This window comes from Apodemus sylvaticus, chromosome 7, assembly GCF_947179515.1.
Source record: "Apodemus sylvaticus chromosome 7, mApoSyl1.1, whole genome shotgun sequence".
Classification (NCBI taxonomy): domain Eukaryota; kingdom Metazoa; phylum Chordata; class Mammalia; order Rodentia; family Muridae; genus Apodemus; species Apodemus sylvaticus.
Window position 1 is genome coordinate 9,419,242 of NC_067478.1, and position 72,089 is coordinate 9,491,330.

The following is a 72,089-nucleotide window of genomic DNA, read 5'->3' on the forward strand; positions in this document are numbered from 1 at the left end:
TGTGGAAACGGCTGCTTCCCGACCGAGGAAACCGAGCGGCAGCCTCGAGGCATCCACCCCAGCCCACAGGTCCCGGCCCCCGCCCCGCCGTTGGCTCACCAGCTGTAAGCCCTTGAGGATGCGCCGATACCAAGGGAGCCGGCCCAGGAAGAAGTAGGCGGCCAGGCCGCTGCGCGCGCCCCTGCCAGGGCCCGGGGCCGCCTCGGTGGTGGGACTGTACACCGCTCCGTTCTCCATCGCCCGCAAGCACTCGCTCACCCAGCTAAAGTCTCCACCGAGCTGCAGGGGGCGTCACTTCCTGGGACTCCGCCCACGCTTCCGGTCAGCTCCGCCCTCCTCACGCCTCGCCACGCCCCCTCGCTTGCAGTGCCCCAGCCCAGAGAATTTCCCACCCCCTTGCCACGCCCCCTTTGCCACGCCTCCATGCTTCGCCGTGCCCCTTTCTCGCCACGCCCCCTCTGCCTATCAGGCTCTCTGGTTAACTCTTGACAGTTTCGTGGACTTCACCTTTTATAGTTTGGTTTTTTTAAAATTACACTTTGATTATTAATCTATCTATTTATCTATATTTTAATCTATCCATTTAGCTATCTATTCATCTATCCATCCATTTATCTTGGGAGGAGCGTTGTGCTAAGGTCAGAAAAGTATTCTCTGAGTCAGTTCTTCCTAAGGATGGAATTCACTTTTACCTACTGAACCACCTCTCCGCCCTTACTTGACTTGTGTCTTTTAGTTTCGTTTCGGACTGATTTAAAAATGAAAGAAAGAAAACGAAGGTTTCACAAGCCCAGACTAGCCTAGAACTATGTACATAGACACCACTAGCCTGGAACTAGTGTCAATCCTCCTGCCTCTGCCCTGGGGAAGTGCTGAGATTACAGTCATGTGCCCCTCCTCCCTCAGCCTGTTTTGCTTTTATTTATTTATTTATTTATTTATTTATTTATTTATTTATTTATTTGGATTTTGGTTTTTTTTTCCGAGACAGGGTCTCTCTGTGTAGCCCTGGCTGTCCTGGAACTCATTCTGTAGACCAGGCTGGCCTTGAACTCAGAAATCCGCCTGCCTCTGCCTCCCAGAGTGCTGGGATTACGGGCGTGCGCCACCACCGCCCGACTCTGTTTTGCTTTTAAAAGGTGCCAGAGATCACATTGAGGTTCTTCTGTATGCCAACGGCCCCGGCGCCCCATTGAGATGCACCCCCAACCTCCTCCCACAGAGATTTGATTTATTTCTCACATCCCACTACCTTCCATCTTTCATATAGTCATCTTTTCCTGGAGGGAAGTGTACCCGCGTATGAAGGTGCAGGCTCGCACTGGTGCAAGGTGGAGGTCAGAAGCCGGCCTTGGCTATGTTCCTCAGGCACGAACTACCTTGTTTTGAGGGTAGGGTCTCTCACTGAACCTAGCTTACCAGACAGAGGAGGCTAAAAGGCTAGGAAGACCCAGAGATGTGGCGTCCCACCTTCCCAGCTCTGAGGTGACAAGCACAGAGCATTAGATGAGTCTTTTTTATATGGGTTCTAGGGATCGAACGCATGTCATCAATGACAGCCAGCATTTACCAGCTAAGCTGTCTCCCCAGGTCTTATTTTTTCAATATCGTTGGATGTTTATAGTACAATTGAAAACCAGATCTGGGTATTAAGTTTACTGCCCTGTGCCAAGCAGAGAAACAAAGATCTTTCTGGCAGGACAGTAAAAAGATTAATGAAAATTCCAGAGGACAATTAGCAAAAAGATTAATCAGAGTGTCAGATATTGATAAATGACATGAAAATATTGACCATGCTCACCAACAGATGAATGGGCAAAAGAAATGCAGACGATGTAGTGGAATTGTACTCAGGTTTGTTGGTGGTGGTGGTGGTGATGGTGAAACTGTGACATCTGCAGGAAAATTAATTCAACAGAGTATTACTGTTAAGGGAAAGAAGGAAAACTCAAAAGACGAAGGCCATATGGTCTCTCTCATATGCAGATCCTAGATTTTAAAATTATATTTATGGGGCTGGAGAGATGGCTTAGTGGTTAAAAGCAATTTCTGTTCTTTAATAGAATCTAAGTCTGGTTCCCAGCTCCTACTCAGGGTGGCCTACAACCAACCGTAACTCCAGTTCCAGGGTATCCAATGTCCTTTTTGATTTTTTAAAGATGTATTTATTTATTATTATATGTGTGTACTCTGTAGCTGTCTTCAGACACCCAGAAGAGGGCATCAGATCTCATTATGGATGGTTGTGAGCCATCATGTGGTTGCTGGGATTTGAACTCGGGACCTTTGGAAGAGCAGTCAGTGTTCTTAAGCACTGAGCCATCTCTCCAGCCCTCCAATGTCCTTTTATGACTTCTCCTGACTTATGCACATATGTACTCTCTGTATGTGTCTGTCTCTGATCTGTCTCTCTGTTTCTGTCTCTCTGTCTCTGTCTGTCTGTCTGTCTGTCTGTCTCTCTCTCTCTCTCTCTCTCACACACACACACACACATACACCTGCACAAATATACAAAGGAAAAAAATAAAATTTCTAACTTTAAATTTGTTTGCCTGCATGCATACCTGTCTATCATGTAAATCCCTGCTGCCTACAGAAGTCAGAAGCAGCATTGGATTCCCTGGAACTGCTGTTAGAGGTGGCTGTGAGCTCATGTAGGTGCTGGCAACCAAACCTGGGTCCTCTGCAAGAGCATCAGGTACCAAACTCCTGAGCCATCTCTCCAGTCCCAGGATAAAGTTAATCTAAATTAGTGTGTGTGTTTGTGTTTACATGGAGTGTTTGTATATCATGAAACTAGAAAGGCATTCATGAGAGGGAGATGCTGAGGGAGATGAGACAGAAGGCAATGGAACACAAGAAAGCCGAAGTGCAGACAGAGGGAAGAGTGGGAACCAGCTGAAGGGGTGGGGCATGAATGATGAGATGTGTGTGAAATGCCAGGATGAGAACCGTGCTCAGTGCACTGACCTAAAACACTGAGACAGCTACAGATGTAGGTCAGTTGCTGGGATGGTTTGTATGTGCTCAGCCCAAGGAGAGGCTCTATTAGAAGGTGTGGCCCTGTTACAGTGGGCGTGGCCTTATTAGAGGAGGTGTGACCTTGGAGTAGGTGTGGCCTTGTTGGAGGAGGTGTGGCCTTGTTGGAGGAGGTGTGGTCTTGTTGGAGTGGATGTGGCCTTGTTGGAGGAGGTGTGGTCTTGTTGGAGTGGGTGTGTCCTTGTTGGAGGAGGTGTGTTACTATGAGTGTGGGCTTTTAAGACCCTCATACTAGCTGCCTGGAAGCCAGTATTCTGCTAGCAGCCTTCAGATGAAGATGTAGAACTCTCAGCTCCTCCTGCACCATGCCTGCCTGGATGATGCCATGTTCCCGCCTTGATGATACTGGACTGCACCTCTGAACCTGTGAGCCAGCCCCAGTTAAATAGTGTCCTTATGAGAGTTGCCTTGATCATGGTGTCTGTTCACAGCAGTAAAACCCCAACTAAGACAGTTGCCAAAGCGCTTGCCTGGCATACATGTGCATGGAGTCCCAACCAGGCATAAAACCTGGTGGGGTGGCAGACACCTTGAGTATCAGAAGCTTGGAGGGAGAGGCAGGAGGACCAGAAATTCAAGATTAGCTTTGATTACATAGAAAGTGAGTTTGAAGACAGTCTGGACTACATAAGACTCTGTCTCCAATTAGTAGTAGTAGTAGTAATAGTAGTAGTAGTAATTTAGACCAGCAAGATAGCTTCAGCTAGTAAAGGTGTTTGCCTCACAAGCTAGTAGACCTGAGTTGGATCTTTGTAACTTATGGTGGAAGGAGAGAACTGACTCCTGAAAGTTGTCCTCTGTCCTCCATATATCCAGTCGGCATGCACACACCCACATTCGTATGCGTTGATAAGAATAAATAATTTGTAATTAAAAGTTTGCTATTTTAAGAATTTTTTTTTATTTGGTTTTTTTCAAGACAAGGTTTCTCTGTATTGCCCTGGCTGTCCTGGAGCTCACTCTGTAGACCAGGCTGGCCTCGAACTCGAAATCCACCTGCCTCTGACTCTCAGAGTGCTGGGATTACAGGTGTGCGCCACCACCGCCCGGCTAAAGTTTACTATTTTAAATTCCCAGTGGGTTTACAGGGTCCTTGAACTAAAGGACGGCACAGTGGAGAGCACCAACCTGCAGAAGGAAGGGCCTCTTCATAAATGTGTGGTGGGGAAAGCTGCCTCTGATCGTCACTGTATTCATGTTGGGTGTATGAGGATGCCCCAGGGTTTAAACCTCGGAGCGGGAGATAAGCCAAGAGCAGCCAAGAGCACAAGAAGCAGTGGTGGAAAGGCAAAGGAGTCCCCGGCTGATTCCATAAAACGGATGCAGAAGGAAACCACCCCCACGCATCCCCCTCCACCCACCCCTCTTCGCCCCTCTCCCCACCCCCATCTAAATGCAGCAGCTGTGAAAGCCAAGGAATTTGGCAAAGCTCAAACTACGTTCCCAATCCGTATGTTCCTTTTCCACCAGCAGAGGACGACAAAACAAAGGCATGGTCTTCCCTAGCCAGAGTGCTGTCCAGGGGGCTCTTAGAGAAAGAAAATGCCGAGGGGCCTCCGGTGAGTGCTGTAGTGTAAAACAATCTGAACGCTTAGAGCAGATTGTAGGAAGCTTTTAGTTCCATGGGGATGGAAGAGCGTGGGGTGCAGTGTGTGGTGTTTGGATTAGAGGGAGCTTGGGAACTATTTTATAACCAGTAACAAAAATCTATGCTAGGGTGGGGTTTGTTTATTTGTGCTTGTTATATAAACCTGACCAGGTGAGTTCTGATCCCCAGCCCTTCATAAAAGCTGGAAAGACGGGGTGGTGGTGTCTCTGAATTCCCAACCTCCTGCTATGGGAAGACAGGAGGTAGAGACAGGCAAGCCATAAACTCATGGGCCAGCTACGGCAGTGGACGGGACAACCCTCTCTCAATCACTGTGGCAGACGAAGATCAATGCCTGGGGTTACAGCAACTCTGACCTCGGTGAGTGCTATCATTCATGCATACCTAACTCATACAGGAGCATTTACATACATCAGACATACACATCCCACCGCAAAACACTCATATAACCAAGTGGAAGGCAGGCCAGATGCGCTATACATTTACAATCCCAGCATTCTGGAGGTAGAGGCAGAAGTTCAAAGTCATCCTCAGCTCCACAGTGGGTTCCAGCTCAGCCGTAGCCACGTGACACCGGTTCAGAACAGAAAAACCAAAGTAATGCTCACCAGGCGCTGGCGCACACCCTTAGCCATAGCAGTCACAAGGCAGAAATGAGCCGATCTCTGTGACAGACCAGCTTGGTTTACACAGAGAGACCCTGTCCCACACACACTCCCTATGGAGGTTTGAATATGCTTGGCCCAGGGAGCAGCAGCATTAGGAGGTGTGGCTTTGTTGGAGTGGGTGTGGCCTTGTTGGAGTGGGTGTGGTCTTGTTGAAGGAAGTGTGACATTGTGGGCGTGGACTTTGAGACACTTCTAGTGGCCAGAGAGATGCAGTCTTCTGGATGCAGATGGATGGATCAAGATGTAGATCTCTTAAAAATAAATAAATAAATAAATAAATAAATAAATAAATAAATAAATAAATAAATAAAATAAAAATAAAAAAGATGTAGAACTCTCAGCTCGTCCTGCACCATGCCACTCTGTCATACCTCCCACCATGATGATAATGGACCGGACCTCTGAACCCGTACGTAAGCCAGCCCCAAATTCTTTACAGCAATAGAAACCCTAAGATACCCCCAACTCCAAAAGGGGTGGGGGGCAGCACCAACAGGGAAAAGTATAAATCAGAATCTTTTTCTGCAGTATTCCTGCCCAGCCCCCTTCCACAGTTGGCAGAGTTAGTTCCTGGCTATCTTTCCTTGTATTTCTTTTTAAGATTAGTTTTTATTTATAAATAAGTGTGCCGGTGAACCATGTGCATGCAGGTACCCACAAAGGCCAGTAGAGGGCAGCAGGTTTCTGGAACTGGAGTTATAGGTGGTTGTTAGCTGCCCAGTGTGGGTGCTGATTTCCAAACTCAGGTCCTCTATAAGAGCAGTAAGCGGTCAAAAGCACTTGAGCCATCTCTCTTCAGATGCTTTTCTTGTGTTTCTCTGCTAAAGGGAGATAAAGAAATGTGTGCTCATTCGTGTGAGCAGGCACGCACGTTGGCTGAGAGGTACACTACTGGGAATGTTCTCTTATGTTGATGCTGCTTACATGTGGTCATTTTGTGTTGTTTCAAACCATATGATTGCACCATATACTCTTCTGTCCTTGTACACCAACAATCTGCTGAAGAAAAGCAAAATTAGCAGACTGTGGTGGCACATCTGTAAACCCAGCACCTTGGGAGGTCAAGGCGGGAAGATCTGGAGTTCAAGGTCATTCTTTGCTTGCAGCAAGTTGAAGAAACTCTTGGGCTACATGAAACTTTGTCTTATCAAGACCCCAAAACAGAAGTAACCCAGTTTTAAAGCAAAATTCCAGGCCCAATAAGATGTCTTTGTGGATAAAGGCATTTGCCACACAAACCTGACTCTCCGAGTTTGATTCCCAGATCCCCCCAGTCATAGAGAAACAAATCCTGATTATCCTCTGTCTTCCAGACATGCTGTGGCACTCACATACCTGCCCAAAAAAATACTTATAATAAAATTTTAAACCACTATATTGCTAAAATTTCATAATCCTTTCTGGTCTAGATTTTGCCAATGCCTTCTGTCTAAGCTCAAAACTGAATATACTCTGCATGCCACACATCTTCTTTCTGAGCTAAACGTCCCCGGCCCATTTACTTCTAAGATGAGTCTCACTGGCCTGCCCAGGCCAGCCTTGAACGGACATTCCATGCTTCTGCCTAAGTCTTCCAGTAGTGGATGTGCATGCACAAAGTCCAGCTTTAATGTCTTTTTTCTTTTTCTTTTTTTTTAAAAGATTTATTATATATATATATATATACATATATATATATGTATATATATATATATATATATGAGTAAACTATCACTGTCTTCAGACACACCAGATGAGGGCATCAGATCCTGTTACAGATGGTTGTGAGCCACCATGTGGTTGCTGGAAATCGAACTCAGGACCTTTGGAAGAGCAGCCAGTGCTCTTAACCCCTGAGCCAGCTCTCCAGCCCAGAGGCAAACACTTTCACCAGCTGAGCCATCGCGTTGGCACCACAGCATGAGGACTTACTCTAGGTTGTGAGCATTTGTTCTTTGCCTCGGTTGCTGTTGGGTCTCTGCATGGTGAGGCAGAATATCATGGCAGGCGATGCATGATGGGATAGAAAGGCTCAACTCATGGTAGACAATGAGGTAAGAGAGAGCCGGGGGACAGGATGAGCCCTTCAAAACACATCTCCCATGACCTATGTCCTTCAACCAGGAACCACCTTCTAAGGTTCAACACCTCACACCATCGCCCCACCCCACCACATCATACCACCCCACACCACCACCCCACACCACCACTCCACAGCACACCACACCCTACCACATCATACCACACCCCACCCCACCACATCATACCACTCCACACCACACCACACACCACCACACCACACACCATACCACCACACACCACACCATACTACACCACCCCACCCCACCCCACCACCCCACCCCACCCTACCACATCACACCACCATACCACACCACATCATATTACCACACCACCACACCACACCACCACCCCACACCACCCCACACACCACCACACCACATACCATACCACCACACACACCACACCATATTACACCACCCCAACCCACCACCCCACCCCACCCCACCCCACCACATCATACCACCATACCACATCACACCGTACTACCACACCACCACACCACACCACACCACCACCAGGGATAACAAGTATTCAAGTCATGGATCTGTGGGGATACTCCAGATTTAGATCATAACAACAATGATAAATCCACCATAAGCATCTAATATTCTGAATTAGTGTTTTTTGTTTTGTTTTTGTTTTTGCTTTGGTAAAGTGAACTTCAATAAAAATCTGACCCATTAAGGACATTTCTAAATCAGGCACTGGAAACTGAGCTCATCAACAAGGCAGAACTGGTCACACTTGTTTTTACCTGTTCACTACTCTAGGGCGGTAGTTTTAAAAATAGCTTCTACTTTGGGGCAGGAACGGGAATGATCCACGTGTGGTATCCCAGCATTTGGAAGGCTTAGGCAGGCCAATGTCAAATTCTAGGCCAAGATGGGCTACAGAGTGGGATATCGTTTCTAAAGCCATCCAAGACTAAAACAGTGTCAGGCAAGGTGTAAACGAACGCACCCATGGTATGACCGTTCTGGAAGTAGCCAACTACTTTCTGATTGAAGTTGAGGCCCCACTCCACAAGAGGACCGCCATGCCTGTTTCTGTAACGCTGGCCAAAAGCCCACGGCCAGGAGATCATGCTCTTGTGAGGAATCTCCTGTTGTTCCGCTAGCCACCTCGTCCACCTGCAGTCTAAGGACCTACATTTACGCCTGAGGATCGGTGCTTCGCTCAGCCTTGGTCACAGCAGCTTCTGTTGGCAGTGAGGAATGGTTAATTCTAAGAGTAAGCGACTGTTACCTGGTGTGCTGGGTGTTCTGTGTCAACTTGACACAGGCTGGAGTCATCACAGAGAACGGAGCTTCAGGTGAGGAAAGGCCTCCATGACATTTCCATGTCCCCGCTCAATGACCCAGCTTAAGGCAGTTTCTCAATCAGTGATCAAGGGGGGAGGTCCCCTTGTGGGTGGTGTCATCCCTGGGCTGGTGCTCTTGGGTTCTATAAGAGCAGGCTGAGCAAGCCAGGGGAAGCAAGCCAGTAAGAAACATCCCTCCATGGCCTCTGCATCAGCTCCTGCTTCCTGACCTGCTTGAGTTCTAGTCCTGACTTCCTCTGGTGATGAACAGCAGTGTGGAAGTGTAAGCTGAGTAAACCCTTTTCTCCCCAACTTGCTTCTTGGTCATGATGTTTGTGCAGGAATAGAAACCCTCACTAAGACACCTACACATAAACACACACAAAGTAGAGGTGTTTTGTTTTTCTGTTTGTTTGTTTGGTTTGGGTTTTTTTTTTTAAGATTCTATTTTTATTTATAGGGATGTTGGTATAAGAAACTGTCCTGGCTGGGAGGTAGCTCAGTGAATAGATGCTTGTTTAACAGGCACAAAGCACTGACCACAGAAAACCAGGCACAATGGACTACACATCCATAATCCCAGTACTGGGAATAGCGGCAGAAGGATCGGGAGTTCAAGGCAAGCCTTGGCTACATGAGACTATCTCAGAAAGAAAGAAACAAACAAAAGAAACCTGAAGGGGTGGTGGGGAAAATTTAGACTACCCACTGAATTAAAGGTTGGCATGAGATATGGCATCCTGTTTCAACAAACCAACAAAACAAACCAACTGTAATTCTCCATGCCCATGGGAGAAGGGATGATCAAGAACTCCAAATTAAGAAACCTTGAGAGTGAATCCCCCTGCTCACGGGCCTGAGAAAGAGTGCTTAGCAGTCCTATGAAGTTACTAACAAGTCCCACTCCTTTGCTGACAAGTCAAACTACAATATAAGAAAAGGTAACACGTTATTTGACCCTGAATGCAGAGAATAAATACTTTATTAACTGATTACAGTTGAAAGTCATGAACAAAAAAGGAGTATATTAAGGCAGAGCCATATATATACATATACTATATATATATATGTATAGTCACTGCAAAGCCGGTTCTCTCTCCATGTTCATAACCTCCGCATCTCAGCCTCAGCCTCAGGTGTGCTTGCTTTCTTCTTGATTAAAGGAGCATCTTGGCCAATGGTTCTGGTCCGCTCGATGGTGGCGTGTGGGGTCACGGGATGCGAGACTGTGGGAGTTTCTCAGCACACCTTTGGTGACGCTACACAGCTGTTGGTTGGTATGCGAAATTTGACAACTGACCAGTCTTCTTCAGAAAAACATGGTATCTTTAAAAATGATTGCAATAGTCTTACCTAAAACAAGTTGACTTCTGAGTCAATCAAATGCCAAAATTACATATTTTCTGCCCTTCCCTAAATGCTCCTGTACGGCTTGTGCGGCCTAGGGAACAGGATCACCTAGTTCTACTGCAGTCTTAAACAGATTGAGATTTTTTTTTCAAAAATCAAAATTTCTTCCTTTTGCAGAATGGCAATGCCAACAGTTATTCTACATAATGTCTTTCTTCTCTGTAGCTCCTCTTTTAAAACGGGCAGCCACAAAAAAAAAAAAAAAAAAAAAAAAAAAAAAAAAAGAGGACATAAACCTTGTCTGTCTGTAAAAGCTTCCAGCCACATCACAGTTCCAACTTGAAAGGAAAGGGCAGAGGCAAGCTGTCATTACCCAGAAGAATGAACAAATGGCTTTGTTTGGTATCTTCAGGAGGCTTCTCCTTCCGTAGGAGATGTAGGTGTTGTAGGAGAAACAGAAGTAGGTTTCCGTGTGATTCTGTCTAGCTCTGCGTGAACATCCGAGAGCACAGGTTTCTGACCTACAATGCATTTGAAGAAGAAAGAACAAGAGTTAGTCCTCCCTGGAGCACTGGCCAATGAACGCTCTCACTGACTGTATACTCCTACTGACCCAGTCCTCCCGGAGCACTGGCCAATGAATTCTCTGACTGTATACTCCTACTGACCCAGTCCTCCCCAGAGCACTGGCCAATGAACGCTCTCACTGACTGTATACTCCTACTGACACAGTCCTCCCCAGAGCACTGGCCAATGAATGCTCTCACTGGCTGTATACTCCTACTGACTCAATCCTCCCCGGAGCACTGGCCAATGAACGCTCTCACTGACTGTATACTCCTACTGACACAGTCCTCCCCGGAGCACTGGCCAATGAATTCTCTGACTGTATACTCCTACTGACCCAGTCCTCCCCAGAGCACTGGCCAATGAATGCTCTCACTGGCTGTATACTCCTACTGACTCAATCCTCCCCGGAGCACTGGCCAATGAACGCTCTCACTGACTGTATACTCCTACTGACACAGTCCTCCCCGGAGCACTGGCCAATGAATTCTCTGACTGTATACTCCTACTGACCCAGTCCTCCCCAGAGCACTGGCCAATGAATGCTCTCACTGGCTGTATACTCCTACTGACCCAGTCCTCCCCAGAGCACTGGCCAATGAATGCTCTCACTGACTGTATACTCCTATGCCCATGGTGGATATGGCTGAGGACTGCTGAGCTCATGATGAGTAGGCTACATATCAGGACCCGTCTTGGGGGTTGGAGTGAAATGAAAACAGCAGCCATGCAGGGCAGCCACGCCCATAATCCCAGCACCCAGGAGGCTGAGAGAGGTGGACTGGCATTAAGATCACAGCTAATGCTGGCTACATCCTGAGTTTGAGGCCCTATCTCAAAAACAAAACAAAACAAAAACAAAAAAATCACAACAATAAAAACTTTATGAGCCTACTAAATTATATAAATATCCATAAAAATACAGGTCCTTGGAGGCTGGAGAGATGGCTCAGCAGTTAAGAGCACTGACTGCTCTTCCAGAAGTCCTGAGCTCAATTCCCAGCAACGACATGGTGGTTCACGAGCATCTGTAATAGGATCTGATGCCCTCTTCTGGTGTGTCTGAAGAGAGTAACAGTGTACTCTGTTAGTAACCCTAACAGTGTAGGGTTAGGGTTAGGGTTAGGGTTAGGGTTAGGATTAGGGTTAGGATTAGGGTTAGGGTTATGTACTCATGTACATAAGATAAATAAAACTTAAACAAACAAACAAAGATAAAAAAAAAAAAAACAGGTCCTTGCTTTGAACTGAGGGCACTGCAGGGCACCTATGACTTCACCTCACATGTGGGTCTTGTTTCTATTTTAGGGCATACGCAGTGAGCAAGCAACAGCAAACAGTAGACCTGTGGATCTGGAGGGACACGGGGGCCACCTCCAAATGAGCAGGGGACAGAAAGGACAGGAGACCCAGAGCCCTCCTAACCTGACGAGGGCAACATGGCCCAACTCCCTGAAACCCCGGCCATTCTCCAATCTTTAAACATAGGGGCTGGTGTGACGGCTCAGCAGGTAAAGGCACTTGCCACCAAGTCTAATGACCTGGATTTGATCCCTGAGACCCCCACAGCAGAAGAAAACTGAAATCAAAACATTGTCTTCTGTCCTCCCCACACAAATTTAATATAGACTATGACCCAGGAACTCTAACCTTAAATATTGCCACAACTAACAACAAAAAAAAAAAGATATAAGGTAGGCAGTGGTGGCACATGCCCATGAGTTCAAAGCCAGCCTGGAATACAGAGCTAGGTCCAGGACAACTAGGGCAACACAGAGAAAATTCAAAAAGGAAAAAAGTCAAAAAGTCAAAAAGTCACACACACACACACACACACACATATACACACACATACATACACACACATACATACACACACACACATACATACACACACACACACACACACACACACACACAAGCCAAATGAAATGTGGTGTATCCATATAATGCATATAATGGGGTATTACTGAGCCATGAAGAAAAGTAGTTCCGACACAGGTCTGCCCATGAAGGAACCTCAGAAACAGAAAGCAAGGCACACTGCTAAGGCTGGAGTTCCATCTGAACACCCAGCCGGGCAGCCCCACACAGAAGGCAGATTAGTGGCCCAGAGACTGGAAGGCATGGAAAGTCTGACTCTGAGTGTGGCAGGAGCTGAAATCAGATCCTCTGCGAGTCTCTGAGGCACGTGTGCCTCCATCACACTCCGTGAGGTGAGGCCGCGCCGGTGGTGGCGGCCAGCAATCCCAGCTCAGGCAGCTCTACCTGACTTTTTGGCAGACGGCGGCAAACTGGTGCTGGCACCTGCAGCCCCTCCTCCAGGACTGCCACCGACCCCAGGGCCTCCAGGAGAGCCAGTCTTCTTACTCAACAGACTGTTGAAGAAATTCGCCAGGACCCCTTCGCTGGTTGCTCCGGCTACAAAACAAACAAACAGCCCTTAAGTTATTACAAGCTACTTTCGTCAACCCCTACACAATGCATCCACAAGGACGGTTTTCCATTCTTGTTTACTCGTGTTGTGGATGTGTACAACACGTGTGAGTGTGTGCAGCACCCTGCACGTGTGGAGGCCAGCACACATGGGAGGTGACGTTGGTTCTCCTCTCGTGTGTGCCTGGGCCTGCACTCAGGCTGCTGGGCTCCTGCAACAAGCACTCTACTCCACAAGCCATCTTCCAGCCCCACGGGGGGATTTTAAAAGACCAAACATATTTTTCATTTTATTTGTGTTTGTGTGTGTACACACCACATGTGTGTAGGAGCCTGCTGAGGTCATGAGAGGCCTCAGATCTCCTGGGAGTGGGGTGACAGGTGGGGCTGAGCAGCCACTGCTCCTTTCTGTTTCCTGAGATTTATTTATGCTCACGGGCATCTGTGCTCTGCTTGCTGTCTGTGCGAGCGAGAGTGGCAGACCCTCTCCACTGGAGTTACGACAGCCGTGAGCTGCCACCGTGTGGCCCTGGGAACTGCCCGAGGGCTCGGTGGAAGAGCGCCACTGTGCTTGAGCCAGCTCAGCAGCCACAGACCCGAAGTATTTTACCTTAGATGCTAATATACCTCTCCCTTTTAAAAGAGCGTCATAATGTTCTTTTTACATTTATTCTGTGTGTGGGGCTGAGAGATGGCGCAGCGGTTAAGAGCACTGACTGCTCTTCTGGAGGTCCTGAGTTCAAATCCCAGCAACCACATGGTGGCTCACAACCATCTGTAATGAGATTGGATCCTCTCTTCTGGAGTGTCTGAAGACAGCTACAGTGTATTGTGTGTGTGTGTGTGTGTGTGTGTGTGTGTGTGTGTGTGTGTATGTATGTGTGCACGTGTGCACATGTGGTTATAGGACAGCCCACAGGAGTGTTCTCTCCTTCTACCATGCTCTAGGGACTGAACTCAGACTGTCAGCTGGATGGCAAGCGCCTTTGCCAGCCACGCCAACCACTAACCTAGACTGACTATCAAATTACTTTCTCCTGTGGCTTCTCACAGGAGACTGCTGAGAGCTTTCAGCACGAGCTGTGATGTACTGAGAAGATGCTGTTGTGTTTACAACCTGATTATGCACTCTGTCTATGAAGCAAAGCTTACGAAGTACGGAGCAGAAAAGGAAAACATCTAAGTGGATTCCAATGAGTGTGTTCATTATAAAATACACTGCCCCACTCTCCCCAAGGGACAGAGTTCTACCTTTCATGTTTGGATCAATTTTTTTAGATCCAGCAGGGATGGGGGACACGCTGGCAACATTGGATGACACAGATCTGTTTGGTGTTCGAGGGGAGCCTCCAGGGACTCTTGGCGATGCATCCTAGGTAAAATGGGAAAAGCAAACATACTAAACCTTAAAACCCTCCTAACATTCAAGTCCATCAACACCAACACCCCCATCAGGCCTTCCACAACTCACTGAGGAGTGTGGATACTCCTGCCCTCACACTAGAGAAGCGCAGGCCCGTCCCACTCAGACACCAGCTACTGCACTGGGGGGAGAGCAGTGATGCACTGGATAATGAGGGGAGCTTGACTTCTCAGGAGGTCATGTCCTCCCACATCCCCACTGCCCAGGATGGCGCTACAGGATGGCGCTATTATGTAAGACTGTCTTGAGGGTTTGTGAAAGTACACAGGCACACACATTTGGCTTGTACAACGACTGCTATAAAATAAACATTGAGGAGATCTTTACATGATTTCAATGTTCTAAAAAGGAGTCCAGATTCTCTAAAACATCTCATAATTCCAGAAGACCAATTGAATATACTGAAGCATGTGTGTGTGTGTGTGTGTGTGTGTGTGAGAGAGAGAGAGAGAGACAGACAGAGAGAGAGAGAGAACTGCAACAGCATGCACTGAACATTAACAGTTTTATCAACATCTATATAATACTGACCACAGGCCTTCCAGCTGCAGTTGGAGGTTGCTTTGCTAAAAGAGACTGGGGGAAAAAGGAATAGTAGTTTAGACATTCATGGTCTACATTACTGTTTTTGTTTTTTTTGTTTTTTGTTTTGTTTTTTTAGAAAATATATACAGCTTAACTTTTTTTTTCCAAGACAGCAGTTAGGAGCACTGCTTGCTCTTCCAGAGGACCTGGGTTCGATTCCCAGCACCCATATGGTGGGTAACTCACAACCATCCAAACACCAGTTCTAGGAGATCTTACAGCCCTCTTCTGACTCCTTGGGACACTGGGCACACACATGGTACACATACAGACATTCAGGGAACATTCATACACATAAAATAAAATAAGTGTAAGAAAATATTTTAAACGAATACTTAATTTTAAAATTGAATTAATTCTATTCTCTGTATATCTCTGACTGTCCTGAAACTCACTCTGTAGATCAGGCTGATCCTGAACTGAAGAGACCCACCTGCCTCTGCCTCCCAAGCATTCAGATTAAATGCATGCACCACCACCACCCACCACAGTTTGACTTTTACGTATATATGTACATTAGCTTAAAAAGTAACCATGGGGGCTGGAGAGATGGCTCAGTGGTTAAGAACACTAACTGTTCTTTCTGAGGTCCTGAGTTCAAATCCCAGGAACCACATGGTGGATCACAGCCATTTGTAATGGGATCTGATGCTCTCTTCTGCCGTGTCTGACAGCTGCAGTGTACTCATATAATTAAAATAAATAAATCTAAAAAAAAAAATATGGGAAACACGACGACAGAGGGCACTTGGATCCTGTATAATTTAAAAAGCACCCATGGCCCAGGCATGGCGATGCACACTTTTAACTCCAGCACTAAAGAGGAAGAAGCAAGTAGATCCCTTGAGTTCCAGGCCAGCTGGGGCTACCCAGTGAGATTTGTGTCAAAAAATAAATAAATTAGGGACTGGAGGGAAGGCTCAGCAGTTAGGAACACTGCTTGCTCTTCCAGAGGACTTGGGTTTGATTCCCAGCACCCATACGGAGCTCACAACCATCCAAACTCCATTCTAGGAGGTCCAACAGCTCTCTTCTGATGTTTCTGGGCACCAGGCACACACATGGTACACAAACATATATGCAGGCTAAACATTCATATACATAAAATAAATCTAATTGATTTAATTTTTTAAAAATGAAAAGCCATCTGTGGCACAATGTTTAAAGGGGTAGAGATATCTGTCATCTCTCCTGATGACCTGAGTTCAATCCCCGGGAGGACCAACCCTCAAAAGTTGTCTTCTGACAATATGGAGCTGTGGCTTACACGCATACTTCACTCCCACCACGAAACATAAAACAGGCACATGATGTAATAAAAATGTAAGTATATGCTAGCTATATAAATATACATAGGGCTTAAAGGCAAACGAAGGCATCTTTGCGTCCTGACTTCACTGAGACTCCCTCCAATGCAGCTTCATACCTGCAGCTTCATAAGGAACACTTGGTCGTCTTCTGCCATAATCTCCTTCTCATGCACAAACTGAAAGGAGTAAAGGATGCCGTGAGCACACTCAACACAGTTCGCTAACTTCCCCAACAACTGACGGCACGGTTCAAGAATGTGAGCTTTATCCTCCATACATGGTGGCGCCCTAGTGTGGCTGTGTAATTCTGTTAGCTTTACACTGAAAGCAACCCATGCTCACTCTACTCAACAGCTCAGCCCTGGAGCCACAGGACTTTGAGCCATGCCTATTCAACTTGGTGTCCAGCAGTGGGGTGTTCTAAATGAGTCAGGCATATCTTGGGGTGAGCACCACTTGTCCCTGGTTTCCCTGAAATAAAAACAAAATGTTCTTCTATCGGCTTCATAGGAAGAAACTGCAAGCGTCACACTTGGGAGGTTTACTTCCCCTACAGGGGTGGTGAGCCTTTCAAATGCAAGGTTAATTACATTACATCACTCCTCTGTTCAAATTCCACAACCAGTGCCCCTCTCTCACTGAGCCTCCCTCAGTGCCCTCAGTGATAACTCGGCCTCCCCTCCCTGCCCTCCCCACCTCTCAGCTCCTGCCTCCCACGGACTCCCGTCACTGGAGCACGTACACTTTCAGCTCCTTCACTGTGGAAGAGGGGATGACATCCGGAACCTCAAACACTCCAAGAGCATCATTACCACTGCGTTGCAGCCCACTCTGCCTGACACTTGCTCTCCCTTCCTCTCAGAGTGGCCACTCCTATACACACTGCCCTCAGGCCTGGTCTTCTTAGTCCACCTCCTCGTCCTGCTCATTTCCACAGCTGAAAACTCACTACCACTTGATGGGTGACCTACATGGTATTAGAGCTCCTGTTACTGTGTTAAGATAGGGTCTCACTCTGCCGTCCAGGCTGCCTTGGAACTCATTATGTAGATCAGGCTGGCCTCCAACATGCGGCAAGCCTCCCTCCCAGCTGTGCTTCCAAAGCTGGGCTACAGGTGTGTGCCAGCAGGCCCAGCTGTGGATCAGCTTCTTATCAGAGGTTTGCCTTCTCCTTCCTAGCTGGCACTTTGTACCTAGACCGTGCCTAAGGGCAGTGAATGAAGGAAAAGGGCACCGTGAAGCTTACTCTGGTCAGCTAAGAGTGGGGCACAGGGAGATGGCTCCGCCGTTAAGAATGCGCACTGATCTTGCAAAGGACCTGACTTTGGTTTCCAACACCAACGCTGTGTATGCAGCTCACAACTCACTGTAACTCCAGCTACAGAGGATCCAATGGCCTCTCCTGACCTCTATAGGCAACTGTGGTCCTGAGTACATAAACCAACACCTACACAAATAAAAGGGGGGACATTTTTGTATGGTTTCCTCTTTTTGAAGTGTTTCTTTTAATAGCTATCTAAACCAAATTAGCACGCTGATTCACTTGTCCCTGAGCTGCCTTTCTCACCACTAACAAACAACCCACCACAGAAGGCAGGTGCCTACAGTGTAAACACTCCAGTTCAACAAGGTTCATGATCGATATCACATCAGGATTATCCTTTTCGAAAATGAGAAGAGGGCAGAGTCTCTGAGGAGGATTCCATGTAAATACTCATCTTACGTCACTTTCTGTAGTTATCTACTGAACATTATGTATATACAGCTTAATACAAAGTCATGATACACACACAGGAATCTTATATCACTCATAAAACCTTAGTCAAGACTAAAGCAGAATGAGAATGTCCTGGATAGCTGTGAGCCGACACAGGTGACCAGTGGCTATGGTCAAGAATACTCAGTAAAGAGGAGAGAATTCCTGTAACCGTGTGCCCTTGGCTCTGAAGTCCACAGCTCCATCCACTCTAACTGCCCAAGATCTCCACGCTCACTCATGCCAAGCTGTGGTTTCCAAAGTGGGTTAGAAATGGCTTCAGTGCTAGTGTCTGCACAGATAAATGTGCAAGGCCCAATGCTGGTGACTGGGCAGTCGCCTGACACTTGCTGGGACAGGTGTGTGTGTGAGCCACTAAGCAACATTGTGACAGCGGAGGAGAGCGTCTTTTTCCTGTGCCCTTAACATCACAGACTGCCCTCCTTTGGCTTAAGTCTAGATATTAAGGCCATTTTCAGACTTACCTTTCGGACAGGAGGTTTGGTTATGATGTCTTCAAAATTATCTTCTACTTTCAAAGTCTGAAAATTTTCATGTAATATTCCTATTTTCTTATCATTATCCCAGCCTGCTGGACTGGAGAGAAGTGCACAGAAAACTATCAGACGTTTACACCATCACTTTTTCATTTAACGCATACATCCTTTTGGGGGAGTTGAGGGAGCTCTGTGCATGCAGTGGGGTGCTCTACAACTGAGCCCCCGCCCCAGGCGTCTGACACATGCTAGGGAAGCATTCTACCAGCCCCTCCCAGAACGAATGGAAAACCAAGCCCGTATTCCCTATTTGGTCATCATTTACTGTAACAGCTGCGCAGCAACCTATCCCCATGACCCAGGCCTCCGGCCACCTCCAGGGTGAACGCAGACACTGGGCACTAGCGCAGGATGAACTGCGCTTTAAGCATGCTTACATGAACACTGCGTCCTTTTCCACCACCACTGCAGGGATCTTGTATGGGAACCCATACAGCTTCTGGACGATGTATTTATAAACTAAGTCTATGTTCTTGTTCTCTTTTACTGAAGTGTAAATCAGCGCTGCACCATCTAACCATCTCATTAAGGAAAGCAGTATGGAATTCATCAGGCACATGAACCCACATTTTCAGAGTACCATGCATACACATATGCACAATGCTTAGGAGGAAACGTCCAGGGTCTCTAATGTGAGGATACAGTTAGCAAGAAGTTCTGAACTGCCTAGGACTCAGAAAGAGAAGCAGAAGGATCACAAGTTCAAAGTCATCTTCAGCTAGACAGAAAGTTTGAGGCTAATCTGTGGTACATGTGACCCTGGCTCCAAAAAAGAATCTCAGGAAGGCAGTGGCAGCACATGCCTTTAGTCCCAGCACATGGAAGTCAGAGACAGATGATTTCTGAGTTTGAGACCAGCTGGTCTACAGAGCAAGTTCCAAAACAGCCAGGACCATACAAAGAAACCCTGTCTTTTTTTTTTTTCTTTTGGTTTTTCGAGACAGGGTTTCTCTGTGTAGCCCTGGCTATCCTGGAACTCACTCTGTAGACCAGGTCTCGAACTCAGAAATCCGCCTGCCTCTGCCTCTCGAGTGTTGGAATTAAAGGCATGCGCCACCACTGCCTGGCAAACCCTGTCTTGAAAAACAAAATAATAGTAATTTAAAAGGAGCTTCCTGTGTCAATCTGTGTTTGGCTTACAGGCTGCGCCCAGCAAAAAGCCACCTCCAATGACACACACCCTCCAGTGACACACACCCTCCAACAAGGCCACGCCTTTTAGGCCTTATGCAGCAGCTCGGCCAACAGGGAACCGAGGGTGCAAAGATGTGAGCCTGCGGGGCACAGGTCCATTCAAACCATCACAACGCGAGGATCATTTTTTCTTAAGCACGATTCTTTAAACATGGCAAGTTAATATTAATATTTAAATCCTTGCCATCACTCGGTAGCAGAGCAGGCAAGAGCTGTTACTCGTACCCCTCCTCCTAACCTTCTTCCCAAGTTTTTAATGACCCGTCCCTTTAGTGTGCTACTAAAATTGAGAGAGACTTCTGTAACTGCCCCTCTTCTCTTCAGCTCATATGAACTGACTTCAGGTCCCAAAAGGTTCTACCCAGAGCTCAGGGTAGAGGTGTAGCCTAGAATCTCAATACTTGGGAGGCTGAAGCAGGAGGTTCTAGGCTAGGCTAGACTACACAGTCTGTCCCAAAAGAAGACATATACACCAAAACTCCAGAGAAAAACAAGCCAGTCTCCACTTAGTCTGGGGGTTTCTTGCTCATTCTCTCACTGGATGCCTTGTGTGTCCCATAAAAGCCCAGTGTACCTCTGAGCCCTTCTCCCAAGATGAAGATTTGAGAGAGAGAATCTCTTCAGAACAAATCTGTTTTCCCCCACTTACCCCCATTTCCATCTCCCATGTTTCCAACAGAGCAGAGAGGGTTCAGAACAAACCTAAGATTCTAGTGACGATACTTCAGAAGGCCACACGTGAGTGACCTGACAAGCAGGGAGAGGAGGAGTCATGTTCACAGAACTTCTCTAAGTCCATCACAATTGCACTCTGTTAAAGGATACACTGTAAACAGAACTTGCGGATGTGGGACTGGATAAAGTCGAAGTGTTCATCTCTGTAGTCGTGCTCTTTCTCCAATACACTAATGGCATCACACTGTGGAGATAGAGCAATCATTCCATGGCATTACGGCAGCTTGCATTTAAACACTAAAGTCCAATAGGATGATGTAAACAGCCAAGCACTTTCAGCTGTTGACAGGAGAACATAAGGAGTCACCAGTACACTATGGTAAGAGACCAGCAGGGCCTGCAATATCAGTAGACGTCCTCGATAGTGCTGGCCTCTGGGTCACAGTCAGTCTGGCCACAGTGCTGCAGACAGCTTCAGACCATGAAGGAATCAAGGCGGCAGTCATGTCCAGTGGCCACATGTGGCCCTCAGACACCATTCTCCTACCATGGTGGAACTCATCTAACCCACACCATTCTCCCTTTCACCTGTCCTCACCATAACAACGTGAGGGTGGCTGTCAAAGGCCCCCACGGGAGCAGGAGCAGTTCTGCCCTGCTGCAGAGATACACACAGGACAATGCAGTATTCAAACACGATAACATCCAAATAATTTTCACTATAACCCTTCCAAATTTAAGATGCAGAATATAAAAAGATAAGCATTTATACTGTTAATTATTCTATGTGACATTAGTCTGGGGTCAAATGTCATATAGATTTGTTATACACACATTATAGAACAGTCTTCCTATATAATCATGAACACCTGCTTGCCCATTTTATAAACCACTGAGCAGCATCTCAAATGACTAAAGACACTTCACTGTACTGTTGACTGACTGGTACTGTATGGCAGTTTACTAGAGCTTCTAACCTCAGTAAGGGCTGTAGTTCAGGGGGGGGAGTATGTGTGAACCCCTGGGTTTAATTCCCAGCATCCTCTCACTCCGTAAGAAGGGTGAGCTGGGCTGGTGGTGCACTGTGTTTCATAAAATCTTAAGACACCATCAGGTGTGCTTTAGTGTCTAAGCGCTAGGGAACTGTAGGGAACATGTAGGGAAAAGGAATGAAACAAAAAGTATTAGAGCCCCAAGAGTCTGTGTCCTCTAAGGGACGGCAGTGTGACAACTGCTCCAGCTAAAAGAACGGACAGTGGTGAAGTGGCTCAGAAGCTGGCACCTGCCAGGAAGCCTGACATCCTATATTCTATCCCAGGTCCTGAAGAGCAGGGGAGAGACCCGCTGTCCACAAACTGTCCTCTGACTTCCAGAGTCAACATAGAAAAGCTTGCACACATGCAAAATAAATGTCACCACCACCACCACCACCACCTCCACCACCACCACCACCACCACCACCACCACCACCACCACCACCACCTCCACCACCACCACCACCACCACCTCCACCACCACCTTTTAAGACTGAACATAGGGATTCAGGGAGACTGTTTCCTACATGTTAGGTCCCAATTGTATTTCAGTTAACTCTCCTCCCTACCCCATGGACAAGGTTTCTCTCAGTATCCTTGGTTGTTTAGAACTCATTTTGTAGACCAGGCTGGCCTTGAACTCACAGCCTGCCTCTGTCTTTTGCATGCTGGGTTTAAAGGCATGCATCATCAAATTTTATTATTTGCTAAAGACTTAGGTCCCCTTAAATTTAATACTTTTCCTTGAAAATACAGAATTGGTTTTTATAAACCAAGTTGTGGTTCTAAAACCTTGACAAACTTGCTGATAAGCAGCTGTCGAAGTGTACACAGATCCCAGGTATGTTAAATTCTACAGAAAAGATCTTACATCGCATCCCACCAAATCAACCCTGGAAAAGCAGATACCAAGTTTTCACTTGTTTAAAAACTTCCACCCCACTACTTAGTTACTGATAATGTGTAAAATTTAAAACTTAAGCCAGGTCTTTAGTTTTTTCTTTTTATCATTTTTAACCCAAAGATGAAAAAACCCTGGACCTTCATCTCATCACACGCACTTTTCCACAGTATAAAAACCAGGAGTAAGTTTAGGCCTTTAGGTTATAGTATAGGCCTTTAGGCTGTAGGGTTATATTAGTTCCAGGAGTGTGGCTCACGGCAGAACATCCACCTAGAATATCAAGGCCCTGTGTTTCAGGGGAATGGAACAGAGCAGTTACTGTCCTGAAACTTTTTCAACTCTTCCACAGTGGACTAAAAACACATTACTTAGTACCAAGGGGAAAGAAAATGGGCTTTGGCAAGTAAGTTAGGCCTTAAAAGAAGTATCTTTTCATTATAAAATATATTCAGTAAAAGAACTAAGTTAAGAGAAGCTTCTGTTTGTTTTAGAAGGATGAGATCTGTACCACAGGCTGGTCTGGAGCCATGAGCTTCCTGAAGCCTGACAGCTGGGATCGGGTGAGCACTACCATGTCCTGTAAGCCAACAGAATTTTGAAAACAGTGATTCTGTCAGCACCTTTTAATAAATACACAAATATTAAGTTCTTAATAACGGCATATCAATATTCTGTAACAGGCGATACATGGAGTTTAAAGGTCAGCTGTAGACTATGGACAGTGTCACCCGGAATGCTTGCCTAGCACACACAAGGCTCTAGGTCCATCCCCATCCTGGGTGCAGGAGTGGGAACGGGCTGCACTCATCTGAAAATGCTTAACTCTTCTAATGTCAGGAAATTAGTACAAGGGCTGGAGAGATGGATCAGCAGTTAAGAGCACTGTCTGCTGCTTTTTCAGAGGTACTAAGTTCAATTCTCAACAACCAAGTGGTGGCTCTCAATCATCTATACTAGATCTGAAGCCCCCTCTGGCATGCAGGCATATATGCAGATAGAGCTTTATGTACATTAAATTAGAAAAAAACCTCTAGCTTTAAAATAAGTAGTACAATACGCTGGTGGCAGTGATGGCGCATGCCTTTAATCCCAGCACTCAGGAAGCAGAGGGATTCAGGGGAACTACAGAGAAGCCCTGCCTCAAAAACAAAAAAGATAAAAAAAGAAAAGGAAATAGAAGGTAATGTTGAAAAGCACGGCATCTGAAGTTGCACACGGTGGTGACACACGCATTTAACCCCGGCACTGGAGATGGAGGAAGCAGAGTTCCTGGTCAGCCAAGGTTAGACAGTGAAACCTTGATAATAACAAAAGAAATTAACAAAGACCAAAGAACCATAAGATATTTTAGTTATATGAACACGAAGCCTTTGTGGGCTGAAGAGATGGTGCAGCAGGTAAGAGCACTGGCTGCTCTTACAGAAGATCCAGGTTCAGTTCCCACCACCTACATGACAGCTCACAATCATCTAAAACTCCAGTACCAGGAGACCTGATGCCCTCTGGCCTCTGAGGGCATTGCATGTGCATGGTGCACAAACACACAGATAAGCAAAACACCATAAACATAAAAAATAAAATAAAATAACTGAAATAATAAATAAGCTATCATTTCACCTGTAACGATTTCTAAGGAACTGATGGTATAGTGAGGTCTAACTGAAATTCTGAAGGTCAACCATGAACAATGTATTTGAAACACTATTTTCTTTCAAAGAAACTGTTTCAGACCCCAAACACTTCATCAGTGTGGTAGTGCAAGCTTGTATTTCCATAGACCAGGGCATGAAGACAGTGAACAGATGACAGCCCATGGACACATGAGACCCTATCTTAAAAGAAACAAGTCATCTAGGAAAACTAACACCCCAAAAAACAAGACAGTTGCAAGGTCAGAAAGCAAACTAACCTTTGTACAGACTACGAGCACTGGTAGGCCCAGATTGTGTGTGAGTGTGTCTGCACCCAGGGGCAAGACAACACTGTCATCTCTGTCCTCCTGTGCAGCCGTGGTTCTTCTCTGAGGTGAAGCTGGGAAATCTTCTCCCGGTTCCACATACTCTTGGAAGTCTCTAATCACTGCGAGTCCAAGGAAACATGGTAAAGAACTCTGTGAGCCTTCTTTATTTCTGCTAAAATATATTTAAATTGCAAATATTTAAATTTATATTTTCTGGGCTTAGATACCATATTACATAGGGAAAGAAACCAAACATGTCTTTAGAAGTGCTACATATACAAAAGAAAAGTATACCACGCCAGGGCACGCCTTACTGATTTTATAGATGTCTCCACACTGATAGCTCTCCCCAGTGGGGTTCTGAATAGGATTAATTAGTTACACAGGACTTTGGAGGCCAGAGAGATGGCTCAGTGGTAGAGGTCCCTGCTGTCAAGCCTGATGAGTGAGTGTGATCCCTGGGACCCACAGAATGGAAGGAGAACCAACTCCTGCAAATGTTCTCTGACCTCCACATGAAGCTGTGCCTGAATCCACACACACATAAGTAAAAATATGATTTACTGTGTCAAGTGTGTGTCCTGTATACACTCTCCACACGTGTGTACTGCATCTGCTTACATACGCACACACACATGTGCACATGTGCACACACATGCATGCGCGCCGCGCGCGCGCGCGTGTGTGTGTGTGTGTGTTTGTGTGTGTGTGTGTCTGCACGCACACACACACACACAAACTGAAGCTTTGTCCCTCTGTCTTCTTTAAAGGAAGAAATTATATAAAACTAAACATGGAAGAAAAAGAATCCACAACTTAAGCATAGTCCTGTGGTTAGACAGATGGCTGCTTTTCCAGAGGACCTGGGTTCAATTCCCAGCACCCACCACATGGTATTTAACAATCATCTGTAACTCCAGTTCCAGGGAACTTGATACTTTCTTCTGGTCTTCATGGGCACCAAATATATATAGTACACAGAACACCTGTATTCCTAGCATAACCTGAGGCAGGAGTAATTCAGACTGTCCTTAAGTCCTCCTGCTTCAGCCTGCAGAGAACTGAGCTTACAGGCAAGAGCCCCCGTGCTCTGCTGGGGACTTCGTCCTCTTGTGAGAGGTTCGCCCTATGTAGTTCACCCTGGAATTCACCTCACTCAGCCTCCTGAGTAACGAATTGTAGGCGAGCTAACATGCTCTGCATGAATACAGATCCTGACAAGGTATGTCCACAATTCCTTGCTGGTGAGGAACTTCTACCAGAGGCTGGGGAGATGGCTAACTTGGAAAAGCCCTTGTTGGGCAAGCCCAAGGACCCAAATTCATATCTCCACCACTCAGATAAAAGCTGGGCCCTCTAGTAAATACTGTAACCCAAGCATGCTGATGCAGAAACAACCAGATGTCTGCAGTTCACTGGCCAACTTCCGCTGAGTATGTGAGCTCTAGGTACAGTGGGAGACCCTCTCTCCTCCACACAAGGTGGTGGACAGGCTGGAAAGACGGCTCAGCTCTCGGCAGAATTTGGTTCTCAGCATCATAATGTAATGTAGAAGTTTGATCTTTCTTCCTCCCAGCCCCATGCTCCCAGAAATAAGACTGACACTCAAATGTATTTATAAATATCTTGGCCATATATCCAGGTTCTTCTCTGACTAGATCATGTTTATTTTTATCTACATTCTGCCACATGGCTGCTTATCCGTACTCAGGTGCCATGTGTCTGTCTCATGTGCCATGTCACACTGTCCTAGGCGAATGTCCCCTTTATTCTAGGATGGTTTACTTCCATCTCCTCCTTCAGGAGCAAATCTCTCTTGCCTCTCACTATTTCCCAGAATCCTCTCTCTTCCTGCCAGTGTCCCACGTCGTATTTCCTGACTCAGCCCACTGGCCATGGGCTTCACTATTGACACGTGATACTTGTAAAAGATTCTCTCTACAGTGTAACTTTAGCTCTGGGGATCCAATGTCCTCTTCTGGACCCTGTAGGCTCCTGCACTCACATGTGAACATTTCTTACAATATACACACAAAATTAAAAATAAAGGGGTCACCAAGCAGTGGTGGTGCATGCCTTCAATCCCAGCACTCAGGAGGCAGAGACATAGGTAAATCTCTATGAGTTTGAGGCCAGCCTGGTCTACAGACTGAGTTCCAGTATAGCCAAAGCTATACAGACAAACTGTCTTGAAAAGCCAAAATAAATAAAATAAGTAAGTAAATCAATCAGTAAATGGGATCTATATGGGCATGCCCACACAAACTCATACATAACACACACAAGAATAAAAACCTAAAACACACATGATTCTAACACAAGCATGGATTGGGGGTATTGGGGAGAGAAACAAGTCCACAGATAGTGATCATCAATGATAGGAAACTACAGATTAAAATGTTTTAAGACAGGTGTGATGGCACACCTGCAATCTCCTCATGGGGGAAAGAGTTGAGTCCAGCCTAAGGTACAAAGGGAGATATCATTCCAAAACCAACCAACCAACCATACAGACAGACATATACATAACATAACAACACACACCAGAGTGTGAACCAGACAGAGCAAAGAGCAAAGGTTCTAGCACAGCATGGACTGAGGGGAGGAGGGGGAAATGACTGCACAGGCAAAGACACCTGCACTCTAATGAACTCTGTAAATAATAAAACCCACTTAACATCTTTTTATCATGTTAACATTTTTTTCATGCACATTTCATACTAAAATTGATAAGCTACCAGTCACAAAAATGCTAGAAGTGATGAACTAAAGGCAGGCTCACATTTTACCAGTAAAAATGACCTTTCAAAATGAAGACACAGTCATTTTACAAGAGTAAAACATACTTCTACCAAAGAATTTACCACTATGTATATTAAATATTAAAACTGTACATCATTCAAATTAAATTTCAAAATGGGAGTCATATTGTATTTCCTTCACTGAGTCTTCTTTGTAGAGAAAACAACTGGAATGGCTTTTATAGTCTGCTAAGATATCTCAACGGGAACCCACATTAGCATTTTCTGGCCACTCACACTTCTGCTCCATTTCCTTCATCTCTTCAGGGGGGATTTTCAGCTTGTCAACGTGTTCTCTCACCACACTTGCCCATTTCTGTAAGGAATCCAAAGCCGTCCAAGGCTTTGACATATCAACAACCAGCATGACCAGAGTGTCCCTCAGAGAAAGGGCGTCCAGGGAGAACTTGAGCAGCCCTTTATGGTATAGATCTCCGTCTAAGATCCATACATTACATCTTGTTTGATCTGCAAAAAAAACAAAAGAATCCACAGTTTCTTTTAACAGCACTATTAAGTCATTTCATTATGCACAGGAGATGTCTGTTGGTATTGATGAAGCTCTACTCTTTGGGCCAAGCGACAGCTCAGAAAGGTTGACATGATGTAATAGGCAACTACAGGATGAGAGACCCCTCCCTTCTTCCTACTCTTATCAAGGACAAGAAAGTAAATAGCGTGTTTATATTTTACCATCAACAGACAGAGCTGTATATCCTCAAAAACTTACACTCAGAAAGAACAGTGTCCTATGGAGGAAAACAGGGATGGGCAAGTGAGAACTGTGGGGACAATTACAATTACAGATAGGAATATGAGGAAAGGGAGGAGAGAGGGTGGGCAAACCAATCACCACACTAAGAAAAGTGAACTTCAAAACTAAGACTGTTTCTTAAGGCTGGCCAGAAGGCTAACATCCCACATGTAAATACCCTAATATGCTTAGAACCATACTATCTGAAGCCCAGCTTCACACCAACCGAAGCATATCTGTCTATACATAACTATTCACTGACCCAAGTGGCATCCTAGAACTCCTGCTGTGCGATGGCAAACTGGACAAAAGCCAACTGTGGCGGGAACCAGCAGAGGTCCTCTGAGTTGACTTGCGGAGGAGGCCACACTCACCATCCCTGTCTTCGTCGTGCACATTTAAGTACAGATACTCCAGTCCTCTCCCCTTCTTGTACTCCTCTACCCCCTGAAGTCTTCGTATGAGGCTTGTTTTCCCAGCTCCATCTTCACCTAGATACATACAGTAAAAAAAAAAAAAAGGCAGTTTTAGTTTTAGTGTGGACCAGGGACACTGTGTGCACCATGAGAGGCCCAGCTCACTGGTGTCAGCCATAGCAGTAATCCAACAGCAGACTGCCTGCCAGGCAGCTGTGCCTCAGAGGACCCAACGGATAGACGGAGGATGCAGACTCCACAGCGACTCCCTTCTCCCAGAAGCCTCGGCTTCAGGAAGTGCCACATTTACAGCAGCCTAGATTAGTTTGTAAGGTTCGAAGGGCTCCCTCTCAGCCTTCATCTGAAGAATTTCAGCTGTATAGAGATACTTTGTTGTTTAAAGACCAGAGTGCAGGCAAGCTTACAAAGTCTACTGCAATCTCAGAGGACACGGATAATAACAAAGCCACCGCCCTCTTTTGGTGTGTGTGTGGGGGGGGGGGGGTGCTCAAGAGTGCAGGTGTCTGTGGAGGCCAGAGAATCTGAAGTCTCTGCAAGCCACATGGAACTACACATTGCTACAAGCCACCCAAACACACATTCTCAGCAAGAGCAGGTTCTCTAAACCACTGAGCCGTTTTTCCAGTACTCTCTATCCTTCTTTTTAAGAAAAGGTCTCACTGTGTAGCCCAGGTTGGTCTCTAACTTAAAATCTGTCCCAAATGCTAGGACTTTGAGAATGCTACCAGTCCTGACCTGGGAACAACTGCCATTGGACTAATCTGAGTCATGCTCATACTGTGGACATGGGGCAGGGAACTGGGGTCCTCGGCAGAACCATTACTGACCGTGAGACACAGGGCTGGGAGAGCAGAGAAGGGACAGTAAGCTGGGCAAGAGAAAAGAAGGACTATGGAACAGACAAAAGTAAGAAAGAGCCGTAAAAATATTAATGGCAGGAAGCGTGTGATTTAAACTCGGCAGATAAGAAAAGTTTAAGAATTGGGGTGTAACTTAGTTGGTGGTCTTGCCTAACATGCACAAAGCCCTGGGTTCCCTTCCAGTGTAATATAAACTTGATATAGAGAACCACGTCTGCTTAGTAAGTAGAGGCAAAAGGTTCAGGAGTTCAAAGTCAGCCTCGGCTACAAATTGAATCTGGGGCTGGATAGATGGCTCAACGGTTAAGAGCACTGACTGTTCTTCCAGAGGTCCTGAGTTCAATTCCCAGCAACCACATGGTGGTTCACAACTATCTACAGTAGGATCTGATGCCCTCTTCTGGTGTGTCTGAAGACAGATACAATGTACTCATATAAATAAAATAAATAAATCTTAAAAAAGAAAGAAAGGAAGGAAGGAAGGAAGGAAAAAATTTGAGTTTGAAACCAGCTGAGACTACAGGAGACCTCATCTCAATATTTTTCTTCATCGTATTTTTATTGTATGTGTAAGTACTTTGCCTGCACATACATCTGTGCACGATGCAGGCCTAGTGCCAGTGGAGATGAGAGGCTTTTTTCAGTTAAAGCTCTCTCTTTAGCAGGTGACTCTAGCTTGTATCAAGCTGAGAAAAAAACTATCATACCGGGAGTGCTGCTGCACACCTGTAATCCCAGCACTTGGTAGAATGAGGCAATGGATTGAGAGCTGTAGACTCACCTGGGCTACACAGCTAATTCAAGCCAGGCTATACAGACTATAAACCTCAAACCTCCTAGTTCCAAAAAGGAAGGTGTCTCATAACATTCACTACCATATTTCACCGTAGGAGACTAGTTATTTTCACAAATAATTTTTAATACTTCATTATGAGCAATAATAACCATAATTATATCAGAAGTTTAACAATATGTATACATTCATTCATATATACATGCACATATATATCATTAAATCTGATCCGTATGTTGAAAAGGCAATTGCACTCTATTGTTCACTGAAGCATTATCTATCCACAATGCCAAGATATGAAACTCAACTCAAGAGTCATAATGAGATTAATGGATAAAGATAATTCAATAAAACCAGGCATGGTAGTGCATATCCATAATCACAGCATTTAGGACTTAGGACTTATGAGTTGAAAATCAGTATCAACTTTATGAGTTTGAAACCAGCTCAGGCTACATAAGACCTGGTCTCAAAAAAATAAAAATAGATACACAGCAGATCACTACAAGTCCTAGAAGCAATTCTGGCATTTGTGTGAAGTGAGATAAGCCAGGCTCAGAAGACAGATACCACAAATGGCCCTCTATATGGAGCTAGAAGCTCAACTCACAGAACAGACTGTGAGGTGCTGGTTCCCAGGAGCTAGGGAGCTGGGGAGGCAAAGGCACAAAGGTCACTGTCTCAGGTATGAAGGAAAGGCAGTCTGAGAGCTCTCCTGCACTGCAGAAAGCACCGTGTAGTGTGGGGACTGTGAGGGCTGCCTAGAGCACGCAGCAGCTGGGGTGGGGGTAGAGGCAGGGGGACACTTCCCAAAACACCCTGAGGCTTCTTATTACAAGACTGGCAACACACGACACGACAAGCCATCACCCAAGGTACATATGTCCCACACAGTATGTTGTGCACAGCAGCATGTATAATTTCACCTAATTAAGAAAAAGAATGTAGCAATTAAATGAGTATCTGCGCTACTTTTATGTATACTATTAAGCTAGCCATCAAAACAACAGATTAGGTTAAAAACAGTAATATCTATGATAATAACAGTAGTTCCCATGATAACCCAATGTGCTTACACTAGAAATAAAGCTAACCGCTGCAGAGTCGGATATGTCAAAACTGTTGTATTGGTCTTGCAATGTGAATTCTCTTAGCTCTAGATAACACTATGTCATTTAACCTATAGCTTTGTAACTGCTTGAGAACTATAAGGAAGAGAATTTCTACCCATCACCCTAGGAGGCTGGAGCAGATTCTCACGCTAAAAATCACTTTAATCACCCTGTTAGAACAACTATGGAAATGCTTAAGAGAGCTGCACTTACATAACAAACCACACTAGAAATACAAAAACCCACTTACCACAGTCACTGTCCTAACTGAGGAGAGAGGAGTCTAGTAATACCAAAGCCAGACAGCTTTGCAACCATGGCAACACTTCAGCCACACCTTGCAGGATTAATTAACCACCAGGAGTTAATCATTTCAGGAAGAGAAAGTGAGTGCAAAAACCCAGGCAAAAGAAGTGTCCTTCTAACAAGGACAAACAAACACTTGGCATAGTGGCACAGCTTACAGTCCCAACAACACTCTGGGAAGTGAGGTAGGATCCCAAGTTTGAAGCTAGCTTGGGCTATGTAGAAAGCAGACTCGGAGGACAAGCTCGAGGCCAGCCTGCCCAGCTAAGAAAGGTAAACTGTCCTTATGACAATGGAGAGCCACCAGCAGTTTAGATATTTTAGAAAGGCTATGTGGCAGAACACACCTTAATCCCAACACTCAGGGTGGCAGAGGAGGTAGATCTCTCTGAGTCCGAGGCCAGCCTAGTCTACAGACTGAGTTCTAGGACAGCCAGGGCTACACAGAGAAACCCTGTCTCAAAAAACCAAAAATAAAAATTTAAAAAAAAAAAAAAGAAAAGAAAAAAATTAAGTCTGGGACAGGCCTAGTGGCACAAGCCCATACCCACAACTATTCAAGAGGCTAAGGCAGGAATATTTCAAATCTTGTCCTGTAAGTTAGTTCAAGACCAGCCTAGGCAACTTAATGAAGACCCGGTCTAAAATAAAAACAAAATGAACGGGCCACTGGGATGGGTAGCAGGAGTTTGCCACCAAACCCAACGACCTGAGTTCAGTTCATGTACTAATGAAGTGGGAGAAGAGGGCGGTGGTGGCGCACGCCTGTAAACCCAGCACTCTGTAAGTCAAATTAATATAAAAAAAAAACCACCTACAATTTAAACAGAAGGCTGAAGCTGTTGCTCTGTCACAGCACTTCCCCAGCACACATCAGGCCACATGTTCTACCCCAGAACCACCACCAAATCCTCACCCAGCCAGACACCACGGTAAGGTAAAATGCGCCCCCAGCAGCCTTAGCGCCCGCCGACTCTTCCCCACAGAGCTCACTAGCACACATGTTCTGTACTTGGTTTCCACCTGGGAACTGCCACATATTTGTCTGTTTGGCTGCTCCACTGCCAACAAAGTGTGACAAAAGTATCTATTCATCTCTAGGCTTCCATAGAGTGGTCACTGAAAGGTGCCATCAACTCAGTATTAGCCCACAATTCTTGTGAGTTTCACAAATCCCTTTCCTATTTTAAACAATAGTTTAGCCCAGATGCGACAATGTCGGCACACCTTCAACCCCAGTACTCTGGAGACAGAAGCAGGTGGATCACTGTGAATGAGTTCAAGGCAAGCCAAAGCTACATAGTAAAACCTGTCTCAAGAAACACTTTTTACTAACTGGTCTGAAAACCAAAGTGCTAAGAAGCAAAAAGGATAACAGACATGAATGTCAATACATGTCCCCATTTCTTACGGTAAGTGGGCTCTATAAAACCGGGAAATGGGTGGGGTGGAAAGCTGTTCCAAACACCTACCTGCTCTTGCACAGGGCTGGACTTCAGCTCCCAGAATGCCTGTAGGGTGCCTCACAACCACCTGGAACTCCAGCTCCAGAGCTCTTGGGACCTCCAAAGGCATTCATCACACATGCACACACATACACATGTACATGCATAAAATAAATAAATAAACTTTTCAAAATGAGGAACAGGTTTGGGGATATCCAGTTCAGTGGCACACAGCTTGCCCGGCATGCACAAAGCACTGGGTCTAAATTCCAGCTACATAAGGAAACGTAAATGAATGAATGAATGAATGAATGCATGAATGAATGAATGGAGAAAACAAATACAGTTAAAATTCTTTTTTTTTTTTTTTATTTTCAAGACAGGGTTTCTCTGTGTAGCCCCTGGCTGTCCTGGAACTTATTCTGTAGACCAGGCTAACCTCAAACTCAGAGATCAATCTGCCTCTGCCTCCCAAGTGCTGGGATTAAAGGTGTGCACCATCATGCCCAGCTTAAAATCTTTTTAAAATTATTTTTACAGTAATTTATTTTCTGTCTGTCTGTCTCTCTGTCTTGAGTCTCCCCACGCCCCCCGCATATATGCAAAAGTGTGCATGTAGAGGTTAGAGGACACCTGCAGGCGTCACTTCTCTCTTACCATGTGTCCCAGAGTTTAAACTTAGGTTATTAGATTGGGTGGCAAGCACCTGTGCCCACTAGGCCATCTCTCCAGCCTGTAATTAAATCTTAATGGCCCAAGTAGCACCCAGTAGAGGACACTGCAATCCCAGCACTGAGACGGCAACTAGTGAGGCAGGAGACTTCAAGTTTGGGGATGATTAGTGAGTTCCAAGGTTATCTTGTCTCAAACAACAAGGAAAACAAAAGCTCCTGCAGGCAGGTTCACTAGCCATAAGCAGGACACAAGGATTTGCTTTTGAGGAAATTCCAGACGAGAAATCACCCCCCAGGCTTCCCTGGCAGAACTGGCTACTTCCTTGCCCAAACAGAAGCCGCGTCTAGGCACTGAAGACCCTCCTTCACCTGCACTCATGTCGGCTCTCAGCCATGCCCCGTCCTCACAACGCGTGTCATCGGCAGCTGCTTGCCCTGGGCCTTCACCACACCTAGGAAAACTGCTCATGAATCATGCTTAGAGAACTTGAAGCTGCACGCTGGGCATGGTGGCACATTCCTCCTATCCCAGCAGAGACAGAAGGGTCTCTTGAGTAAGGGGCCAGCCTGATCTACATAGCAGAGCACCCATTAAGTAAATAGAGGTGAAAGTCCGTCCTGTCAAGAACCCTGAAGGTGAGAATACTAAAATAAGTTTATCTACATTTCCATCTTTATAAACTACATTTTCTTTCTTTTTTGTTTTGTTCTGTTTGCTTGTTTGTTTATTTACAGATGGGGTTTTCTCTGCATAGCCCTGGCTGACCTGGAACTCACTTTGTAGAACAGGCTGGCCTCAAACTTAAGAGATCTGCCAGTCTCTACAAGAATCTCTTTTTCTCTGTACAAAAATCTAAGGATTTTCTCTGCAGAAAATAGATTTTCTTTTTTTCCTTTTTTTAAGACTTGTTTCTTTTATGTGCTCACACTGTCCCTCCCTTCAGACACACCAGAAGGCATCGGATCCCATTACAGATGGCTGTGAGCCACCATGTGGTTGCTGGGATTTGAACTCAGGACCTCTGGAAGAACAGTCAATGCTCTTAACTGCTGAGCCGTCTATCCAGCCCAATAGATTTTCTTACTTTCACTTTTTTTTCTAGCATTGGGAATTGATCACATGACCTCATAAGCAGGCAAAGCACTCTCCACTGAGCCAGTCCTTAGTCCTGGGAGACATCCTTTAAAGTGCTCTTGAAACAAACTAAAGCTGGATGTGCTCCCTGTAATTCCTCTGAAGACAGAAGCTGGCGGATCATTAGTCTGAGGTTAGCCTGGGCTACATATGGAGACTCTCTCCAAACATGGAACACAGGAAGAGAGAGCCTGGACAAAGACTATTACAATAGTTATTCTCCTGTCCACAAACAGATGCTAGGAAGCTTTCCATGGTCAATGGCTGGAAACTTCATGTAAGCCACAGGCCACAGAGGTCTCTCACAAGTCTTTTATGGCTCTAACATAGAAAAAAACATTCATTTCATTAATGTTGTGTGCTTCTGTGTTTATGTGTGTGCTTGTCTGCACATGCACAAGCGGGCCATAGAGCATGCGTGGAGGCTGGAGGCTTTACTGGCAGTGGTTGCTCCTTTGCTTCCTCTATGCAGACCCTGAAGCCCTCTCAGGCCACCTGACTGGGTAGCAAGCACCCCCCCTTCCCTGCGGCTCTTTAACAAAAGTCATTCTTAGCTTGTCAGGGCCGATCCCTGAATGTCAGCTGGAAACTGCTTTGCCCCAGTTAATTCAAGAGCCCATGGGTATGGGAAGAGCCTGTGTCTGGCCAGTGAATGAGCAAGGCTTGTTGACTGCTGTTGCAGACTACAGTAAAGCCTGCATTACAAGTCATCTGTCTGTCAAGTCTCTGCTCAAACAAGCCACTCGCAAGACCAAGCACTTCCCAGAACTCTGGGTTTTTTTCTAAAGCAACCATAGCTATTAATTCTGATTCCTTAGCTCAAATTTAAAAACCAAAGTGATCATAAAATCTCTGAAAATCTACAAAATCATCAGATGTATATAAGGACAAATGTATGCTGGTAGTCCCTGAAAGAAGACCTCTAATTCAACAAAGGGATGTAATACCAAAATATACATATATACATAGATGTGTATCTATGTATGTGTATATATAACACATATTATATAATCTATATATATAATAAAATAGCATATAAAAAGTTTTATATGTGTGTGTGTATATATATTGTATGAGGTGAAGGAGGCCTTTGCGATTGTGTCTATGTGGTGTCAGAGAACAACTTGAGGGACTTAGTTCTCTCCTTCCATCATGTAGATGCCAAGGAGCTACTCAGGTCATCAACCTTGGTGACAGGAGACTTTACTTACTGAGCTGTCTCACCAACTCATATTAAGATACTTGATGGCAGCCGGGTGGTGGTGACGCACGCCTGTGATCCCAGCACTTGGGAGGCAGAGATAGGCAGATTTCTGAGTTTGAGGCCAGCCTGGTCTACAGAATGAGTTCCAGGACAGCCAGGGCTACACAGAGAAACCCTGTCTCAAAAAAACAAACAAACAAACAAAAAAAAAACCCAAACAAAACAAAAAACAAAAAACCTTCGATGGCTTTTTTGTTTTGTTTTGTTGTTTTTTGTATTTCAAGACAGGGTTTCTCTGTGTAGCCCTGGTTTTCTTGGAATTCACTCTGTAGACCAGGCTGGCCTCGAACTTACAGAGATCCACCTGCCTCTTCCTCTTGGTTGCTGGGATTAAAGGAGTGCACCTCTATCACCCTGCCAATATACTTTGTAATGTTAATTTACAGGTGAAGAATGTGAAGATTCAGATGTGATCTCTAACTGTAACATATCATCATCGGCTGTATGAACCTGGGCCCATCAGGTAACTTCTACATGGAGACCAGATCCCATCTCCACAGTGGTGGAGAAATTCTGTTACTGTTATCATTCACTGGATCTGTGACATGTTAGGAACGAAGCTCTCCTGGAAGACCAGCAGCAGGACTTTAGAAGGGCATCATGAAGCACGTCAAAGTGAGAAGTCACACATAGCGGGGGGCTATAACTGCTACCATGGATGCCAAAGCTCTGTTCACGTACGGTAATGCGCATCAGCTCACAGGATACAAAGGGGGTTGCGCTGTATGAAACTCAAAGCAACTTAAACTGGCCAGTGCTCATGAACACAAAGCCACACCACAACCTTGTGCCTGGACCAGCTCTCCCATCACTCAGGACAACAGGTCAAATTAGACGGCACTGTGCATTCTTTTTTCTCTGTGTTTTCTTTCACTGAAACACTGTACTCCTGCTTGCATAGGTTTGGAGGCACACACCTTCTCTGCAGAGCTTTGGCTGGCATCTCCACACCCCCATCAATCAGGGTATACATTATGATAAATTGTCAAGAAAGAATCCCAACCTGTCATCTTGACCTTGCATGATATAACATGAACTAGCATGTTCTAGTGACAAAAGCCATGAGAGGCTTTTTAATTTGTTTTGTTTTTGAAACAGGGTCTCTCTATGGAGTCCTGGATCTCCCTATGTAACTAGGCTGACCTTGAACTCACAGAGCTCCACCTGCCTCTGCATCCCAAGTGCTGGTGGGCCACACCACACCTAGCCTCAATAGCCTCAGATCTTCCACTTTGTCCTCTACTGGTTATGTGGAAAATCCAGGCAGATGGGGCCTTCTGATCTGCTCCCATCTCTCAGTGGGCATCCTCCTCCTTGGTAGGTTAGAATGGGAACAGGACCCAGTGCTGTAAGCAAACCTTCACACACCTCTGTTCAGACTAAATGCTCAGTAACATCCAGGAATATCCGCAGAGCAAAAAGACAAAACTGATCTTGAATCCTCATGAAACTGTGAAGCTCCTGTCTGCAAAACAACAGAAACTACTCATCACCTGGGAAACCTCAGCACAAGAACCTGACACACCGCAGGACAGACAGCTCCCATCACTTAGCAATCCCATTACATGAGAACTTTACAACTTATTCTCAGTTATAATTCCAAGTCTCACAGTCTGATTAAAAGGGAATTAAAAATAAGTTTAATTCAATAAACACTAATGCCAATAAATGCTGATCCCAATGGCTGTCTATGCTCCTCTGTTCTGCAGAGCAAAGTCTCACTGAACTCTTTATCAGAAGCTACTATGTGCTACTCATATGGGTAGAGGGTATATGTTTCCACTCATAGGAACTGATCCCAAAGATAATACTGGATACATGGAAAATAAGATGTAACAATAATGACCTGTAACCAACTATAATTATGATACAGCCAAATATACTATTATTCAATTAGAAAAGATAAAGCTGGGCAGGCAAGAATCGGTGTAAAATGCTTACCAAGCAAAACCAACAATCTCAGTTTGATCTCTGGATCCCACATAAAGGTGGGAGGCTCTCCCACATGTAGGCTCATATAGAATTTCCCTAAGTTTCAGCTTTCTTAGCAGTCAGTTTTGACTTTACATGTCCATGCACAGTGTTCTGCTAGACCTTTGGATGTCATAAAGACATGCAAATAAGGCAGTGTACACCAACAGAGGACTTTATTTAATGACCAGTAGTTGGAACAAACACCTCCTTCTAGTCTGGGAGCTGAACCCAGACAAGCACTCTCCTAACTGAGTTATACCCCAAGCCCAGGGTATGTCTTTTGTTTGTTTTGTTTTTTGTATAAAAAGCAAATACAAATGGAACAGTTTTAAAGAGGCATGGAAATACCAACAATCTTTAGGTAATAGAGTTTAGGTAACAGTTGTTTGTTTTGAAACAGTGTCTCACTATGTTGCTCTGGCTATTCTGGAATTCATGTAGACCAGACTGGCTTCAAACTCACAGAGATCCACCTGCCTCTGCTTCCCAAGTGCTGGGATTAAAGGTGTGCATGACACATGTGACAGTTGGCTTCTTTTTTTTTTTTTTTTTTTGGCTTCATTTTTTTAATATTTTATTTTTCTTGCTCTAGCATGAAATTTGTATTACTTTTAAGTTAGTGACCTCCAACTTTAAAGGATTTTACACATAATGTCTTTCGGTTCTTTCAATACCAGGAAGTATGAAATTATCTCCATTTATAGGTCAGGAGGTGGTGTCCAGACAGGAAGAGAGTCTCCTGGCAGTGCCTGGCCTAGGTGGACTCCGCCCCATGTGTGGAGCCTCCCTCTGCCTTCCTCTGTAGTCTTAGTCAGTCTCTCTCTCTCTCTCTCTCTCTCTCTCTCTCTCTCTCTCCACACACACACAGGCTTCACACCGATACCTCATCTGACTGTTACCCTGTCGACTCCCAGAAGGACCTTACAAACTTCTGGAGGGCAGGAAGGGAATCAGCCCAGTTTTCTGTGGATGACTCTGCACCCTAACTCCAAAGCCCGATGAGGAAATGAATGAAGAGGTGACCTGCTGAGCCACTGTCCTGACCTCATGGGCTTGCCCAGCTCACCCATTTGCTAACAAGGCATCATGAGCTAGCTACCTTTTTCCCTCTAATGCAGGACTCTTCTGCTTGGCATTTCCTGTTCTGTTTTTGAGGTTTTTGGAGACAAGTCTCATGCAGCCCAGGCTGAACTCTAACTCACTATGTAACAAGGATGACTGAATTCCTAACCTTCCTGCTCCACCTCCTGTGGGGCACACCGCTACTCTAGGAACTTCCACAGGGCTTTTGCCTGCATTCTCTTTCACTGGTCACTCCAGTGCAAGAGCCATGCTACCAGCCTGCATCTGCCACTCCTGGAGTTCTGCTTTGTGCTTCACAGTGGCACTGGGGGAAATGTGTCCACTCCTCTTAATTCTTAAATCTCTATCCAACTATATCGAGGGTCAATTCATCATTCATGTAACATGTATTCACTGACCATCTACTGTGCCAAACACTAAACCATTCAACGAGACCTCCATTAACTGCCATCTCTGCTTAATGAAAGCTAATGGCAGCAAAGGGGTTACAAAAAGGGAGACTCCAGCAATTCCAGGTCACAGACCAAAGCTGGCCTGTTGCCTGTTTCTGTGAACAACGTTTTATTGAAACACTGCTATGTTTCATTCATTCATGGATTATCTGTGGCTGTTTGGGGACAAAAGAGCAGAATTAAAGAGTTGTAAGATACCACATGACTCACAAAGCGTACATTACCTAGTATCTGATCCTCTATAGAAAACTTTTCTGACCTTATTTTAAGATACCAATATGTCACATGATCTTCATAACATATTAATTGGTGTCTTTAGTAGTAATATATAATAAATACATAACTTTATGCTAATCTTCAACTCAGTACTAATAATGAGAGGCGCTCTTCTTTGTATCATTCTAACTGGTATCATAATCTCATCATCAATTACAACATAAAACAACATCAACATAATATAACTAATACAAACACATTTCCTATACTCATGGAACCCCGGTGACCTTTAATCCCTGTTCCTCAAAAGATAATTTCAGGGCCTCAGGATATACCTCAGTGTTAAGAACGCCGGCCTGTTCTGTATGAGGCTGCAGGTTCAATCCCTACTCCCATCTCCTTCACTGAGAAAGACTGGGATGTAGGTAAAATGACCGAGTACTGCCACAGTGTTCCTGGCCTTCACTATGAGCCAAGCCTGGGTAGATTAAATGACTGCTTGGCACAAGTGTCATGGCCAGTCAGACCCCTCAATAGCCACATCCCAAAGCCCAATAAGCACTAGAATTTTCTTCCTTTCCTGGTTCTTGTTTTTTTTTTTTCTTTATGCTTATGAATGTTTAGGCTGCACATGTGTATGTGCCCTATTTGTATCACAAGGCCAGAGATCACCTGGAACTGGAGTTACAGATGGTTGTGAGCCACCATGTGGGTCCTGGGAACTGAACCCGGGCCCTCTGCAAGAGCAGCCAGAGCTCTTAATTGCTCAACCTTGCTCCTGCTTGTTCTTGTCATCATCTTCTATGTGACTGGGAATCGCTTTGCATTCCTGATCCTCCTGCCTCAATCTCCCAAATGCTGGGATAACACGAACGCATCAGCAAATGAGCCAGCTTCTTTTGAAGGACAAGGTGTCCCTATCTAGCACCTGAACGTGCGCTCCTCATGCTTTAGCCCCTTGGGTACTGGATAAGACCAGATCTTTTCCTTTAAATAATTACTGTTATTGTGGATCAAAAATAAGCATTGAGTAGTAAGAGTTTTGTATATGGCATTGTCACCCTTGAAGGGACTTCAATCCAGTAGGAAAGCTATACCAGGGCCATACCATACACCACACAGAACCCTTAACAACAATATGATTGTTGGGTGGTGCATGCCTTTTAATCCCAGCACTTGGGAGGCAGAGGCAGATGGATTTCTGGAGGCCAGCCTGGTCTATAGAGTGAGTTCCGGGACAGCCAGGGCTATACAGAGAAACTCTGTCTTGAAAAAAAACAATAGCCGGGTGGTAGTGGTGCACACCTGTAATCCCAGCACTTGGGAGGCAAAGGCAGGCAGATTTCTGAGTTTGAGGCCAGCCTGGTCTACAGAGTGAGGTCCAGGACAGCCAGGGCTATACAGAGAAACCCTGTCTCAAAAAAAGCAAATCCAAAAAAAAAAAAAAAAAAAAAAAAAAAAAAAAAAAAGAAAGAAAAAGAAAAAAACCAATAAACAAAAAACAACAACAACAAAAAAACAGTCTTTGGAGAACCTAGTTAGCTATATAATACCATCACCTCATCTATAAATTGGTGCTATCACCTACCCTCTAGATTGGGCAGGACAGAACCACCAATGAGATGTGTATGAAAATGTTTTTGAAAGATGGCTCAGTAGTTGAGATACTGCTGTTCCTATACTGCTATTCCTGAGGACCTGAGTTTGATTCACAGCAGCCACATTGCATCAACATTGCAAAGTGTTGACAACTGCTTGTAAACCCAGCTCCAGGTGACCCTGGCACCTCTGGCCTCTGTGGGCACTTGCATGCATGTGTATATAACCACCCCCACCACTATCCCCACCAAGCCTGTGTGTTTTTATCGTACATAGAGGACAGGTGAAGCAGCAAGCTAAGGGTTAAACTGTGATGTATGGATATGCACGGTGGCTATGTAAGGGGTTCAGATACAGGCCTATATCATCCTTTCTTACTAGGCTATTTCTGAAATTTAAAGTCTTGTTAATGAGCTGAGACGTGTTTTCTTTTCTTTGAATATAGGCTCCAAAATACCACCATCGTTCATGAGTGACATACTGGGGTCAATCACCTCTCTGGCCTGATACCCTAAAACTCATAACAAAGACAACTGTGATACCCACTGTATATTTCTTTCTTCTACCACCACAGACTGAACACTGCTGCCATACCTGACAATTAAAAGCCTCCAAGCTTTTAAAGGAAGTTTGGGAAAGAAACTACATTTGCATTTTAAACAGCATTAAAAAAAAAATCAATGATTAGCCTTTTCTAACCCTGGAAAGGGCTCAGGAAAACCCTAATGGTACTGAAAGAAAAGCATACCACTTCCAGCTTATATAACGACACCAGATGGAGCTTTCTGAACTATTAAGTTCATCAGAAGAAAGCCCAGCCTAGGAATGGGGCCTCTGTACACCAAGTCTTTCTTACAGACTGACCCAGAGTCAGGAGATCTAGAAAACACCAGAAAGGGAAAAGGCTCGATTTCTACTGTTGAGATCCATAAAGAAATCTATTTAATGTATGAAAGTAATGAAAACAGAAGTAAGTAATGAAAACAGAATCCACTTTGAGGGGGTCATTCAGTTTCAAGCTCACTTTACCAATACACCATCTGTCTACATTAATAATCTGTCTACAGTAGTAATTAGAAACATTCCCTGGAACTGGTTTTTGTTTTGTTGCTTGGGGGCCCTATTTTATCTCTGCCACATAAATACCACTTATTTGGGCAGTAATCCTTTCTTGGGTTTAAGGAAGAAGACAGGCTTACTGGACACAGGGTGATGGGAGCAGCCAGCAGAGGGGCAACCCAACTGCCAGCCCCAATCCACTTGTTACAGACTTCCCAGGAACGCTTTCTCGTTCACTCTCGACCATCATAAAAGTCTCTGTGGCCTGGCTTTACAGGGTACCAGTTGGCCCTCCCACTATTCCAGGAGGTATGCACTGTCTTCCCATAACTCTCATTTGAAAGATGAATGAACGGAGGCTTCCGGACACCAGTAGCCTTGCTTAAGATCGCATGGTTTGTACTGGACAGGGGCGTTTACTCAGTCCTGGCCACCTGCACGCGGTGCTTTCAATCACAGGAAAAGGCGGGCCAGGCACAATGCTGGTTTTTCAGTGAGCTTGACCAAAGCTTTCCACAAATGCATGTAACTGGTGGTGGTGGGGGGGGGGAGGTCATAAAAACCGAGTTATTCCTTTCTACCTACTCATTCACTGTCACCTGTGTAGCATATCTGGTAGCAATTCTTAGACACACCTAACTAAAACTCTTCAGGGACCGCTTCTAAGCCTTTTGGTTAAGAATCAAGAGTCTGAAGTCTTGAAACATGCACTTCCAAGTTTTAAAATATTACTGTCATCCTGTTATACACTCCAATATCCTGCATGTAACAAGAAAAGGTGGGGGGTTGAGGGGTTGGAATTCCTCCTGGAGCTGGAGAGACTTGCAAAAATGTGAAGCTGGGATTGCTTATTGTCCCTTGGTCCTTTATTCCCACTTTGCAGCCAATAGAAAAAAAATACCTAAGAGAAGTGGGAGAGACATGTCTCCCTTATTCTCGCCATTCGGCTGAAGAAAGTAAATGAGAACGCTGTTCTACTGCCCTTTACAAATTTCAGAGTTATTAGGTGACAGTTAAAAAGGCAACTGCAACCCGAGCACTCCGCTCTGGGAGAACGGGAGAATGCTGATTCAAATAACACTCATCCCGACCCAGTCTGTGGCTCCTGTCAATTACACAAAGAGTCAGCTATTAAATATTGATGGCATGCATTTGCGCTGGAGCTCTCACCAAGAGCCCTCGTGCTACCAATCTCTGTCAGAAAAACTGTCCCCGTTTTTCTAGGTAGGATCCCAGACCACTGGGATTCCCTCGGGTATTATGTTCATTCTGTCTCTCCCAGAGGAGATGACAGAGCCACCCCACATCCCAGGAAGGAGAAAAGACCGGAGGGTCCAGGCCAGAAGGACCGGGGACCCCTTGTCCCCCCCCAGCTGTCAGCAGCAAGCCGGGAGGCGGGGCGCAGCCGGGCCCGACTGTCCGCACAAAGGCAGTGGGCGAACGGATGTGACCGTGCACCCCGGCCACAGCGGAGATCACTTACCCAGCAGCAGCACGTTCTTCCCGGTCGGGAGCTTGGAGCGCGAGCGCGTGGAGACTTCGCTGAGGATGCAGGACCTAACGGGGAGCAAGGCGCAGGCTGAGGCCGGGCCCGACCGAGGACGAGAACCGCGGGGCCCAGCTCCCCGGAGGCCCCGCCCGGCTCCCAGCACCCGCGGGGCTCGGGGATCCCAGAGGCGTCCGCCCTGGCGAGGAGATAACCCGCGGGGGATCGGAGAGGGGTGCGGTCCTTACCAAAGGTTCTGCCCGTCCTCATCGTCGCCCGCCGCGGGGCCGCCGCTGCCCGACGCTAGCTCGTTGGCTAGGGGTCCGCTGGCGTAAGTCGAGGCTAGCCCGGGTGGAGATGAACCGAACGAGCCGACTCGCCCCACGGCCGCCATCTTGGTCGGGAATCACACCACTCCTGACAGGGATAGAAGAGCGAAGCGGCAGCGGCGGCGGCAGCGGCGGAGGGAACCCGGATATGAACGCTCGGGACTCGGGAGCTGACCGCGCCTGCGGGGGCGGGGACCAAGCCTGAGGGCGGGGCCTTGGGAGGGGTTGGTGAAGGAGCGGGGCGCTGCTGAGCATGCGCGGCATGCCGGGCTGCGCATGCGCGTGCTGGTTAGATGCTTGTATTGTGGTAATGCTGGTTTTCCCTGTGTCCCCAAGCAGAGTGCACTACTCGTCATCCCGGCTACAGGAGCCGAGCGGGCAGGGCGTGTCAGGTGAGCAGCGCAGCCTCCCATCCTTCAATGGGGCGGTAACCTGGTACCGGCGTGGATATCCTTGCGCTGCCCATCCTCCATTCGAGCCAAGCGGGGCCCGCAGCCTTAACTACCCTGGTCCTGGATTTCTGGTCTTTCCTCTTTACATTCTAAAAGGACGATGAGTATCTCAAGGTGGACCCACATCTGGAGCCGGTTCTTCCAGATTCAATGCGACTGCGAGACATAAATGTTGGCAACACTTGAAAATTAATGGTCTGGATGGATTCCTGTTTTGGTTTGGTTTGTTTTCTGATGGGGCTCTCATGTAGCCCAGGCTAGACTCTTTACTGATCTTCCTGCCTGTGGGTCCTAAGTGCTGAGGCAGGTTGCCCGGTGTATATTTCTATACCCACCTCTGATCTGAGGTCTAAGATGTCCCCTGTGAGATCTGAAAAGACTCCCTACAGGAGTCATCTCTCTGTCACGGTGGTTAACACCCAAGCACAGAGATCCTTAACTAGACCCCAGATAACTGTCTATTAGAACTTGATTAGCTAAATATTGGAATATCTAAGGCCCATTTCCAGAAAGAGTCAATGGCTTTAAGGCTGTCATGCGCCCCGTAAGAAAATTTGCTAAAGATAGTCTAGCTTTTGAACATTTTTTCCATATTTGAAGATCGCTTGCCGGGCTGTGGTGGTGCACGCCTGTAATCCCAGCACTCTGGGAGGCAGAGGCAGGAGGATTTCTGAGTTCGATGCCAGCCTGGTCGACAGAGTGAGCTCCAGGACAGCCAGGGCTATACAGAGAAACCCTGTCTCGAAAAAACCAAAATCCAAAAACAAAAAAAGAAGATCGCTCATTCACATGACGTGAAAAATGCTGTATGTTAGCGAGAAAATCCACAACCACGATGCATTTGCTACATGTCACTGTGTTTACTAGGTTCTGTCTGCTGGGTAATCTGAGTTCAGGTGCTCGACTTACCCTTTCTGAGTTTCAGGTTTCTGTCTGTAAGATGGGGATAAAAGGAAGATTAAATGGGATGATTCACATAAAAGATTTATAAATGTGCTCAGAAATCATAAGTGCTCAGTGCATGTTAGTTACTGTTTTTATTTTTAAATCTTTTTGTAAAGATATATTTATTATTTTATGTACATAGGTATTTTGCCTGGATGTATGTCTGTGCATATATGCCCATGCCCTGGTGCTAGTGGAGGCCTGAAGGGAGCATCAGTTCCCTGGAACTGGGGTTATAGACGGTTGTGAGCTGCCATGTGGGTGCTGGGAATTTGGGAATTGAATCTAGGTCCTCTGCAAGAGAAGCCAGTGCTCTTAATTGCTGAGCTATATCTGCAGCCCTGTTAATCTGTGTGTGTGTGTGTGTGTGTGTGTGTGTGTGTGTGTGTTTGTATGTATGTTTATGTATGTCTGTGTATTTATGCATGTGTGTGTATCTGTGTGTCTGTATGTGTGTTTATGCATGTGTGTGTCTATATGTCTGTGTGTTTATGCGCGTGCATTCTCGAGAAAACAATATTGGGTATCAGTGTCCACCTTCCACCTTGTTTGAGGTGGGGTCTCTTGTGGTTGGTTCATTTGTGATTTGCCACTGCATAGACCACACTCCTTGACCCTGGAGCATCCAAGGATTCCTCTGCTTCGCTTCCCACTTGATGTAGAAACACTGCTTGTCTGGCTGTCCATGAATTCTAGGATCTTCACTAAGGCCCTCAAGCTGCAAGCCTGTTACCTCCAGAGCCACCTCTCCAGCCCATGTTACTGACATGTGAGACTCACTTAGCTAAGGGTGGCTCTGACTTTGGGTGAAGGCTGATGACCTTGAGCCATTGACCTCTCAAGGGGTCATCGCCGGGGGAAACAACCTCACCCACTTAAGTATTGTGAATGGTTGTTTTAACCTTTCGAACCATACCTGGCCAACCCCTCCTAAAGGCGGTCATAACAATTTCCTGCAGCTCAGACTCACGTCACTATGATCAGGAAAGGACTAAGTGATTTCCCATGCACCCTAGGTCTCCCATGATTCCCTCCCACGTCACAGGCGCAAAGGAAATCTCCCAGGGCTGCGGCCCCTCTGAGCAGTGGCTCACTTTCTGCCCTGTCTATTGCTTCAGTCATCTTCATTCCCAGCATTTTCTCAGTTTTGTTTATACCCAGTGGTTTCCGTATCAGGTTTGCTGCGTCTGAGAAGTGTTTACTTTTATAATAGTGTCAGACCTTGGGATAAGCTAATTAAAGATTTAAATTGAGGTCAAAGTTGTATTCCTGTGGGGCTGGGGATTCGGCTCTATTGGTAGAGTTTCTGGCCCCGACTCCGGAAGCCCTGAGTTCTATCCCCAGTGCCTAATACACCAGGTGTGGTGGGATAGGCCTATAACCCCAGTATTTAGGACTGGAGAGATGGCTCAGCAGTTAAGAGCACTGACTGCTCTTCCAAAGGTGCTGAGTTCAAATTCCAGCAGCCACATGGTGGCTCACAATCATCTGTAATGAAATCTGACTCCCTCTTCTGGAGTGTCTGAAGACAGCTACAGTGTACTTACATATAATAAATAAATAAATTTAAAAAAATTTTTTTTTGAATTGTGAGTGTCAGAAGTGTGCTACATTGAATTTATAGCAGGATTTTCGCTGACACCGGTAGAGCTTACCTCTATGACTAGAGTTTGGTAGTGGTCACTGCCACATATGTACAAACAAAAAACAAAAAAACAAAACAAACAAAAATCCCAGTATTTGGGAGGTGGAGCAGGAGGATGAGAAGTTCAAGGTCATCCTCAGGTACACAGTCAATTCAAGGACAGCCTGGGCTACGTGTGACTCCACTTCCAAACAGAAAATTTAAAAGAAGAAAGAAAAAAAGGGAAGTTGTATTCCTGTGACTTTTTTGTACTATTGCCGTATAGCATTCTTTTATTAAGATACCTGATTAAAATTATTCCTTATAAATGTCTACCATGTGTCAGGCTGCTTTCTATGTAGTGTGACTTTCTGCCTTCATCTATTTATTTTTAAGATTTTATTTTTTTAAATTTCATGTGTATAAATGTTTGCTATGTGCATGTATCTACACCACTGGAGTACCTGGCACAAGAAGGTGTTGGATCACCTAGGACTGGGAGTTACATGGCTGTAAGCCAACATGTCGGTGCTGGAAACCACGATTGGGTCCCAAGCAAGACCAGCCAGTGCTCTTAACTGATGTGTCATCTCTTTAGCCCCTTATTTAATGATAAAAAAGATTGCATGTATGCATGCACAGGCATGCACGTATGTATGTGCGCACACGCCTGTTAGAGTATATCTGCGCCATATGCACACAGGTAACCTTGGAGGCCAGAAGACTACATCAGCTCACCTGGAACTGGAGCCACGGGCCCTTGTGAGTAGCCCTGGGTGCTGGTAACCAAACTCAGATCCTCTGCAAGAATAGTTTGTGCTCCCAACCACTGAGCCATCCCTCAAGCTGCCATTTAATGAGTTTTTTTAAATTAGCAACTTTTTAAAAAAAAAAATCAAACGGTTTAACACATTACTATGCAAAGATAAAGTAATTTGATACTTACATGCTAAGGAATGATGACAGTAAAATATTAAAAGTCTTTTGTTCTGTGATGAATCTGTTACGTTTCTATAAAATCAGAAAGTTGTGCTCATGATGTAAAATAGTCTCAGGTTTAAGCTGAGGTGTTTCAGGTACCATTCATTCCCTTTGCATGGTATAAGAGCATGCACTGTGCAAAAGTGCACGTGTGCTCAGAACCACACCTGGGGTGAAATCCTGTGAAGCAGCACAGGTGAGTCGGGCCAGAAATACCTTGGATGCATTCGCATTGGATTCTTTATGAGTCTGCAGGTGTCTGTTTAAAACCCTTTTACTGTTGCCCAAGTTTTCATAACCTCAATCCAGCTAGGAAACACTGTGTAGACTTAAAACCCACAATTGAAGAAGTTGAGATTTAAGGAACATGAGCTGGACGTAGTGGTACATGCCTGCAATCCCAGCCCTAGGAAGGCTGAGACAGGCACATTGGAAGGCCAGGACCAGCAGAATCAAGGCTCTGTCTAAAAGAGAGAGGGGGGAAAAGTATATGAGACGATTTGGAAGAGGATATGCATGGATGATATGCAACCATGGCACTATTTGTATGAGGGACTTTGGCATCATCAGCTGCTAGGTGGTGTTCATGGGGTCCTGGGATGTTGAGAGCTCTTGGGACACTTCTAGAAATTTGGCAAGAATTTAACATTGCACTGGGACAGCAAGTAGGCTCAAGATGAGTACAGCTGAGGAATTGTTCTTTGTATCCTTTTTTTAAAGATTATGCACATGAGTACACTGTAGCTGCACTGACAGTTGTGAGCCATCATGTGGTTGTTGGGAATTTGAATTCAGGACCTCTGCTTACTCAGGTCAGGCCTCTGTCTTCAGACAAACTAGAAGAGGGTATCAGATTTCACTACGGATGGTTGTGAGCCACCACGTGGTTGCTGGGATTTGAACTCAGGACCTTCAGAAGAGCAGCCAGTGTTCTTAACTGCTGAGCCATCTCTCCAGCCAGTGTTTTTTTTAATCTTCATCGGTCTTGTTAAGACCCTCAACAAGTACCGGGCAGTGGTGGTGCATGCCTTTAATCTTAGCCATTGGAAGGCAGAGGCAGGCGGATTTCTGAGTTCGAGGCCAGCCTGGTCTACAGAGTGAGTTCCAGGACAGCCAGGGCTACACAGAGAAATCCTGTCTCAGAAAACTAAAAATAAATAAATAAATAACCTGAATGCAGTAATCACGGGAGCTTTGCGCTGTTCCTTGACTCCTCTGTTTATGCCTTAGCACTGACCACATTCTTTGTATGTACCAAGAATGATATAAAAGCAGACTGGAAAAAAGAAACCTGCTTCAGCCTCAGCCCTGGCTGGAGCCTTGTTATAGTGTTGTCTAATTGTCTTTTTCTTTTCACTCCTCACTCTCCCCTGAGACCTGGTTGACAGACTGAGCTGGCTCAGTCAATGGGACCAATCCCTAGTCACACCATAGAGACACCAAAGGATGTCTGCATGTGATACAGACTTGTAGACTTCCCTCTCCAGCCCAGAGCGTCTTCTGCAACTCAAACTAATGCGCCTGCCTGCCCACTTCACATCTCCATGCAGATGTTTATGAAGCATTTCAAACTCAACATACCCCAAACTAAACTAGCGCCCATAGAAGCTTCATAACTCACTTCTCCGTTACAGAGAAACCTTTTGTGGCTCGGTCCCCAAACCGGAGTCATTTGTAACTTCTCCATTTCTCTCAAACCTCAAACTGAAACTCGAAACTGTGAGGAATGCTATTATGCCTATCTGCCTTCAACATACACCCGCAACTTCTTGTGTGTGTGTGTGTGTGTGTGTGCACAGCACCTCTGTGGAAATCAGAGAACAGCTTTGTGGAGCTGGTTCTCCCCTCCACCATGGGCTCGTGCGGCACTTTTTTTTTTTAAAAGATTTATTTATTCTTATATGTTAAGTACACTGTAGCTGTCTTCAGACACACCAGAAGAGGGTGTCGGATCTCATTACAGATGGTTGTGAGCCACCATGTGGTTGCTGGGATTCGAACACAGAACCTTCAGAAGAACAGTCAGTGCTCTTAACCACTGAGCCATCTCTCCAGCCCCTCATGCGGCACTTTTAAGAGAGGCATCTCCATGACCCACAATGCAACTTATGTCTACCGATAGCCCGTTAGCTGAGCCGTAAATCTCTTTTTTAGTTATTGGATCTCATATTTGTATATCATGAGATTTAGCCTCTTTCCCTCTCTTCCCCTCTTTGATTCTTTCCCTCTCCTGAAAAATGTTCCTCCTGACAAGTCACTCCCTGTTGCGGGAAATACTAAAAAATGAACCCACCGCTGGGTAGTGGTGGCACACGCCTTTAATCCCAGCACTTAGGAGGCAAAGCCAGTGGATTTCTGATTTGAGACCAGCCTGGTCTACAGAGTGAGTTCCAGGACATCCAGGGCACAGAGAAATCCTGTCTCCAAAAACAAAAACAAAAACAAACAAACAAAAAAAAGATTTAACCAATCAGATTTATGTATCAATATCACAGTTTACAAGATATCAATACAATAATTTCAGAGCCAATTAATAATGATAAAAGCTCTATCCCAATTAATCTGACCTTACACTACCACACTACTTGAACCACACAGGTTCATGCCCGCAGCCATCTTCCCTCTCCTACCTTGAGATGCTCCGTCGTCTCTGCAACTCTTAGTTCTGCCTCTCTTTTCCCTGTCCAATCACAGACCTCCTCTGCACTGATGCAATTGGACAGGGAAAATCTTGTGACAACTCCCTACTCTCCTGTCTCCTTTATTGTTTTTTGTTTTGTTTTGTTTGTTACCCATGGAGTTTAGTTAGAGTTGTTTGACAAGTGAAGGGGTGTTTTATTCGTAGTGGTTTTTGAGACAGCATCTCACGTAGCACAGGCTAGCCCTACCATGTACTATGTAGCCAAGGCTACCCTTGACCTCCTGATCTTCCTGTCTCTACCTCTCAGGTATTAGAACAAGTGTAGAAAAGTTTCTAATCTCGTCTTAATTACTATAAATTAATTACCATAATTTATATTATACTATAAGTTAATTACTATGAAAGGTCTTCAACATGGCATCTAAAATGATCTTTGAATGGGGATTTAGCTTAGTTGGTAGATGCTTGCTTAGTACAGAGGAGGCCCTGGATTTGACCCCCAGCATTGCGTCAACCAGGTCTTGTTCACCTGTAACTCCAACACTCCAGGGTTGGATAAGGGTTGATTCTCAGGATCATCTTCATTGGCATAGGGAGTTCAAGGACAGCCTCATCCTGAGAACTTGTTCAAAAATAACACAATAATATGACCTTTTGACATTATACAGACTGTACCTTTTTTGCCCAAAATACTACATAAAATCATTTTTATTTTTGATTTTGTGTGCATGTATGCAGATATGTTGGCACATGTACACATGTGTGGTACACATTTATGTACCTATGGGAAGTAGAAAAACTTAAGGGTTCTTTGGAAAGTTGGTTGGATGGTGTTTTGTTGGAGCAAAGACATGAAGGAATGTTTTGCTAAAGTGGACACAGGTGAAAGGCTAAGGCAGACTTGTGAAGGAATGTTTGGCTGAAGCAGACACGGGAACAAGGATGTTCTGCTAAAACAAGCATGTAAAAAGACATGTGATGAAGGATTCTTTGCTATAGCACGCATGTATCGGCCCACCTTACATTACTCAGCTCCATTTGCTGAGACTCCATAGAGAGAAACACACCAAAAAACTTCTGGTGGTGTGCCACAGTTTCTGGCTGTTTCTGTGGACTTGGGCTGTTTGGCAGAGTGATGTCAGCTGAGACAGACGCACATACTGAGGCGAGACCCGTGAGGGACAGACACGTGATGTCTGCAGGGTGTAACTAGGAGTCCATGGACAGTGACAGAGGCTGGGTTAGACTTACTTAGAGAGCTAGCTGTGTTACGCTTGTGGGTCTCAGATCTTCTCTGATTTTCATTTCCCTGAGAGAGGCACAGCTGAGAATTCTCCTGGCATCCCTCCTGGTCTCTTTTGCTGACTCGAGCCAAGGCTGAGGCCTGGCTGACTCTGTGAGGTGATGTCTCCACTGCTGCTGATTGGTGTTTGCTATCCTGACACTACCGAACTGGACTGCTGCTGTCTCTGTGAAGTGTTGGAGAGTGGACTGAGCTGCCGCTGCTGACCTGAGAACTGAACTGCCAATTTCCAGACAACACAGACGGGAGTTGCTCCAAAGAACCTTTCTAAACCGGTCCGCTTCCCCTGTAGCCTTTCTTTTCCACTACTTCTGGTGGGTGGTGGATTAAAAGGGAGGTTAAAGAGTTTAAGAACAATCATTGAAAGTAGAGTTTTGAAGAAATGAGAGTTACATCTGTGTATGGAGACCAGAGCCAGTATCTGATCTTTCCCTCAGCTGCTCTCTGTTGCTTGAGACTGGGTCTTTCAGTGGGCCTGAAGCTCAGCAGTTGGCTAGACTGAGTAGTCAGCAGGTAACCACCTGTCAGCACCGAGACGCAGGTACGCTGCCTGCCTTGTCTGGCTTTTTCTGTGGGTGCTGGGAATTTAGGTCACTTGGCAAATACTGTACTGACAGTCCTCTCATTGCCCCTGTAACACCTAACTTTAATCAGAATACAAGCCTGATGATCTGTAAGGCCATACAGGATCTGACCTCCACTGTCCACCCATCCTCTGCCCAGAGCCTTGCCAGCCCTGCTGCTGTCCCTTCCAAATGCTCTATTACTTAGTTTTGAGGCTTCTGCTCTAGCTCTTCCGTTAGGGAGGCCAAGGCAGGCAGGACGCTGGAAACCCAAGGCCAGCCTGGTGTACATAGCAAGTTCCAGGATAGCCAGGGCTACAAAGTGAGACCTGTCTCAAAAAACAAAAACAAAAAAAACCTTAAATCCTTGAAGAATGCATTCATTGCACACTTTCTATTCTGGATTATATAAATACTTATATAAATACTGATTTCCTCTGGGGAGCACTGGCTTCCTGGTGTCCTGGTATACCTGGGATGTGCTCCGGTCCTACAGGACCACCTCACACGCACCCCAGATGGCTCTGCTTTCTGCTTTGATTCGGTTTCCAGTTCAGCTGAATCCCAGGAAAATGGAGTGCTAGCCAGAAGAGAGTCAGCACCTCCTCCCCCACCTGTCTGCCTCTTCTGCTTCTTTTTCTCTCTTCTGTCTGTGTCAGCATCTTCTGCCTACCCCTCAGATTTCCTGAGGACACAGTTGGGCATTTTGACACAAGAACTCTGCCACAATTTGATCCAACTGGGAGGGCACCTTCTGGAGGTCTGGGGTTGGGGGAACAGAGAGCCACTTCCTCTCCCTGTGGGAGATTTCTCCCTCTCGGTTTGGAAACTGGGACTGTTGAAGCTGTGTACCGGCTCTCAGAGGCCACCAGAGAAGGCTTGCCTTACCCACTGTGTCAAACACTGGTGAGTCACCGTTGGTGTTAAAGCTTCACAAAGCCCCAAAAAACAGAAGAAAGCAAAGGACTCTTACGGTTTGACTGTGTAGGCAACTCAATAAAATAGACGTGCACGGGGCCTCAGAATTTAAACAGCCCATCACCTACACAACACTGAAGCTCTCTTCCTGTGTGTAGCTCTGTCCCCAACACCTAACATCTCCAGTGTTTGAGAAAAAGCAGTAAATGCCAGAGTGACAATCCTCCTTACATCCTCCTGAGATGAACCACCCCTGAGACCACATTCACAACCTGCTTGTCTCCCTCATCCTACGATAGGTGCCTCTTCAGAACAAGGGAAACAACAGATGCTTGCTTGGTTTTCCTGATCTCATGCTCTCTGATTACAGATCTAACACCTCTCCTTGCCTCATTCCCCATAGACAAGCTTACCCCTCCCCCATAGACAAGCTCATCCCCCTCCCCCATAGACAAGCTCATCCCCTCCCCCATAGACAAGCTCACCCCTCCCCCATAGACAAGCTTACCCCTCCCCCATAGACAAGCTCATCCCCCTCCTCCATAGACAAGCTCACCCCTCCCCCACAGACAAGCTCACCCCTCCCCCACAGACAAGCTCACCCCTCCCCCACAGACAAGCTCACCCCTCCCCCATAGACAAGCTTACCCCTCCCCCATAGACAAGCTCATCCCCTTCCTCCATAGACAAGCTCATCCCTCCCCCATAGACAAGCTCATCCCCTTCCCCCATAGACAAGCTCACCCCTCCCCCATAGACAAGCTCATCCCCCTCCCCCATGGACAAGCTCATCTCCCTCCCCCATAGACAAGCTCATCTCCTGCTTCCCGCCAATATGTGTGTCATGCTGTAAGATATGAGTGGATCTGAAGATAAATGTGAGAGGTTAGAGAAAGGGCTTAGTCAATAAGGCCTGAATTTCCAGCCTCAGCACCCCTGAGCAAGGACAACCACAGACAGGCAAAGGTGGCCGGAAGGAGGGAGCCCATGAAGCTACAGTGTACTTACAGATATAATAAACAATAACAATATATCCTTTAATCCCAGCACTTGGGAGGCAGAGGCAGGCGGATTTCTGAGTTCGAGGCCAGCCTGGTCTACAGAGTGAGTTCCAGGACAGCCAAGGCTACACAGAGAAACCCTGTCTTGAAAACCAAAAAAAAAAAAAAAAGAAAGAAAGAAAGAAAAAAAAATATATATATATATTTCCAACAAAAGCAGCTTAAGGGGAAGGGCTTTGTCCCGGCTCAGGTCCCAGGGCATAGCCTGTCACTATGGGAAAGCCAAAGAAACGTGGAGCTTGGAGCAGCTGGCCGGGCCACGTGTACAATCAGGCACAGAGAGGGAGAGACGCGTGTCGACGGTCAGCTCCCTTCTCCTTGTGTGCAATCCAGGATCCTGCCACCCACAGTGGATCTCCGAGATTCTCCCATCCCCCCCCTCCCCGCAGCGATGCCCAGAGCCCCTCCCCCAGGTCACTGCAGAGGCTGTCAGGTTAACAATCAACTCAACAATAAACAGGTTAAAAATCACAGAACTGAAGCAGCCTCCTCAGTACTGGGATGAACTTGCAAGAAGTTATGAGCAGGTGCACCTGGGCAGGCTTGGGAAGTGGGACTAAACTGTCTCTCCTAACTTATAAGGACAGGAAAATCCCAGATGAACTTTTGAGGGTTTTTTTTTTGATGTTTTTGTTTTTTGTTTTTTGTTTTGGGGAGGACACACCAAGGTTTATTGGATGTATTTACAGGAGTGGGTATTAGGGAAGTCACACAGGGGAGAGGTGGGGTAAACTGGGATACACAGGACACCTCCACTACCCTGAACCCTAAGGGGGCAGGGTAGGGTAGTGGGGCCCTGCAAGGCTGGGATGTGGAAAGGATTAAGATGGGGTAGGGGCATCTGAGTCCCTGGGCTAGGGGCTCAGAGCTTGGAAACATTGACCACTCTCAGAAGGGATGGGGTGGGAGAGGGCTCCCTTTACACTTCCTCACAGGGTTAAGGCCTCTCCAGACGCACGGCCCCCAAGTTCAAAGTCTCTGTAGCTGGGGGAATGCCCCCCCACCCCGTCCCCCTGGTAGGTTACATTCAGTCATAACAAGAATCTCTCCCACCCCTCCAATGCCACCACAATGGCAAGGGGGAAGGGAGCTAGGGGGCAACTTTTGAGTTTTCAATGACAGTGGTCTGATTTGTACATCTCTACATAGAATACACAATGTCTTTTTGTTTGTTTGTTAGTTTGGTTTTGGTTTTGGCTTTTTGAGACAGGGTTTCTCTGCATAGCCCTGGCTGTCCTGGAACTCACTCTGTAGACCAGGCTGACCTCGAACTTAGAAATCTACCTGCCTCTGCCTCCCTAGTGCTGGGATCACAGGTGTGCGCCACCACTGCCTAGCCATGGCCTCAATGTGTATTCTTAACATCCAACCTAACCCTCATTAGCATGAGCCACACATACACCTCACTTCAGATGCTGAAGGAAAACCTCCGTCAGCAGTCTGTAATAACCCCTCCCCCTCTTGTGTGGTCAGTTTGCATTTAAGGTGACATCAGACATAAGAGATGTACACAAATTTACAAAATGACTTCGAGGCCAATGCAGGAAATCAGTATAACACTCTCATAGTAAAAACTACCAAGCAGACTAGGGATATAGTTCAGTAGATCGTTCCTTGGTGAGAGCCTTTCGTTGGCCTTCATGCTCGCGTGTCCCTTTTGAGCTACTGGGCTCCAAGGTAAAAGCTGGAGATAGAGTTCAGCGTCTTTTCCTGAATCTAGAATAAAAGGAAGTGACCACTTCTGGAATTAACTGTATTCCAGGCACCATACAGGTCTCTGATTCTTTGTATTGTGTTAGATATGCTTCCTGAATTATCTCTCAGGATCCTTAAAGATTCAGATCATCTCTGGAAACCAGACTAGCAAATGATAGAAGTGACAGGGGTAAAATCCGGTTATTCATACATAACTATGCTGGATTGTGGGCGTCTAGGAGCGTCCCTCACCACAGGAGTGCCCGTGATCACAGGTGCCCCCGCCCCAGCATCTGGCTTTGGTTTTTCTCAAACTTGGGTTCCAGGGATGGAACTCAAGTCTCTCAGGCTTTTCCAGCAAGCACGCATTTGTATCCACCCAGCTATCTCACCTGACTTCACAATATGATGGTCTAGTTTGTTTTTCTATTGCTGTGATAAAAACGGACCGAAACCAACCTGTGGAGGGAACGATTTGTTTGGTTTACGTATCTTGAACTATGGTCCTTCACTGAGAGTGGTCAGGACAGGAACTAAAGCCGAGGTCGTTGAAGAGCACTGCTTACTGGCTGGTTCCCCATGGTTTGCTCAGCCTGCTTTCTTATACCGCCCAGGACCACCTGCCCAGGGCGGCACTCCTTCCAGCGTTCTGCACCCTCCCAAGGTCAAACTGATGGAGGCGTTTTGTCAGTGGCATTCCCTCTTCCCAGAAGATCCTGGCTTGTGTCGAGTTGATAAATAAACAAAACCCAGCCAGCGCAACAATTTCATTTACTGTGACCCTCGCGCTGTAATGATATGCCTCCATCTGTTGTTCGTTCACCCCATATCCTTGTATCCGTCCTTTTTAACTTTCTATTGTTTCACAGTGGCCCGGGCAGACTAGAGATTCTGTGTAGCCTGCAGCTAATCCGTTGTTTATTAGGGCGCACACCTTCGCTGCAGTCCTCTCCTTTCTCTGTCTTATCCTCAGCTCACCCTGTGTCACTCCGCAGAGCTCATCCCCCTCCCCCAACGCCCCCTACCCACCCCCGCCTCCCCACCCCCACCCCGCCCTGCCCAAGCTAGACAGCAAATCATTGCGTAATCCCTTTTCCTCAGGGCTCCTGATCAGCTGCTCCGGAGGTGGACGTAAAGACCCGGCCACCGCCACTTCCCACCCATTCTCAAGTGAGGGTGTTATTTTTAGGGCACTGCAATATAAAAAGTTCTTGCTAGACTGGCCCGGGGGGAGGGGGGAGAGTGTCCCCAGCCCTCCAGGGAAACTAGGGAATTTTTTCTTTTCCACCCAGTAGCCAGAGCGAGTTGTCTGTAAGAACAGAGAAAGGTTCACGGATCGCTTCTCCGCAGGTTTTAACTGGTGCCAAGTGCTAAACCTAAGAGCTTTAAACCATTGGGGTTTAGGGCGCCTTCCTGCCTGATGGTCTTCATTTATAAAATTAATAGCCCTGATTCTACCAAAATTTGTTTTGTTTTGTTTTGTTTTGTTTTGTTCGTTTTTTGAGATAGGGATTCATGTATCATACACTGGCCTCCTTCCCTCACTATGTAGCTAAGGGCAGCCTTGAACTTCTGGTCCTTCTGCCTCTGCCTGTGAGTGCTAAGATTGCAGATGTGCTCAGGTCTGCCAGTTTCCTGAAGTGCTGTGAACAGTTGGGAACAACAGTGTGTGAACACTCTGTTTATTTGCGCCTGTGCGCGCGTGCACTCGTGTGTGTGTGTGTGTGTGTGTGTGTGTGTGTGTGTGTTTTATATAGGGCGTTCCGGGAATCAAACTCACTCCACCAGGCTTGTTCCTAAGTGCCTTCACTTACTGAGCCATGTCACAGCCTCTTCCTGTTTGTTTGTTTGTTTGGTTGGTTGGTATGCTGAGATAGTTTCATGTAACCCAGGCTTCTTGAGAATCACATTTAATCCTCCTGCCTCCACTGACCAAATGCTGAGATTTACAGGTGTGTGCCACTATACAGGGCTTCCAGACCATATGCTCTTATTTAGGAGCACATGGCTATTTTGTTTTGTTTTTTAAAGCTTTATTTATTTATTTTATTTTATATATGAGTACACTGTAGCTGTCTTCAGACACACCAGAAGAGGGCATCGGATCTTATTGCAGATGGTTGTGAGCCACAATGTGGTTGCTGGGATTTGAACTCAGGACCTCTGGAAGAGGAATCAGTGCTCTTAACTGCTGAGCCATCTCTCCAGCCCATGGCTGTTGTTTGTTATGTTTTGTTTTTTTGTTTTGTTTTGTTTTTTAACTTTTTAAATACTTATTTATTGTATGTATATAAAAATATGATAGGGCCTTTTGAATCTTTTTGAATATTTACTTTATCTTTAATTATGGGCATGTACCCATAAATGTAGGCACTCAGAGAGGAGGTCTCCTATAGCCACCGAGTTGTCTCTCCAGCCCCTGAGGTAGGATCTTTTGAAATCCACTGTCGCTTTACAAGATCCAGTTGACTTTAGTTAGCAGAAATAGCTATTACTATGGGCCATGAGGAAAAAGCACTTGTAATGATGTCTTAGTTACTTTTCTATTGCTCTGGTAAGATACTCTGACTAAGGCTTCTCATAAAAGACTGTGTTTACAGTTTCAGAGACTTAGGTCCATCAGCAGGCAGGAAGGCAACTGCTTGAGCCAGAGCTAGCTAGGAGCTCACACCTTGAAACTCAACCACGAGGTCAAGAGAGCTAACTGGGAATAATGTGGTCCTTTGAAACTTCAAAGCCTATCGCCAATGACCCTCCTCCTCCTCCTCCTCCTCCTCCTCCTTCTCCTCCTCCTCCTTCTCCTCCTCCAACCAGGCCATATCTCAATCCTTACCAAATAGTTCCAACAATTGGGGACCATCTATTCAAACTAAGAGCCTCTAAGGACCATTCTTACTCAAACAACCATAAATGGCAACATTCTCCTTGGAGGTCCCCATCCCCCCAACTCCATGCTAAGAATAAATGATGTCAGCCTTTCTCTATAGAGGAAGCAAGTCTGGACAGATGACAGTGTGGAAACTCCCCTGAAAACTGAGCAGGCAGCATGTGCCAGTCCAAAGCTCTGACTCCGGTGTCACAGCAAGCAATGAAGGATGGTGCTGAGTCCCTCTGGCCGTGCCAATTAGACCCAGTGAGTAGGGGGTGACAGGGCTGTCCCGGGTGCCCACACGAGGGCTCTAGCAGACAAGAGGCCCAGGTGGACACTCTCTGAAGAGACAAAAAGCTTTCTTTACCTTTTTGACTATAGAAAAAACTGTATGTCTCTTTGGCAACTATAGAACACTTAGGAAATATGAAAAGCCAGGCGTGGTAGCTCATACCTGTAATTCTAACACTGTAGGCAGAAGCAGAGAGACTCTTGCAAATTTGAGGCTAGCCTGGTCTACATAGTATGTTCCAGGCCATCTAGGGCTGTATCATAAGACCCATTAAATAGATAGATAGATAGATAGATAGATAGATAGATAGATAGATAGACAGATAGATAAATAAATGTAAAGAAGGGAGAAGTGGCTGGGCATGGGGACATATGCTTTTAATCCCAGCACTTGGGAGGCAGAGGCAGGTGGATTTCTGAGTTCAAGGTCAGCCTGGTCTACAGAGTGAGTTCCGGGACAGCCAGGGCTATACAGAGAAACCCTGTCTCGAAAACAAAACAAAACAAAACAAGGGAGAAGTTACAATTTGCTTTTGGCTATATTTTATCAATGCATAAATAAAATATACAAATAAATTTCAGATCTTAATTTTTTTTTTTGAGGCAGGGTTTCTCTGTATAGCCCTGGCTGTCCTGGAACTCACTCTGTAGACCAGGCTGGCCTTGAACTCAGAAATCCGCCTGCCTCTGCCTCCCAAGTGCTGGGATTACAGGTGTGCGCCACTACGCCCCGGCTTTTTTCTTCCTTTTTTTTTTTTTCAGATCTTAATTTTTAATTTAATTTGTCAATTTTTTTTTTTTTGAGACAGGATCCAGTGTAATCCGAGTCAGCCTTGAACTCTTGACCTCCCTGCCTTGACCTCCCAGGTTCTGGGCGACAGCACTACTGGCTCTAGATCTTATGTAATATAATCATATACTGGAACCAGCTAGGATTCATCTACATGGATGGCCTTAGGTCCTGTTTGCTATGAATCGTACATAGTTTCTGCGGTTCTGTAAGTTCTCTGGACTGGGGATGAAGCTCAGTAATGAAGTATCTGCCTAACATGAACAAGGCCCTGGGTTTGATTCCCTAGCACCACAAAGAAAAAAGTTCTTTGAGATATTTCTGTCATTTCCATTGTACTCTGGGACCCGATCGTACTGTAAGTCATTTATTTGGCCACTTTTCTTTGAGTTTCTATGACTGTGGCTAACGCCTTTTTTGAACATCACTCAGCAGTGAAATGTTCCCTTGTGGGAGGGATTACAGGGTTAAAAGACAGTGAATCCATGCTGACAGGATTGTTCAGTGGTTATTCCAGATTCATTTCTATGGCTGTGATAAAACACTGGCTAAAAGCAACTTGGGAAGAAAAGCTTTATTTGGCTACATGCCCATCATGAAGGGAAGTCAGGGCAGGAACTGCAGCAGAGACTGAGGAGGAACCTTGCTTACTGGCTTGCTCTCCGTGGCTTACTCAGCCAGCTTAGACAACCCAGGAGCCTTGTCCGTGGGTGACACTGCCCACAATGGGCTGGGCCCTCCCACATCAACCACTGAAAGAAAACAGCCCACAAATGTACCTACAGGACAAACCAGTTAGAGGCATCTTCTCAGTTAAATTTTCTCTTCCCCCAGTAACTCTAGTTGTCTCAGGTTGATAAAAACTAGCACATTGGGTGACCTGATTGCTGGGCAAGCATGAGGCCCCGAGTTTCATCTCTACCATGAGGTGAAATGTATAGTAACCCTTTATGTCTGGCTTTGAGAGAGATTTATAGTAAAGCCTTTGTGTCTGGCTATAAGTGAAATGTTTCGGCAAAGCCTTTACTGAGTTTGGGTCAATCAGGAGAAGCTGAGAAATCGTTTTGAGGCTGTTTGAACCTTGAAGAAATGTTGTCTCTTTAGAGAACCTGCACTTGATGCTACGTAAGACCTTGCACCAACCTTGGTCCTAAGCCACCCCTGGCAAACCTGGAGTTCTTACTTTTGATTACGGCTAGCCATGGTCAAAGGGACTGAGATTTATGCAGGTTGTGTGCTCTCTGGGGCTGGAACCTTTCCCAACTAACCTTGTATAATGTTTGGACAGTACCTGGAGTGAGGGGGCAGGCATAGTCAGTCTTTTCCAAGAAGGCTGAAGCCCTCTGCTCCTTAGAAAATGAAGGCTTAGCATCTCAGTGAGCTTTTCTCTCCACTGAGGTCCCCAAACCGACATCAATCCATCCAATCATCTACTTAATAGCCAGGCCTAGCCACATGTGTCTCTCACCACAGCACTGAGAGGTGTAGACAGAAGCATTCTAGGGGCTTACCAGGCAGCCAGTCTGTCTCTAGATGAAGTGAAAGACTGTCTCAAAAAACAAAGTAGAAGCTGGGCAGTGGTGGTGCACGCCTGTAATCCCAGCACTTGGGAGGCAGAGGCAGGCGGATTTCTGAGTTCGAGGCCAGCTTGGTCTACAGAGTGAGTTCCAGGACAGCCAGGGCTACACAAAGAAACCCTATCTTAAAAAACCAAAAATAAATAAATAAATAAACCAAAGTAGAAAAGCCACTGAGGCATTGAGGACTACAGCCTCTACTTCTTGCAACTCTACCCACAATTACACAGAACCTATCCACCCCACACACATATGCAATACATTCATATACCATATATGTTTTATGCACACACACATACACACACACACACACACACACAAGATAGTGAGTCCAAACATCTGGATCCTCTGGATACACAAAGCCCTTGATTTGATCCCTAACACCACATAAACTGGACATAGTAACACGAGTGTATAATCCTAGCATTTGGGAAGTAGAATCACCAAGACCAGGAGTTCAAACTCATCCTGGGCTGCAGAGCAAACCTGGGCTACATGGAACCCTATGTCAAAAAAGAAAAAGTCTGTCACGCAAGGTGACTTTTCTCAGATGGGAAGTACAGGCCAAGTCAGTAACATTCAGTCCTAGAACCCCCAAGCTTGCAAACTCCCTAGACACTCTCCTCATTTCAGATAAAGTAACGGGATAGCAAAGGCACTAAGTCACTTGTCATTTTTGGCAACTCTCCACCACTTGTCCCCAAACACCCATGCCAGCCCTGGACAAGCCTCTCTGAGAGCAGAGCCTCTGGTCCAGACTTGGCCAGAGTCAAGTCAGTCAGACTCCAGGCGTAGGCTGTTTTTAGAAACTCAATGGCATCATAACACAGAAAAGAGACATGCCAGATGGCCGGCCAGCCAGCTGTGTTCTTCTGGTTCTCAGGAGCCCAAAAGCCACCTCCTTCCTCGTCAGCTGACCTGGCTGGTAAAACAGACTGTCTTTTCCTACATTGGGATGAACCATGAGGGCTGGAGGAACGCCTAGGAGCCAATGTCAGCGCTCAGGGGGACCCGGTCTGGTCTGCTGCTTGGAGAGTCAGTAACACCTCAGGAGTGGCTGGAGTGCTGACCCACTCAGTAAAGTGCTTTAAACATGAAGACCTCAGTTCAGGTCCCGGAACCCTTGTGACAAAGGACGGAGGTGACAGGCACTGCACATTGTAATCCCAGCGCTAGGAGGCAGACACAGGTGGATCCCCGGGGGCTAGCCTTCTAGCAGGCAAGCTAGAGCTGGTCTATAAAAACAAAGTCAGTGAGGCTGGAGAGATGGCTCAGTGGTTAGAGTGCTGCTCTTCTGGAGGCCTGGAGAGTTCAGATGCCAGCACCATGTCTGGTGACTCACAACATTGTGTCACCTCAGCTGCAGAATCTGCCATTATCTTCAGACACCTGCACTGATGTGCAAATAAACTAACCCCCCCACACACACCTAATTTAAAATGATAAAGGCAAATCTTTAAAAAAAAAAAACAAGGTTGATGACACCTAAGAACAGTAGTTGAGGCTGAATCCTGGCCTCCACAGACGTGCACATATGTGCAAAACACACATACACACATGTACACCCTACCCCAGGAAGAACAAAGCACCATACAAGAGCACTGTCTTAATTAGGGTTTTACTGCCGTGAACAGACACCATGACCAAGGCAACTCTTTTTTTTTTTTTTTAGATTTATTTATTTATTATATGTAAGTACACTGTAGCTGTCTTCAGACACTCCAGAAGAGGGCCTCAGATCTTGTTAAGGATGGTTGTGAGCTACCACGTGGTTGCTGGGAATTGAACTCGGGACCTTCAGAAGAGCAGTCAGTGCTCTTAGCTGCTGAGCCATCTCTCCAGCCTCACAAGGCAACTCTTATAAGGACAACATTTAATTGGGTTTGGTTTACAGGTTCAGAGGTTCAGTCCATTACCATCAAGGTGGGAACATGGCAGCATCCAGGCAGGCATGGTGCAGGAGGAGCTGAGAGTTCTACATCTTCATCTGAAGGCTGCTGGCAGAATACCAACTTCCAGGCAGCTAGGATGAGGGTCTTAAAGCCCACACCCACAGTGACACACCTACTCCAACAGGGCCACACCTTCTATGCTCAGTGCCACTCCCTGGGCTGAGCATAATCGAACCCTAACAAGCACCTAGTCCTTCCATGTTTGTAGAAGGCTAGACCTCCCAGGTCTGGGGTGTATTCTGCAGACCTTGTCAGAGCTGTGCTCACGTTCCCTGAGCGCACACGGTTCCCAATAGACCACTTCCTACTGAACGGAGACCACGGTGCCCTGGCCCTGGAGCAAACCAGGCCAGGCAAGGAGAGCCCCCAGCAACGCAGGACCAGTGGGAGCTGGGTCAAAATGTTCCTGTTTCCTTGTTGTCCTGTCATTTCCGGCCCCACCTGCCTAAAGCAGGAGTCTGTTCTTACAGGATCCTGCCTTCGCTCTCCCCTCTCCCCGCTTCACTTCCCACTTCCGGCGCTCTCCAGCGCGCCCTGCCTTCGCCTACCAATCAAATCCTTGGGTCAGAATCTGCAGATGAGGCAGCCATGCAAGTCTGTGACTGCAGGGACCGCACTTGGCTGGTTCACATTTGCAGGACAGACTCGCAGAGATGGACAGGTGGGGGCTGTCTGTCTCAAGACCAGCCTCTTCTTAGAGGTCCACTTCCTCCAGTGCGGCTCCACCCATGAGTCTGTGTGTAACTTTATTTTATTATTTTTTTATTTTTTACTTTACTTGATTTATTTTTGAGACGGTGTTTCTCTGTGTAGCCCTGCTGTCCTGAAACTCACTCTGTAGACCAGGCTGGCCTTGAACTCAGAAATCCACTTGTCTCTGCCTCCCAAGTGCTGGGATTAAAAGCATGTACCACCACTGCCTGGCACTTTCATTTTTTCAAAACTTATTTTTAATTTAATGATTTTTTTTTTTTTGGATTTGTTCTTTTTGAGACAGGGTTTCTCTGTGTAGCCCTGGCTGTCCTGGAACTCACTCTGTAGACCAAGTTGGCCTCGAACTCAGAAATCCGCCTGCCTCTGCCTCCCAGAGTGCTGGGATTACAGGCGTGCGCCACCACCGCCCAGCTTAATGATGGTTTTTAAACATTTTATCTTCTTTTGTAGCCCCCCACCCATCAGAGGTAGTGGAAAAGAAAGGATATGGGGAGAAGTGGACCTGTTTAGAAATGTTCTTTGGAGCAACTCTAATATGTGTTGTCTGGAAATTGACAGTTCAGTTCACACGTTAGCAGGCACCTGGGAGCCACCCACAAACACCTCATTGTTACACCAGGAGTCCCGTTCAGTAAAGTCAGGTTAGCAACAGCAGTGACATGACCTAGCAGAGGCAACCAGGTCTCAGCCTTGGCATGAGTTCCCAGGAGGGACCAGGAGGGACCAGGAGGAGTTCTCACCTGTGCCTCTCTCAGAGACTCGAAGATCAGCAAAGATGCGAGACCCCCCAAGCATCGCACAGCTAGCTCTATAAGCAAGCCTAGCCCAGCCTCCTTCATTGCCAGTTGAGGCCTTTTTATACACTCTCCAAACATCACGTGTCCTCCACAGGTCTTGCCTCAGGACGTGAGTCTGTCTCAGCTGACACCACCCTGTCAATCAGCCCAAGCCCACAGAAGCAGCAAGAAACTGCAGCACACCATCAGAAGTTTTTTGGTGAGTTCCTCTCTATCGAGTCCTGACAAATGCAGCTCAACTCTGCAGTGTAAGGCGGACCAATGTGTATGTCGTTAACAAAGAATCCTTCATCACGTTTCCTTTCATGTGCTTGCTTTAGCAGAACATCCTCGTTCCTGTGTCAACTTCAGCAAAAAAATGTTCCTTCACAAGTCTGCCTTCGCCTTTCACACCTCTGTCCACTTTAATGAAGCGTTCCTTCACATGTTTGCCCAAGCAAAACACCATCCGTCCGACTTTCCAAAGAACCCTTAAGTTTCCACTTCACTTGTGGGCTCCTTTGGTTGGTTGGTTGAGGCAGAGTTTTTCTGTGTGTAGCATTAGCTGTCCTGGAACTCTGCAGACCAGGCTGGCCTCGAACTCACAGAGATACACCTGCCTCTCCCCACTGAGTGCTGCCTGCACCACCACCACCTGGCTCTGTGGACGACATTTTATAAACCAATCTTAACACCAACTGAAGACTATGGGGCCTTTGAAGAGTAATTGTGGGACAGCCTCCTCCCTATAAGAAACCAGAGTCAGAAACACAAACTGATATAAATGTTAAAGCTTACTGACGTGGAGGCTGGAGAGATGGCTCAGTGGTTAAGAGCACTGACTACTCTTCCTAGAGGTCCTGAGTTCAATTCTCACCAACCACTGGGTGGCTCACAACCATCTATAGTGAGTTCTGATGCCCTTTTCTGGTGTGCAGGTATAGACAGAGTACTCATATACATAAATAAATCTTTTTTTAAAAGGCACACAGGCACATCGGTGAGGGCATCCATATTCCAATGAGCTGGGTTTTTCTTTTTTTCTTCCTTCCTTCCTTCCTTCCTTCCTTCCTTCCTTCCTTCCTTCCTTCCTTCCTTCCTTCCTTTTGGCTTGTGATTTATTTTTATTTTATGTCTATAGGTGTTTTGCAGCTATTTATATCTATACCTATGCACCACATGCACACGATGTCCACAGAGGCCATCTCAGCCTCTGGAATGGAATTACAGATGGCTGTAAGCCATCATGTGGATGCCAGGAGCTGGGAGAGGAACAGGTCCTCTGGAAGAGCGATCAGGGTTCTTAACCACTGAACCATCCAGCCCCTCAGTCTTCTCGTTCAATCCTGCTATTCTTAGTACATACTTCTTGCCATTTGTCACCTCATGGTGCAAGGTTATAGCTACAACTCCAACCAGTGCATGCACATTCTAGTCGAGGAAGAAAGAACAGATGAACAAGAAAGAAACCCTTTCTTCAGTCAGCTCCGCTTAGGGAGACTCTCTGTCAAATCTCACAGAATGCTTGTGTTTAAAGCCCATTATACTTTCTTGTTACAAAAGAGGCACAGAAATAGCCTCCCTTTGTCAGGGAGATTGCTAAAATCAGAGCGGTGCTACAGGGAAAGAGAATGTCAGGTCAGGTCGCCAACGGTCTGCTTCGCTGATGACGCAGAACTCAGCAACGGCTGCTGCGGAGGACTGGGGAGACCATAGGGAATGAGCTAAAGGGATTTCTATTTTCAAAATTTTGCACCCCTTCATGTTTCTACTCCCTACTTTACCCATGCGGCACTGTGGCAACAATGTCAAAAGCAAACTGGAGAAGGCTGAGTCTCCTACACATGGCTGCACAGCAAGCCACTGCAGAAGGCCATAGCCTAAAATAACAGAGCTGTAGGGGCTGGAGAGAAGGCTCAGCCATAGGAGGATTGTGCAATTATGAGCACGAGCTCAGGTCCCAGTACCCAGACGGTAAGTCCAGCATCTCGTGTAGCCCCTGTCTGAGGTGCGCAGAGAAAGGAGAATCACTGGGACTCTAGGCTTCTAGCCTAGCTGAGAAAACGTGAGTCCCAGGTTTGGGGAGAGACCTTGTCTCAAAGGAGTCAGTGGAGAATGCTGGAGGAGGATTTCTGGTGCTTTTGTGCGCATGTGCACAGGGGTGTGGCGCATGCGCACGCAGTTCACCTATGCAGTTTGTTATTTCTCATCTTGTGGACTCAATTGTGCGGTCCCACTGGTCTCTTTGGGGATACTTATGCAAGTACAATCCACCAACGGAGTCACTGGCTCCAAAGAGGTTAGGATGAGCTGGGGCCTTTGGCTGTTAGCTTGCAGCCGCTCCACATGGTTCTTCTTTGAGAAACCAGCCAGCCAGCAGTCTACCTAGGTGTTTGTGTCTCTTGGTAGGAGTATTCTGAGCATCAGCAGGTGGGAGCTACAAGACCTCTCAAGAAAACAAGGCTCCATCGGAACAGGTTGCCAAGAGACGTAGGCTGAACATGCCGAGAGCTTCAACTTCTAAGTGAGTTCAGTCAAAAATAAGCCTTTTAGGAATATCAAATAAATAATTGCACCTTGGATCTACAAAAGAAAGAAAGAAAACAAGGCTCAAGAATTTGAAAGACATAGCTTCTGTCCCATTCAATTGGCCAAAGTAAGTCTCACAAATCATGGATTTAAGATATACAGGAGGCAGGAAGCAGGCTGAATCGTAATTTTGGACAGATCTGCAATAAAGTCACACTGGGAAAGATGCAAGGACCCATCAGAAAGATACAGCATGAGAACTGGCTGCCAACCTTTCCTGAATAAAGCAAGGGCTGGTTGAATAAGTCCTGCCCACACAAACAGAACACCTTTGTCTCGGGTAGGAGAGGGGCCATGCCAGGTGTGGTGGTACACACCTATAATCCTAGCACTTGGGAAATGGGCGGGTGGAAATGGGACAATCAGAAATTCAAGGTTATCCTCAGCTTCATAGTGAATATGAAACCAGCTTCCTCACTCAAAACAAACAGCAATAATGACAGCAAAAGGCAGTCCAGGGGCTGCACAGACGGCTCAGTAGACAAGCGTGCTGGTGGCTTAAGCTTGAAGACTCACCTTGGGATCTAAGCACCATATACAGTGCCCAGTGAGCTGGGGGCTGCAGAGATGGCTGGCACAGCAGTTAAGAGCACTGGCTATCCTTCCAGAGAACCCAGGGTTGATTTCCATCACCCACGTGGTGGCTCACAGTCACCTGTCACTTAGGCTCAGGGGATCGGACACCCACTTGTGGTGTCAGATGGGCACAGCGCACACGTGGTGCACAGATATGCACAGGCAAACTAGACATGCACATAAAATGTTTGCTTGTTTGTTTGTTTAAAAAAGCTATAAAAATAAAAAGCTCAGTGTGGTTGGGTGTGCCTGGGTCTCCTGTCCTGTGGGATGATGGGAACCAGGAGGATCAATGGAGGCTTTCTGGTGGCCAGGAAAGCTGCGGGTCCCCTGTCTCTGGGAATAAGGCAAACTGCTAGAGTGCAGAGAAGGTCACCTGATGTCCTCCAAATGCGCACACGGTCACAGACCCTCTCTCACACATGTCCATACTCTATGTAGACACACAAGAAAAGAAAAAAATAAAAGATTTTCTTCAAGGCCTATATTGGAAATTTGATTCTACTTTTTTTTTTTTTTGATTTTTTTTTTTAATTTTCTTTGATTCTGACCCAAGAGAAGAGAAAACCGGCTTCAGCATCACCCCTCAGACCTCACCATAGAAGCTGAAATCAGCCCCTCTCATGGAAAGAGCAGCACTTCCTCTACGCCTCCTACCTTGTGGCGCCCACTTCCTCAGACAGAGGCTCCCCAGCACCAAAGAGATTTGTAAGCAAATGGCCTTGAGCCCAGGGCGAATCCTCCGAGATCTGTGCTAATCTTCTTAAGTGTTAATATTTAGCATTGCCCTGTCCTGCCCAGGTGTGAGGCAGCTGATGGCCACTCATCGGCCAGCGCTTTGGAAGGGCTTCATTGAGTGACCCTTCAGGATGTCCTGTTAGGAGCACAGCACACAGAGGCCACTGACAGCCTGATGATCTGTGTTATCCGTTGGTCCAGCCCATATCAGGCACCTACAACCAGGACTGAAGGTGGCTAGGAATCTAAGTGACCCTTAGAGCCAGGGGCACCCCCAAGCTTCCACAGCCAGGACTAAGGGTGGCTAATAACCCAGATGACCTCCATGCTAGTTATGTGACTGAGACCAGGCTAGACCCTTCCTTAGGCCCTTAAGCTAGTACAGGTCGTCATCGATTGCTAGATCCCATTTTCTTGGGATCAATGACAGGAACCCTGGATTGAGTTTTGATGTAATTAGGCGTCCTTGGGTACCAGGATTGTCTTACACCAGGTGATGGGTTTAAATATGCTGGCAATGTACGCCCTGGCACCAGGCTCCCCAGAGTCTCCATCCAGGCAGGAGAACGGACGCTGCTCCTGGTTCTCATTCTCACCGCTGCGTGGCTGGCATCCCTTGTTTCTGTAAACACCAGCAGGGTCCCCCTCAATGGGTCAGTGGGGAAAGTCACATGCCACCAAGTTAAGCAGTATGATTCTGATCCTGGGGACCACAGATCCCACATTTGACTACCATATCTGACCAACACATATGTACCTATACATGTCTGCTCCCCCACATACAAGTAAATAAATATAATTTTAAAATGTCTCCTTCAGGCTGGAGAGATGGCTCCGTGGTTAAGAGCACTGACTGTTCTTCCAAAGGTCCTAAGTTCAAATCCCAGCAACCACATGGTGGCTCACAACCATCTGTAACGAGATCTGACACCCTCTTCTGGAGTGTCTGTAGACAGCTACAGTGTACTCACATATAATAATAAATACATCTTTAAAAAAAATAAAATAAAATGTCTGCTTCCTTCTTCCCCCTGCTAGGTTTGCCTTTGTTGTTGTTTTGGTTTGTTGGCTGGCTTTTTTCTGAACAAGGATCTCCCTGTGTGGCTCAGGAAGGCCTTAAACTCCCGGGATCAAGTACCCCCACTGGCTCATCTTCCTGAGTAGTGGACCACGTGCACACCACTAACATGGCCCTGCTCCTGGTTTTTAAGTGGGGATTTTCAGGGCCTGGAGAATTAGCTGAAAGTACGTACTGCTTCTCCAGAGGACGCAGGTTCAGTTCCCAGTATTGGCATCAAACAGCTCACAACTGCCCCGTAACTCCAGTTCTAATGTTTTGGACCATGAGGGCACCTGTATACACTTGGGGCACATACCCATCCCCCACTGTGGGGGGGCAGTGGGAGGAGTATGGATTTCCAACCTAGCAAGTTATGAATAGAAGTGATTATTCCTTTAATAGTCAAGCTTTGGGTTTGGGGAAATGGCTCAGTGGGTGAAGTGCAGGTGCATGCAAGCATGAGGACCTGAGTTCAAATCCCCAGAGCCCACTTAAAAGCTGAGCAGAGTAGAATGCATCTGTCACTCCAGAACTGACGAGCACAGACAGGAAAACTCCTGGGGTGCACAGTCTAGTCAAAATAGGAAGCTCCTCTTTCACTGAAAGTCCTGCCGCAAAAAATAAAAGATGAATACTAAGTAAGGCGGCACTGGAGAGGCAGCTCAGCAGTTAATAGTGCGTACTGCTTTTGAAGAGGACCCACACTGGCTCCCACACTGGGCAGCTCCCAACTGCCTATAACTTCAGTGCCTCTGGCCTCCACAGGCCTGCACACGTGTGCACACACCCACCCCACACACATACACATCACTAAAAAATTAAACAAATCTTAGAAAAAAGTAAGATAGGCTGGTGAGATGGCTCAGTGGTTAAGAGCGATGGCTGCTCTTCTGAAGGTCCTGAGTTCAAATCCCAGCAACCACATGGTGGCTCACAACCATCTGTAATGGGATCCGATGCCCTCTTCTAGTGTGTCTGAAGACAGAGACAGTGTACTCACATACATAAAATAAATTTAAAAATTCTTTTTAAAAAAAGTAAGATTACCCGGGCAGTGGTGGCGCACAACTGTAATCCCAGCACTCTGGGAGGCAGAGGCAGGCAGATTTCTGAGTTCAAGGCCAGCCTGATCTACAGAGTGAGTTCCAGGACAGTCAGGGCTATACAGAGAAACCCTGCCTCAAAAAAAACAAATACAAAAAAAAAAAAAAAGAAAAGGAAAGAAAGAAAGAAAGAAAGAAAGAAAGAAAGAAAGAAAGAAAGAAAGAAAGAAAAGAAAGTAAGATGTAAGGAGTCAGTAGTCAGTAAGATGGCTGAGCAGGTAGAAATATAGGAATTGTTCATGGGATCAGAACACACACACACCACATACACTGATATATACCACACACACACACACACACACACACGTACACACTTACACACCCCACACTCACACATTGTCTCCCACTCTCTTCCATACTCACACTCATATACACACACACAACACACCCTATTCTCACACACACCCTACACTCACTCACACAGATAGTGTTTCATAAGCACTAAGTTCCCCGCATCACCACTTTGCTTGGAAGAACAAACAGACAGATGAACCTAGCTGCACTGAAGATGTGAAACAAAGTTATCATGAGAGAAAACAACAACCAGGAAACAAAAAAACAGAGGCGGGTGTGAGGGAGCAGGTGTGTGTAAGGCATGCGTGTGAGAGGCATGTGTGTGCCCCAGTGCCATAGAATTAGCTTCAGCTGTCAGCTTCATCCAGGC

The 72,089-nt window shown here is 46.1% G+C and overlaps 2 protein-coding genes across 2 annotated transcripts in view; both read right to left on the minus strand.

Annotated features, from left to right (window-relative positions):
* The window catches only part of Cmtm6 (CKLF like MARVEL transmembrane domain containing 6), a 17,989-nt gene extending 17,692 nt beyond the window's left edge, over positions 1 to 297 (minus strand). Inside the window, exon 1 of the mRNA XM_052187073.1 lies at positions 100 to 297. Coding sequence (XP_052043033.1) covers positions 100 to 237 — 138 coding nt within the window. The 5' untranslated portion in view covers positions 238 to 297. The remainder of the gene's footprint in view (positions 1 to 99) is intronic.
* Positions 298 to 9,641: 9,344 nt separating this feature from the next.
* Dync1li1 (dynein cytoplasmic 1 light intermediate chain 1) lies at positions 9,642 to 44,387 on the minus strand. Its single transcript, XM_052187065.1, has 13 exons — positions 44,127 to 44,387; positions 43,876 to 43,949; positions 28,358 to 28,474; positions 27,467 to 27,697; positions 24,378 to 24,547; positions 20,681 to 20,774; positions 19,039 to 19,174; positions 18,590 to 18,701; positions 16,465 to 16,524; positions 14,985 to 15,029; positions 14,282 to 14,402; positions 12,863 to 13,015; positions 9,642 to 10,548 (listed from the first exon to the last, which is right to left on the minus strand). Exons 1-13 carry the CDS (start codon positions 44,270 to 44,272, stop codon positions 10,436 to 10,438), a joined length of 1,572 nt encoding a protein of 523 aa, XP_052043025.1. The 5' UTR covers positions 44,273 to 44,387; the 3' UTR covers positions 9,642 to 10,435.
* Between the last annotated feature and the right edge of the window lie 27,702 nt (positions 44,388 to 72,089).

Bases quoted from the DNA above. Each gene is read 5' to 3' on its own strand.
- Dync1li1 (XM_052187065.1), bottom strand. From the start codon at position 44,272: ATGGCGGCCGTGGGGCGAGTCGGCTCGTTCGGTTCATCTCCACCCGGG. The intron at 27,698-28,357 runs GTGAGTGTGGCC...TTTTTTTTGCAG, and splicing joins GCACGACGAAGACAGGGATG to ATCAAACAAGATGTAATGTA. The intron at 19,175-20,680 runs GTATCCTTTAAC...TGAGATGGTTAG, and splicing joins CCGCAAGTTCTGTTTACAGT to ATGGTGCAGCGCTGATTTAC.